The sequence below is a fragment of the Magnolia sinica genome, chromosome 13 (genome assembly GCF_029962835.1).
Source record: "Magnolia sinica isolate HGM2019 chromosome 13, MsV1, whole genome shotgun sequence".
NCBI classification, from domain to species: domain Eukaryota; kingdom Viridiplantae; phylum Streptophyta; class Magnoliopsida; order Magnoliales; family Magnoliaceae; genus Magnolia; species Magnolia sinica.
The window spans coordinates 14902240-14973674 of record NC_080585.1 but is presented as its reverse complement, the minus strand read 5'-3'; the positions used below and the strand labels follow the sequence as shown (position 1 = coordinate 14973674).

Here is a 71435-nt window from a genome sequence, read left to right as displayed (position 1 = left end):
AGGATGCATATACCATGAGTGGAGCCAAAGACAAAGCAGTGCGGGCTATTATAGAATTTGTGTAGGCGCCTGATATGTTTCGGGTTTCTTAGTTATGGGAACTTAAAAGAATGTTCTAAGGTCTTAATAGATGAATACTAAGTTTCTCTTTTGCTGTCCATGTTTACAAACAGGTTGGCAACAAGCCCACTCTTGTCAGAGTTTGCAAACTCAGCCTTTCCATTTTTATTACAGAATGCGTAATTTCAAAACTCAACTACAGTTCTTGATATTTCAAGACATAGGCCCCATGTGTTTTTAAATCAGCAATCACTACTAAATGTATAGCAAGATCCTTGATTGCTTGAAGAAATGCTTCAACCAAATCATATTTGAAATCTTCAACACTCCTGCTATTATGTTGCCATCTAGGTTGTTCTCTCCCTTTATGCCAGCGGTTGCATGACTGGTAAGCAAGACTATTAGTTCTTATTCTGTTTTCTCTGGGCTTCATTCTCTTGATTACTTAAAACAACAACAATGATACTCTTTTCTTCTTTTTCTTTTTTCTGTCAATTATCAATTAACAGATATTTCTATATTTGGTTCACACTAGTTTGAGAATACAGAACATCAATGCTTGATTGAACTTTGGAAGGTATTTGTGAATCAGAATACTCAAAACTATATGTTAATGCAAGCATGCAACTAATTTTCTGAAAGAAGAAACACATAACAACAAATTACAAAGACTTTAATAGTATGGATAACAAGGAATATTCTTTGTGCAAAGGGCTTGCTTCCCCAGACTCATGCAGTCATGGGAATCATGAATACACTAATTTTCTGTGTTTTACTCTTTTTGTTCTTCTGTTATTCCTTATATACCATTTGCATATCACTATTCCTATAGAGATACTTTTATTAAGTCTGGATGCTGATTAGTTGGTTCGTAACCTCAGAATTTTATTCATCAATGCACAGGTTTGTCCCTGTGATAGTTTTTTGCATTCAACAAATTGACATTAAACATTATATATTTTTGACTTGACTCACATTGATCATACACCCTATGAAAAATCTTGACCACTTCTCTGTTGAGTATAATTTGTATATTATGACTCTATCAAACATCGTCATTGTCAAAGCCTTATCCCAACTAATTGGGGTCTGCTACATGAATCTTATTCCTTCATCACGAATATTCCTCGTTGTTCGTCATGGAGATCTGTATAGAGAGAAATGAAAGCAATTTTCAGTTGTTTGATGAGTACGAGTCAAATTTTCAATTGCTAAAAGCTAAGAAGACATGATGTTCTGTGGTGTGTTTGATGGGCATGGCCCTTAGGGACATTGTAGCAAAAAGAGTCAGAGAATTGCTTCCATCGTCTCTGCTTTGCAATTGGTAGGAGACTTGCAATGAGCTCAATTATAACAGAATTCCTTTTGGAATTTGACCTTTGGAAGCAATCCTATTTAAGAACTTGTGATGCCATATAAAAGGAGCTTGAGCAACATCGTGGGCTGGATAGCTTCTATAGCAGTCCACTGCTTTGACCATTGTCAAACAGGTAATGGATTGTGCTTGGATAATATAATAAACTATCCTTGCCAAAATGTTTATTGTATGTTTCTCTCTCTTGGTTGTTGAATGTTTGTGCTTGGATAATTAATAAACTATCCTTGTCTCAATTAATTGGAAAGATGTCATAGAAAAATTAGCCATCTCGTCTTACAAAGCAAGGTGCTGCAAGCCAAAGGTTAGTGCTGCAACAATCTTGTACTACTTGGATAAAGACTATTCTTTTTTGCTTCCTTCTTTCTATTTCAAAGGACACTATATTCGAGTGAATAAGAGAGATGAACCATGTATAAAATTTGGAGTTGGACCTGATCTATTCTTTCTTGCTTCCTTTAAAAAAAAAAAAAAAAAACTTCCTTAGCACTTTTGTTGTGACATTTGTGATTTATTCATCATGGGATGGTCCTCTAAGCGCTTGTTTGTATATGAGGGAAATCGTTACTTCTTTGGGTTTCTATTTAGAATGATATAGATCCAAAAAGTTGGGTATTTGATTTATTCAGCACATCACAGGTAACGTTAGATATTTTGGAGAAGCATTAGATTTGAAGAATGATTCAAAACTGAATTTAGAGGAATTTTAGTACTAGTAATTTGTAAAAAAAAAAAATCTTTTATTCTTTTAAAAAAAAAAAATGAGAAACACCGACAGCTTTTAACCATCGGCGTTAGTCAGGTGGCACTAAGGCTGTCGACGTAACTTGCCAATGATTTAAATCCATCAGCATTTTCAACGGCCAATTTCGACGGTTATGACTGTTGGCAAGCAATGCCGACGGCCCATTTCCAGACTGTCTTTCCGATGGCTAAAAGCCGTCAGGGAATGATAACACTGACGGTTTTTAGTTGTTGGTGTTGTTCTGCTTTTTGATGGTGTTTCCAAACTAGGATCTTATATCCATGATACACTAATCACATTCTTGTATAGGAGGATGAGGGCAAAGGCATAACCAACGCTAAGTTGGCTCCGGATGGTGGAGACCTTCCATCCTAACCCAAGTGGGTTCCTTACATAGGATGACCACACATTTTAAAGATCAATGTCCATAAATGTGTTTCATCTATGTTGGTCATCAAACATCAAACAACTAAATTTATAGAACACAACTCTCTCTGGTCACTAACCACTTTGTCTAATCTCAAGTTCCTAATGACCAAAGGATTTGATCCTCATATAATTCAAACAATAAATACTTTAAGACAACACTAGATATAATTAAGGGCATATCACATACTTTCAAAGGACCCATGGCTATGAAGTCCAATGGCTGCAATCGACCCTATTAATTACATCCATGTAGTCAGTGGATCAGGGACAACATTGGTTTTCCAGAGTGAAACTCCAACATCCAATGACCTTTATAGTTAAAAGCCAATGTATTGAAATCTATTGACCATAACTTTCCCTTGTCAATTGGTCATTGTGTTCAATTTCAGGATACCCAAGGGCAATATTGATAAACATCATGGACTCATAAAAATAAATATGTTCCACACATATTAACTAGACTAACGCATGAATTAGTAATCCTTATTAAAGTTAGGTCAAGGAACAATCGAACATTAGTTTTCTAGGGCAAAACCTCAACAGAAGGTATTATCAAAAATAGGACTGTCAGATATTTTTTAAAACCGTCTATTAAATGTCCACCAATTCAATAGCCAGATAATCAAATCAATGTACTTTTGGACCATGATACATATAAGTTGAGAATCATAATTTGGATAATTTAGTTTAAATTTCTTATATGCAAAGTAGGCAACCTTAAGTAACTACTAAGTGGATGCATACCATAAAACTTGTAAAATGCAAAAGGGTTGTGACTCGTTTTTCAACAAGGACCCTAACTGGGGAGTTAGAAGACATGTGAAAGATATGTAGCAATGACACTTATGTCAAATATACCATTTCATCAGTTAGTTATACACTGTAATCATACCATAGCTGATAAGCAGGTCAGATTTAAATTATTGATCATATCTGTAATCACACGTTTCGTATTAACACATGTACCTGTGTGTAATTGAGCAGGGCTCCCACACGCGTGGAATTAGCCAACCTCTAGTTTACCATGTTAGAAGATATAGCTAGAAAGTGATTTGGACGTTGGAATTTTGACACGAGATTCACTCAAATACATAACATAATGCAATAAGATACATTAGAGATCTTGCCCATGAATTTAGGCATTTTCAAATGGCCTAAACCAATTTATTTTAGAGACAATGCTGCACAAATACTTACATTTTGGTTGAATTCAAAAAACAAGCATGCATTTAAACTTTTCTTAAAACCCACCTATAATTTCAAACGTTAGTATATAAAAAACATGCATGTCATAGGCGAGAGTAGTACTTAATCTACGTCCGCTCGCCCAGGCGCTCCTCCAAATCCGCGTATGTCCATTCCTCCAAATGAATGGATGGTGTGGCGCTCCTCCAAATCCACACCATCTATTCATTTTACAAGGTCATTTTAGGTAAGGGTCCAAATATGAGGTAAATCCAAATCTCAAGTGGACCACATCATAGGAAAGTGAAAATGATTGAATGCCTACCCTTGATAATTGCTTGGGGCCAAACGCATTGTATGGATAAAAGAAATAATTATAATGACTCTTAGTTTATAATCAAAAGGTTGGATGGCCAAAAAACAAAAAACAAAACAATTATTATGGGCCCTAACAATTATTATTATTATTATTATTTGTAGGATTCAATTGGCACCGTTAATTCTTGTGGAGTCCATATGAGATTTGAATCTTTTTTATTTTTAAGTTCATTACCTGAAATCATGATTAACAAAGAATTTACGACGTGTATCAAACAAATCCATTATCATGTGGATCAAGAGCAATCACTTCCGAAGTGGGATTTTGGAAGGTTGTGCAAGAAACAAAAGGAGAGGGCGTAATTGGATTCCCCTTGGATGGGAGATTCCTTATAAAAACATTGGTATTGAATATTTCAACCTTTTGATTATAGAAGGCTATGGTGAATGCTCGTAACCTAATCATTAACATAATCCAAGTCATATACAGGGTTTTGATAATTGGAAGATTACCCAGATTCAAAAGCTAATTAAGTTCCTTGTGTATACACCCAGATCCATAGCTCAATTGGCAGACTGAGTGGAGATACCTCCTTCCAACACTTAAGGTCTTTGGTATCGATCCCTAGTGGGGGTGGCCGACATGGAGTGTGTGTACTGACATGGGTGTGTACTAACAAGCTAGCCCAAAAAAAAAAAGTTCCTTCTATGTATTCGAGCAAGCCTCTTTTGACATGTAATTTATTTCTTTTGTGACCTGAATTATCTACGAGTACGCCTGTTTTATGCGGCTCAATATTGGTGGGACTATCATGTTTATATATAAATGCACTCTAATTTCCATCACTCGACCGCCATCTTTTGAATATTACATACAAAGGAACGGCTTAATAAAGACTTTGATGGGCTATGCCAATGGAAACAATTTAAAACTCCTAAATCCTTGCTTGATATTTTTATCATGGCTTCCTTGATAGCTGATTTTTGTATTTTCACTTCTTCCTAATGAATTACATGTGATTACTGAGTTTGATGAGAGATACACACTACGGTAACCACCAGTTGCCATCTCATCCCGATTATCCCCTGTTGTCGGGACAGCTAGAGTTCTAGTTCTTGCTGATTTTCCCCCATATCCTAGAATCAAGAATAAAACTTATGCGGACTGAATGGATTTTACACATACAACACGGTGAACCCACAAGTTTGGGCATCTAATACGCACTATGCATGCATAGGTAATGTAGAGGATTCCTGTCCTATTATTGATAGATTTTTTGAGAATGTTAGTCATTCCACATGTTAGTCATTCCAAAGGAATTAGCCAGCTTGAAGTATAATACCCGGATACTTTTATTTTTTTCAGCCGTTGGATCAAGATCTAGTGGCTTTCAGGAATGATGACCACACAAACAGCAGCGGTAATTTCTCAACCTGTAATCTATATGGTAGTTTGTGGCCCATTGTTAGGTAAAAAGTACTGGAAGGAAGCTTCGACCGCATAGAACCATTCATTTTATATATATATATCCACAATGCTCAGCTGGGCACCCGTTGGCACGAAACTCGTGTGGACTTGTGTGGACTTTTTTCTTATGTTATTTGACTCCAAAATCTGAATGGTCCACTTGAAGCAGCACCTTATGAAACATCTCACACACACACACATATACCACGAACTATTCGCTGCCTGCTAGCCACGTGTTCCCTCGTTCGCGCAGGTTTAATTGGATTGGGAAGCACGTAAGAAGAAGACCAATGAGCCTACGATAGTCTTTGGGTGAAATCAGCTCCCTCCATCTAATTTGCTAAATCTTGTCACCCTGTAGGTTAATAATCAAGTTGATATAAAACTCAAGTGGGCTAATTAATTAGAAGATGGAACTTTTGTGGCTTCCAAAAAGTTTTGGACAGCAGTAATTCAATTCCCCTCATTTCCTGAAGTGTAGTTCAAATCACAGGTGCTTTGGATTTGCGTCAGTCTCTAAAATGAGTTGGTAAAGGAGATAGACCACATGGTTGGGATACATACATCAGGTGGGGCCTTACAACTTTCAGGTATACGGTGTTTTGCCGCCTCAAATTTACCGTAGCTTTCAACGTCAAGGTTGGCAGCTTGCATGATATTACCATCTAAATAATAATTACTTATTTTCCACGGTAAATTGGAAAAACGGACAAGTCCAAAAGCAGAAATCATTTTTAAAATTATCCTGAATATGCATAGAATAGCAATTTGACTTGTACGGGTATCCAGACGCCGACTATCCAATTAAATCTAGGGGCACGCCACCAAAAGACCTACTCAAAAGCTTCTTTTTTAAATTTTAAATTAAATGACACAATACCCTCTTTACATCAGCCATATATCAACCGTTCATCACGTGACCCCACCAAGTTTGACTAAATTTGCATGGCTCAGTCCACCGTACCTGGATTGAAGGGCTTGAATGTGAACCGTTGTCAGGGTGGGGCCCATGGAACGAATGCTTCTGATCAGATGAATTGTACAGATCACACGGGAGCGTGCGATTACAGGAGTTTGGATATGTATCTGATTTTGGGGCATTTCTGTCCTTCTGAAAATCCAATGTTGTTCTCGTAATTTCATTCCGAAATTTGGATTTTTACGTAACTTCATACATCGCCTAACGTTACGTCCGCTTCGCACTCTATAAAAACTCAACCATCTCTGCATCTCTCCGCATTCCCATTCTCCTTTTGCGTCAAATGGCTGCCGCGTCGCCGGAATCTGACATCTTTGGCACTTGTCCCTTGGATTTGTGCTTCGACCTCGACACAGTTCTGACAACAAATGATTCTTCCGGCGGGATCTCTTCCCCGGAGTCTTTCATCTCTACACTGCCGACCGTTTCTACGTTTGGGATGTGTACGGTTTGCTTGGAGGAAATCGAGGTGGAGAAGGTTGCCAAGCAAATGCCCTGCTGCCACGTGTACCATGACACATGTATATCCACATGGCTGCTCCTCCATCGCTCGTGCCCGCTCTGCCGCCGCTGGATCCAGAAGGAATACTGAAGGAATGTACCGTTTCTATATTTCTCAAGGAAAAGGCGTATAGAAGTTTTTATGTACTCAAAGCTAAAATCACACGTGCCGCATGTTTTATAGCTCCAAAACGCTGGTTTGATGGGCCCACCGCCGAAAGGTTTCTCTAATCGTCGATTGTTGTTTTCCAGGCACTCGAGTGGCCTACCTTGAACGAAGACCTGATCATCCTCGGAGGACCACCATGTTGAATTGATAAAGTCCCTTGGTATACATTGATATACCACGGTCTATCAGTTTAAGCTTTTAGAGTACATAAATAGCTATTTAACATGTATCAGGATAAAATGTCATATGTTCGAATCTCAATAGTTTGCTTAAAGATCAAGAAATTAAACCCGACTTATTTATGGTATGATAAAGTCCCTCGATATACATTGATACACCACACCCACCCTAATATCTTAAGCTTTTAGAGTAAATGGTTGTTTGACAATTAATTAATGGACGGTTAGAATAGGTGTTGTGATTTCGAAATGATCAAAATGACAAAGTGCATCAGAAGGTTTCCATACACCTGTATCCGTATCACATCTCAAAAGGAAATTGTTCTTCTCATTTTATCCTCTTTTTTTATTTCATGATACTGATAATTTTCTAAATAATAGTCCAAATCATAACATTGTATACGAAACGTACAACAAAAAAAAAATTATAGCTGATGTGGACAATCTTAATAATATAAAATTTCCGTTGAATTCAGATTTCTGACGACTTTGTTTTGGGCCGTTCAATCTATCATCATCAATGGAATGGTTAGGATTCAATCAACAGCATTCTTCTACCATGCTCCGTTCAAAATGAGCCCAGTAGCATGGACAGTCTTGATTGACATACAAGTATGAAATTTGCAAAAAGGATGATTCACCACCGTCTGAAACACGGCAATAACTATCATTACGGTCATATCATTTCCTTTTATAAGGTCCATGAGTGAAAGAACCAATGACATTATATGGTCATATGCGGCGATCATGTCACCTCGAATTCACGTTGATCCGAAACCAAGATTTCGTGGGTTGACGGGAAAAATAAAAGACAGATGTTTCCAAGAGCAAGGGCATCTACTCCTATACTGTCTAATCACTTGAAAACTTCAATGAATCAATTGTCAAAATCCATCATCGCTTTATTATGACTGAAATGGATGGTTAGAATTGACAGATCAGTGTTATTTAGGAGATATGTTCAATATTCCACAATCTGCAACACCCATTGCATGGTCCCTGAACTGTCTGTCGTTGGCTTCAGCACTGCTGGCGATCTGCTTATAGGTACAAGCACCATGATCTTCCATGAAACTACTACTAGCAAAGTAGATGAGGGACACGGCTTGCCTAGCTACTGGATGCTGCTCTGGTGGGCCCCACCATGATGTATGTGTTTTATCCACACCATCCATTCATTTTTTTCAGATCATTTTAGGGCATGAGACATAACATAAATATGATCCAAACCTCATGTGGACCACACCACAGGAAACAGTGGTGATTGAATGCCCACCATTAAAAACTTCTTGGGCCCACAAAAGTTTTCCATGAAGCTGATATTTGTGTTTCCCTTCATCCAGGTCGTGTGACCCAATCAATATATTAGATGGCAAATAAACATTACAGTAGGCCTTGGGAAGCTTTTAATGGTCGACTTTTAATCGCCACTGTTTTATTATGGTGTGGTCCACTTGGGATTTGGATGAACTTCATTTTTGGACTTATATCTTAAAATGATATAGAAAAATAGATGGACAACATAGATAAAACACACATATTATAGTAGGGCTCACAGAGCAACATTCAGAAGTTCTCTCGCCGGTGGCAGCATCAGTGGGCAATCCACGTCCATGAAGGAGAGTCTTTTTTCGTAAGACGCATGAGATTTTCTGTACTTTACCTTTTGGGGGATCTGAGTATCATTTTACACTAGTAGGTTTGCTAATTCCACACGCTTATATAACCTTTCATCCACACGCAGACACACGTGCCAAAATAATACTCAGGGGGGCCCACGGAGCACTTTTCAGAAGCTACCTTGCTATCGGCAGCATTAGCATGCAATACACGTCCATGAGCTTTTAGCGGTGGACTTAACAATCACCACTGTTTTCTTATAGTGTGGTTCACTTGAGATTTGGATAGTCTCATTTAAGGTTTGTAGAGGATTCCAGTCCTATTCTTGATATATTATTGGGAATGTTAATCATGTCAAAGGAATGAATCAGCTACACCTAAGTAAATACCCACCACTTCTTTCTTTGACCCATGCCGTGGTTTTGCGGTCCATTGTATGGTAAAAAGGAATTAATGGAATGAAGTTTGATTTGACTCGCCTCCATCCTTTTTCCAGGAAATGTTTGGGTGGGTTGGTACAAACGACTCTATCATTTTAGATATCCTGATCCTTTCATCATTGAATTTGAAACGCATTATCCGAACCACCCATTAGTGAATCCACACTCATCAACTGGCCATACATACCCCGTGTGAATTCCTACGTACTATCCTTAGCTTCTTTTCTTTCTTTTTTTTTCCCTTAAACCATACGTTTGTTTTTATGCAAGTATGGTCCACCTGATGAACCGACAGACCTGATTTTTTCGCCCAGGTCAGTCTATACATTGAATGCCACCTAATTCATGGCTGGGATGTCCCACCCACATGCCAGTAGGTGGGACCCGAACCATTTACAACACCTGTTTACACCTACGCTCTGTGGAATATATCATATGTTTAAAAAAATAAAAAAGAATTATTTCAACTGTACATACAGAGATAAGCTCAATTAAAAACTCATATTGGCCGTACGGACCAATGGAAAATGTAAAATTTCTCCCAAAGCTACTAACTTCACACGCTGCGGCCCACCTGAGTTTTGTATCAAGCATATTTTTTTCTTCTTTTCTCTTCATCCTGGTGAATTACACCTAATTAACGGTTTTGATAAAAGATTCACACCATGATGGCCCCACACACAAACATATGATCGGCATCCCATCTCATAATTCCATGTGGTGTGGCCCATCAGAGTTGTGGGTTTAGCTGAGTTTTTGCCAAGGGTGTAACATTGAGGATAGAATCTGATAGATATCTATGCTTTTACATATACAACATGGTGGGCCCCATACGCTAGGTTGTAGGTTGCAGAGGATTTAGTCCCATTAGATGGCTGTATATGATCATTACCTTTCATAATGCCACCCACGGATGATGTGTAATACCATATTCCCTTGAGAGGTTTGCTAGAATACAGATAGATTCGAGGAGACTTCACCTATTGAAGCAGGTTCAACCTTTTCTGTCCTGGGCTTCACCTTTAATAAAGGATACTCCAAAACAAATCTCATGATATTGAGATTTTTCAACCTTTGATTATCCAAAGGTTAAGTTGATCGCCCATTCTAAAAGGAAAATAGTCAAATCATCTAACGGTGCTAATTATATTTCAATTAAGGAGTTTTAATCTTTTGCCCTTTCAGTGGTGGAGCCCATATGAACGGTTTGGATTATTGAAAATTATTCAAATTCAAAGTCTGAAGTCAGTACGTGGTATGCTACCCATGTGTTCCTTTTGTATGATGATGAATACACCGGTGTATGTACATGTGAACATTTCTCTTTGCTGATTGCATGATGGATCTTACTCATGCACATAACGGATATGTTTAATAAACGTATGCCAATCATAACCAAGTAGGATTATCATCTCCAACTTGAATGGGACGTCCAAAAATTACATTAATCAGACCATCCATGGTCAGCTAGCAAGAGAATGGTTACAGTTCAAATTCAACAGAGAAAATGTCTTATGATTGCATGATTAAGATCGTCTGACCAGTGGAAGCTCTGGAGTTGCAGTACCCCACTATTTGAATGGTCTGGATTGATCTACATGTATTCGACATGTGCAATGGACGTATGTATGAGTTTCATACACCGTACTCCCTCAGTGACTAAACCCATATTAAAATAAAATTTTAACTTGCCGTCGTACCGCCATAAGACACTGTCATAACGACCGGCCACCTTATTAATTATTATTTTAATGAACGGCCGCGGATTTTTTGTAATTACTTTTTACATTTTGAAACAACCCTCATTCCTCGTGATAACCAGGGCTGTCAATGGGCCAGGTTAGGGCGAGGCCGAGATCTCTCCACGCCCACCCGTAATTCTAAACCTAAGCTTAAATCCAACGTGGGCTTGTAGTGGATTAAAATAGTCCATGTCACGCTCTAAACTTAGAAAATGGGCTCACAGAATTTCCAATGGCCAAATTCGGTGCCGATAGCCTCCGTAGTACGCGCCTATACACCAAGTTTTAATCCTGGAATCCTATAAAGAGAATTTTCAATGTAATTTTTTTTATAGATAAAGGAGCATAACCACAAGTGTACCCTGATCACAGAGACAATATCATCATCACATATCCACTAATATAAAAAACTTGAGTACAATACATAAAGGGAAAATACAAGATAAATGCTAAAAGTTCCAGAAGTTCTGCCACACGTTCCTGCCTCAGATCGACCGCGTCCAATCGTCACCTGTACACATCTATCATGCATAAGCTTATATAAAGCTTAGAGGGTGGTGTACGTGTGTGCGCAAGATGAGTGTCAAGCACATAAATATTAGCGTAAGCGGAATACTGGTAAGGCTATAAGTCATTCAATATTAGAGTATACGATACAGATCGGCTATGCAATGCGGAGTCATAATTCGCCAAATATCAGATACCGATAATACAATACAATATGCAAGTCTGAAGAGCCATGAATACCATCAGCCTCATTTAGGCCATATAAATGCAGAAACATAGCAACCCAAATGCCATATGTTGCGGATGTAATCCAATATGCAGATCTTGGCGAGTCCATAATACCTTCAAACTCATTCAGACTATGCAATACAGAAGTATAGTAAACTAAATGTTATGTGTTGAGGATGCAATGCAATATGTGGTGCGAAAGGAATGACCCAACTGGAGTGTGAAGTCGGAATGATAGTACGTGGTATCGCAAGATGTGAGGTCCATCACAAGGGGCTTCTATCCAAACTAGCCTCATACCTAAATTTGGATAGCTAGACTCAATGTGGTAAACTCCTGATCTCAGGTTAGTCGCGCGCCCCAACAGAAACCCTGTGATTTGCGAAGGTACACATGACAAATTAGTTGCACACCACCAACCCGAGTGGATAGTGAATGGATGAATGAATAAGTAAAATGCTGAGTATGCAACTCCTACTCAATAATTTCATATATTAGTACCGTATATCTCTGGGATCATCACCGGGGTCTGGTACACTCTACGCCAGCTTGCCGCACCTTCAAGTGCACAATACAATTGGGTAAGTGGAAGACACCTCACTATCCGCCTACTAATATCAGCCCGGCTTGTTGATAGTGAACTCATTTATGAGCTGATCAGAGTCAGCCTAACACTGTCTACTCTCTCAGGCGAGTAAGGCCACACCCCCTCCTAACCGACCACGACACAGTGGGAGACGAGGCCTACTGGTATACGACCCTCATGCGCTCATATATATTCACTCGGTATATATGTTGGGGCATCCCCTGACCTTGGAGGTTTAGAGATTTTCACCCACAGACATATATCACACCTGTATGCTAGAATCAAACATTTTCAGTGTCTCATTTGGCCATCAACGACATGTCTGTGAAGGTCACGACCCTATTGTCGCTAGGGCGTACAGTGGTTATATCACAAATGCGAGATGCATGAATCATACCATCCAATTATATATCAAACCTGTGCATACCGCGCGCTCATGTAGGGCAACTCCATCTCTCAGGGAGTCCCATAAACGATTAGCCCAATGGCACATGATATGCTCAATCACTCCTCATAAAAAGCATACGAATGATGCGTATGGGCATGTATCATGAAGCATACCAACCATGATTATAATCACATACGACATAGTGGGCCAATATAAGACGGCCCATGGCCCGTATAGGTGAATGGGTGGTGTGTAATAATCACCTACACATGGTGGGTCTCACACATACAATGGGCCTCACACATATAATGGTCCTCACACATATGATGGGCCCCTTACATCACAATTGGGTCTCATACAATCATAATAAACTTATACAATCACAATGAGTCTCATACAATCACAAGGGGCCTCGTACCATCATAATGAGTCTTATACAATCACAATGAGCTTCATACAATCACAACGGGCCTCGTACCATCTCAATGGTTTGTATCATGATGTTATACTAGCACGTACTCATAGTCGGCATCGATAATCGGCTAATACACAAGGCGGGGTCCATAGATGGACAGTAGATCCATAACATGAGGGTCAATCCTCAACTATGGGTATAACAAATTTGATAGCACGGATCCCTCTGTCTACAGCGATGATGAACTCTCCTCACATCAAGGTTGGGTCTAGGTGGCCTACCTAAATTCCTAAGGATTTGGAGAGAGTTCATTCTCCATACTATCATATAGCCCTGCTAGATGCCCTAGGGGGCCCAAATAAATTCTAGATGGACTCCAAGATTAAAGAAATAATCTTACTAACGACCAATGGAGGCTCAACATCTTGGGTTAACCCAATGAGAATAGATGAATCATGAAAATGGGGTTCAATGATTAGGGTCAACTCACTTAGAGAATGATGAGAATGGGCCTAACAAGGTCTAAGGGAATGTCACAATGAAGACATTTAACCGTCATTCCTCATCAATGTAGACATTTAACCAACATTGCTCCCAAGGAGTAGCCCACGTAGAGCTAAACATGTAGTAGGACCCCATGGTCTCACATAAGGGCCTCACATATAACATAATGGGCCTCACACAAGAGCCCAATATACATCACAATGGGCCGCATCTCATAGGCCTCATATGCATCACAATGGGCCACATATATCTCCATGGGCCTCATCACAGTGACCTCACATACATCTCAATGGGCCTCATGTAATCACAATGGGCCTCATACAATCACAATGGTCCTCATACCATCACAACAGGCCTGACACAACACAATAGGCCTCATATGTACAATAAATGGGCCTCTCAAGGCAATGAGACCTACAGCCCAAAAATAAATGGACAGTGTGTGTGACACACATACATCATGGTGGGCCTTATGGGGGTAGGCCATGGCCCAAAAAAAATTGGGCAAATGGTGTGTACATATATAAGACATACATCATGGTGGGCCATATTATGCAATGGGGCCCACGGCCCTGGAAAAATAGCTGAACAGTGTAGGTATAATACACACATCATGTTCGGGCCTAAGACTTAAAATCAAGTCAATTTGTGGCTTGTGTGAGCCACACCAGGCACACAGTTGAGAGGTTTACCCTCCATTAAAACATTCACAATCATTAGTTGGGCCTACCAAGCTGTGGTTCACAAATCCAGCCCATCCAATAAGTGTGTCCCACTTGGTTAAGGGGTCAGACCGAGTTTCAGATGCATCCAAATTTCAGGTGGGCCCCAGCAAGTGCTTTTATGTGTTTTAACATGCCATCACATGATTTTAGACGGTGTGGGCTACCTGAGTTCCGTGCACGGCTGATTCTTGGGATATCCCAATAATTAAAGGGGACCATCAAATGGATGGTATTGATGTTCAACACGCATCATGGTGGGGCCTGTGGTGGGGACCACTGACCCTGCCCGTTCCAAGCAACAGGATGCTACAGCTGTAAGACCCGTGTCCTAATCCGTACTGTTCCGTTAGCTTCCACGATCCTTCCGGTCAAATTCCGGCAACCTTCGCACCGTATTCGGTGTTTGCGCATGATCCTAAGCCAGGTCCCGCGTACCGACGTCGGCTTAGTCTGAAAGTTATATCATAGCGACCGCGTCGTCGCCGCGGTTCCAACGCCGTGACTTGCGCACCGAACCGATACCCAGGTAAGAAGATGCCGATCAGCGTTTATTCCGAAGAAACACCGCGCGTTGCGGATTTCGAGGGAATCTCTACAATTAGTCCCATCAATCAACCATTAAAGCATCCCATACCTCAAGTACAACAACCCATCACCACCTTTTACAAAAGTCCACCATTCTTTCCACCTCACCACTCCTCTTTTCCAAATTTCAACAACAACCATACACCTTTTCACAATTTTCAACCCAAACCATCCCCCATCACTCCATCACCCATCTCTTTCTCTCTCTCTCCCTCCCTTTACAACTATCTCTCTTATTCTTTTTTTCAAAAAAAAAAATCCAAATCCAAGAGAGAGCACCATGAGTCCCCCATGGTGAGAAAACTTCATATGTGAGGTCCACCTTTCCCACCCCTTCATCTCTCATCTCAACCATCCATTTCCCATCTTCCTCCATCAAAGGGTAGTACAAGGAGCTAAGGAAGCCAAGGGAGCAAGAAGATCAAGTGGTGGGTGTTTGGATAGGATAGTTTTTGATGTTTTTAAGATGGGCCAAGTGAGGCCAACCGATCAATGGTTTGGATCTCGCTTTGGACCCTATGATGTGGCCAATGGCCCACTTGGATCATCATGATCATTCCATGATGGGGCCATTCTCCATGGACCCCATCATGATGTTTACTTTCTTGCATATTTAAGGTCATCTAGACCATTTGTTTTAGTGGAGAAAGGATCTCCACCGTTGGATTTCAATTCCATGGACCCCACATGTAATGGGATCCACTTGATGTATGATTTAGTGCAAGGGAGGGCCCATAGTGCCGGGGTCCCTCCATCACACGGTCTCACTCTCTATCCCTCTCCCTTTTTATTTTATTTTTATTTTATTTTATTTTTATTTTTATTTTGTTGTATGATGGTAAGGTTGTATGGCTACTTGAATGGACCCCACCATGTAGTAAGCATTTTATTTGAGTGGGGCCCACCTTATAAGTATAATACCCACGCCGTTCATCAGTGGTGGCCCACCTGAACAGGCCCACCTCAAATTGCAAAGAGTCCAGCGTCCCTGGACGCTGGACGTTGCTGGAAGGGAACACAAATATCTTTTTTTTAAAAACCTTGGAGTGGTCCACTCATGTAGGCCCCACCTTGATGTATGTATTAAATCCACACCATCCATTCCCTTCCCAAGCTCTTTTCAGCCGTTGACCTAAAAGATGGGATCCATCGGACTTTCAGGCGGGCCATACCGTAGCAAATGGTGGTTTACGCCATTGAAACCTTCCTTAAACTTTTATACGTTGAAATATGCCCAATATTGGGCTTGGTTTGCTTGTCTCGAGCCATAGAGGGCTAATGGACGGAGTGGATTCACTGGATGTGGACCCCACCTGCAAAATCTGCAGTTTTTCTGAAAAACAAAAAAAAAATTTAAATGAAGAAGCAGCTATTGCTGCTGTCGTCAGCGTTGCAGCAGGCACCGCCAGCACACGTCCGGGCGGTCAGCGGACGGACAGGCAGTGGCCACGGCCCTAGCCGTGGGCCCCACCTTGACGTTTATGTGCCATCTAACCCGTTCATCGGGTGGGCCACTATTTGACATGGGCCCACCCCAAAAATCAGACTGATCCAAGACTCGAGCGGCCCACATCAAAGGAAACAGTGTGAATTAGATTCTACCGTTGGAACCCTTTTTAGGCCCACAGAAGTTTTGGATCAGGGTGAAATTCATTTCCACCCTTCATCTAGGTCTGCTGGACCTTATCACCGGTTCGGATGGCATAGAAACATTGCGGTGGGCCCCACATGGAGCCCACAGTGTTGTAAGTGTTTTATCTCCACCGTCCGCTTGGACGGTGGAGCCCACTGTGATGATTGTGTTTGTGTGGGGCCACTGTGATGTTCACAGTTGGGGGCCTGTGAGTGCGTGCGTGTGTGGTGCGTGCGTGCGTGGTGTGTGTATATTTTATATATATATATATATATATATATATATATATATATATATATACGCATATATGTATAATATTATATTTTATGTAATATTATATGTACTGAATATATTATATATTACATCTTATAAAATGCAATGGTGGTGGATATAAAATGCAATGGTGGTGGGAGGCCCATCTCAGTAATTGTTGGCCCATGATTGAGGCCCACTTTGATATGCATGTAAGGTCAATGGGTCGAGGCCCATTTAATGTATTAGGGGCCCATGGGTCGAGGCCCATTAAGATGTAATGGGGTCATGGGTTAAGGCCCGTCAAGATGTACTAGGACCTATAAGTTCAGGCCCATGTGAGTAGGCCCATTTGACACATGTATGGGGCCCAATTGGCGAGGCCCATTTGATACATATAAGGCCCATGTGAGTGGGTCCATTTGATACATGTATGGGGCCCAATTGGCGAGGCCCATTTGATACATACAAGGCCCATGTGAGCAGGCCCATTTAACGCATTCTAAGGCCCACGGGTTATAGCCCATTGTAATGAACATAAGGCCCATTGATGCGGCCCATTGATGTGGCCCACTTAATAAATATAAGGCCCATGAGATACGGCCTATTTGATGTATTGAAGGCCCAATGAGATATACCTAAGGTTCATTGCAATGTGCAGTCCCAACATGATCCATGTAATGATATTTATAGTCATGCCTTGGGAGCAATGGTGGTTTGACGTCCACATTGCAAGTATAGTGTGGTTAAATGTCCACATTATGACTTTCCCTAGGGCCCATTGTTAGGCTCGTACACCTGATATGTAGGCCGTCTAGGCCCAATCTTGTTATGATTACCATCCATCCCATATAACATATTTAATTCCATGAATTCATAATCATATGCATCATACGTATGCTTGATATGAGAAATGCCTGATCATAGCATATGCCTTGGGGCAGATGGTTTAGGGCTCCCGTACAGAGGGTGTTGCCCTACATGAGCGCATGATACGCGCAGGATTCCTGTCATGATTTGGATAGTGTGATTCATGCATTCGCATTGTGTGATATGGTTCTGTACGCCCTAGCGACATCGGGCCGTGGCCTACAGGCGTATCGTGGTTGGCGGGATTGGATCTGGAAATCTTGTTCTACATGGGGTGCGATAGATATCCTGGGTGAAAGTCCCTAAACCCTTATGGTACCGGGAGGTTGCTCCAACGTCTGACCGAGTGGATGCATGGCGGCGATTGCCGATTACCGGCGGTTGCGTTTTCCAGTATCGTGGTCGGTTGGAAGGGGTGCGGCCTTACCCCCGAGAGTAGGGGCAATGCTAGGTGAGTTTGACCAGCTCGAGGAATGAGTCCGCTATTGGAGCCGAGCCCGATATTGGCGGGCGGATAGTGAGGTCTTTTCCACTCACCTTATTGGCGCGATGGGGCGGCAATCGGCTTGGAGTGTACTAGACCCGGTGATATTCCCGATTTGAGCCGTATTGACATATGGACTTAGATGAGGATTTGTATGCTTGACTTGCATTTTGCATGGCCTTGGTATGGCCGACATCATTCTTTGCACCGCATGGCCTTGAAATACGGCTAATGGGATTCTTAGCATTCATTAGCATTTTCCGCATTACTCTGTATTGCATGACTACATTATCACCTTGAGCATACACTTTCACCACCCTCTAAGCTTTCTATAAGCTTATGCACGACCGTTGCGTGCAGGTGACGTTGGATCGCAGCAGCGCTGAGGCTTGGATGCGTGGCTGATCTTCTTTTGGAGTTTTGGTCTATCTTCATTGTATTTCCCTTATGCTCATTGTACTTGGAAAGTTTTTGATTATAGTGGAAATGTGATGGAGTTTTTGGTTGTTGTTTGTGGGTTATGCCTTTGGTTATGCTTATTACGAATCAAACGGATGTTAAAAAAATCCTCCTTGTAGCATCCCAGGATCGGAACCTGGCGAATGGGCGCTGGGAGCCGAGAATGGGGTTCTACGGAGGCTGTCGGTGCCAGATTCGGCGATCGGAAATTTTGTGAGCCCGGTTCCCGAGTTTGGGGCGTGACAACAGCAAGCAGCTTCCTCTGGACGCTAGCAGCAACAACGTCCAGAGCTGTTGTATTATATATATTTTTATTTTTTATTTTCTAAAGGTTTTTCATAGGTGGGGCCCACATCAAGACGATCCACTTCATTAGTTGGATTCTGTGGTTCGTGACGGGTCCAATGAGTCCAATATTCGATATGTTTTGACGTATGGAAACGTTACAGTAAACCCTAACAGATTTATCACTATTAAAATAATTTTTTTGATGGTGCGGCCCACCAGATATTTGGATTGGCTTCATTTTTCGACTCAATGCCTAAAATGGGCTGGGAAGTTGGATGGATGGTGTGGATAGTACATTACATACATTAAGGTGGGGTCCACATGAGTGTGACCCACTAGCTTTTGAATTAAAGCTGATATTTGTGTTTTTCCCTCCAGCAGCGCCTGTTGCTGGATGGTGAATATACAACACATATATCACGTGGGCTCCACCGTCCCTTACTGGACGGTGGACAGCATGGATGAAACACATATATCAGGTGGGGTCCATGTCAGTGTGGCCCACCCGTTTTGGATCAAGGCTATTATTTGTTGTTTCCCTTCGTTCAACCTTACCCAAAAATGGGCAGCAAGGTGGATTCATATGGATAGCGGGTTGGCCTGCTTAAATGGACAGCGTGGACGAAACTCATACACTCATCAAGTGAGCCGTCAATCATGGAAGAAAGAGAGGGAGAGGGAGAGAGAGAATCGAGTGGTGAAGGGAGCTCCGCCACTATGAGCTCCCTTGAGGTATACGACATGCCCCAAAATGGGTCCCAAAACATGTGGGCCCTTCAAAAATGGAAATCAATGTGAGGATACCATCCCCACCACAAACTTAAGGTTTAGATGACCTCTTACAATAGAAATTAAGATAAACATCATGATGGGGTCCATAGAGAATGACCCCATCATGGGATGAACATATGAATCATGGTGAGCCATCGGCCACATCTAGGGTCCAAAGTGAGATTCATACCATCAATCGATAGGCCCCACTTGACCCATCAATAAAATACAATATAATCCTACAAAAGCACCCACCGATTGCTAATCTTCTAGGCTTCTTGGAATGCTAAACTTCTTGGCTTCAACTTTAATGGAGGATGATGAAGATCTAAGGGCTAGGATGAGAGATAAGGGGGTAGGAAGTGGGCCAGACACTTGGCTTTCTCTCCTTGGGAATGTTTGGACGTCTACACTTCTCTTGGTTGCTTCGGATGGGTGGACAAAGGGAGAGAGAGAGGTGATGGGATGAAAAGGGATGAGTGAGTGATGGGTGTGAGTGAAATGAAGGCTGACTTTAGGGATGGCTCGCATAAGAGAGGGATGGGTTGTGGTGGGAGGTGTACTTGACTTGTAATTGATTGATTGATTAATGAATTGGGTAGAGATTCTCTCGAGATTCGTAACGCGCGACATTTTTCTCGAAATAAACGAGGGCCCACAACTCCTGGCCTAAGTATCGCATTGGTGAGCAAGACGCGACGTTGGAACCGCAGCAAGGGTACAAGTCTCGGGTCGAGTCAACTTAGATCGACAGGATGCGACTCAGGATCGCGTGTAAATGCTATCTACGCATCACGGGTCGCCGAAATTCGACAGGGAAGGTCGCGAAAGTTTAAGGAATGGTACAGTCTAGGATACGAGCCTTATAGTCCAACCCGAGTACGGCCTAGAACATTTACACAAAGCCTGAGCCCAAGTCCTAAATATCTTTATGGATAAATGATATTTTGGTGCCTCATGTGTGAGAGAGGGAGAGAACAAAAGAAAGGGAGAAAAGTAAGTTTAAAAAAGATTTGGGCCTAGTCGAGCTTATGGGTTTTAGGGAGCTAAGCTTGAGTCTAGCCCGATTTATAATCGAGCTCCTGATTGAAGCTTAAGCCCAACCGTCGGGCCTAATACACCACCTCAAACCTAGCCCATTATGGGGCCAAGCCCGAAGGCCCGTTAGGATTACCAGGCCCATTGACAACCCTAAGAATAACACCGCAACATGGATTAAAAGAGGGGATAATGACTAAATAGTCCTCTTCACAATGCTTTCTAGCCCATTCGCATCCCCCATTTTATTTATATTCCTTCCCGCCTCGCACTTGTAACAGATACGTATATGACTAGAATCTAAGAATATTGGTTGCCTATTCACGCAATAAATTAGAGGGCAGAGTTCTTCCTCCGAAAGTGACTTGCACTTTGCTTTTCACAAAAAAAAAAAAAACAAAAAACAAAAAACAAAAAAAGAAACAAAAGACTTTTTAGTATACCAATGCAATTAGACAAAAGAAAAAACTCATCACCTACCACTATGAGTAACTACAAGGATTACTTCTACTGAATTATTGCTACTCCTAAGATAAACTGGGATAAAGATATATTTGTTTTAATTTGATTATGTGTTGTTGATTATGATGACTTGATTTCTGTTGCTATTTATAAATTTTCCCCGCAACTTTTATTCAGTCGTTTCTCCCGGTCAATTCAACAATTATGACAATTGAGGAGTCGCCATGTTAGCCTTTCAGATCCTTCATTATCTTCTTTACTTCTTTGATTATGGCAGCCGAATCATTACCACTCTGATCTTCTAGATCTTTATATCTCTTCAAATTCTTATGACCATTCGTTTCCTACTTAACCACTTTCTATTTCTGGGCTTCTCAGTCGCGTCTTGTCTTTCTTCCACTTTTCACTTCTGGATGTCTCAGCTGCAATTGGCCGCATTCCACTTCTAGCGAGTCTGTTGGCCGCAATCTGCTTCTACGTTGTCCGCGCGCTCTCTAAATCTTTCTTCTCGACTATGTTTAATTCTCTTGACCATGTCAACTGTGAGTCCATGAAAAGTGCTTCAATACTTCTGAAGATCTTTCCACAAGTGATATATTTCCATTGCAATTGTATGTGTCCTTTTCTCATTGGCTCAGCCAAAATTAGGCTACAACAATAGTAATAAGGTTTTTCCGTTGAAAATATAATAAAGAAAGAAAAAGAATACAAAGGTTTTTCTTACTCCTTTAAGTCACGTGTTTCTAATACAGAACATCTTCAAGAAAAGCAACTGTAGAACATACTTTACTTAATGTCAGAGCAAAGCCTACATACTCAAGTATTCAAAGAAAAAAGTTGGAATATATAGACTAAAGAAAGATGGACAGAAAATACAAATTTGGCTTTGGCTTGTAAATAGAAATAAATGATTTGTGATTGAGAGAATAAGATAAAACGAACAAGGAAAAAATCAAAGAAAAAAAAAAATGATCAAAGAATAAGTTGAGGATCAGAACTCGGGCTCTGGACTCCCCTGAAATCTCCGCATGACTCTAGATCTGGATTCTCGTATTCTCTCCCCTTTTTTTCTCACTGGACTCTTGATCCCAGTTAGATGATGCAGCCTCAATCTTCATTTTTCTTTTATTTTACTCTCCCCCTCTTTCCCAAGGTGAGAATCCAATTTATAGGTACTATGGGGTCAGGTTCGATCCTACGAACCGTGGGCTTGACTTCAAAGTTAGGTTGGTGTGAATCAGACCATCACATGGGTCATGGATGGGTGTAGATCATCATCGAACATGGCCATTGAGTTCTAATGTGAAACGCGCTAATGAGCAAGTAGCTGGGTTAGTCCAGTGCTGACCTGTAAACACGGAGTTGGCCTAGTAGTAGAAGCCATAACCCACAAACGGCTAGAGGGTTGTTGTCTTCGCGTTAAAACGGTAGCACGGTGGAGATTCCACCATTGTGGTGTGCCCAGTTGAGTTTTCTGCATATAACTCGATGTAAATGTGTTATTATAATAAATAAATAAATAAATCTAGGAAAGAAAAATATCTCTGCTAAGTCTAGGAAAGAAAAAAAAAAAAACAAAAAGCCTCTGCAAAATGGATTCCATATTAACAGGGACGTGGTTACTCGTCAGTGTTCTATGGGACCCACCATGATTTATCCATGCAGTCCATCCATTTTTCTGATCATTATAAGAGCATAAGCTTAAAAATGAGTCAGATTCAAATGTTAGGTGGACCACGCCTAGGAAACAGTGGTGATTGAACCACTACCATTAAAAACTTCCCGAGGCCCAACTTAATGCCCACCATAATGTTTATTTCCCATCCAACCTGTTGATTGGGTCCCAGAGACCAAGATAAAGAGGGAAAAACAAATATGGGAATGATCCAAAACTTTTGTAGCCCACAAGAAGTTTTAATGGTAGATATTCATCACTACTATTTCATGGAGTGTGGTTCACCTGAGACTTGGATCTATTCTAGTTTTTGGTTCATTTCATAAAATGATTTGAAAAAATGAATAGACATTGTAGATTAAACACATACATCATTGTGGGGCCCACAGAGCACTATATGCAACCCAAGTTAAAGGCATCCCCTTTGTGTCTTTGTTCGACGCGGATAAGGGCACACGAAGTTCATGCAGCTGAAAATTGTTGATGCTGAGATCTAATTGTCTCTGCTACACCATCGTGTGCCTATAAAATTAAATGTCAATGGGAGGCCTGATTGTAGCCTAGGATCCTTTGATGCCTAAGTCAAAATAAGCATACTCTGCATGTAGTTAAATTAGGATAATAGTGCGTACCTTCTATTGAAGGTAGGAATTTTATTTATAGCTTTTTAAGATTGTGTATGACAATAATTCTGCCATGTAGATACGTATCACACAAGGGATCACCCGTGGAGCATATGGCGCTTATCTTGACATGATTCTTGGCAAAGATTTTGGAGGTATACGGAGAGACATCTCTCAGTTGTCGGCACCTGAGGAGGTTGTGGTCGATAGCCAAAGTCAGCCTCTAAGTTGCTTTACTTGGAGTCTAGTAGACCGGGCTTAGTTGATGGTCAGTGTTGAGTTTTGTTGTCAGGTCAACATCTATAGCTATCCCTTGGTCGCGACAATGAAATGTTAACTGGGCAACTAAAGCCACCACTCATAACACCTGAATTAGTCGCGGTAGTTGTGGTCGTTATATGAAGCCAATCTCTTTCCTGATCTCTCATTTGAGTTATTTGCCTTCTTTACTTTTATTAAATTACTACTATTTCATTGAGTGTGGTTCATTAAATACATAGTTGGACCACAAGGGTTGTTGCCCACAAGGATTTCCGTCATAAATACACATAGTTCATTAACCTTGCAATTCCACCACAGACAGTTCGGAGACTTACGTCCGCCACACGACATTAAATGGAGGAAATGCAGATGTCCAACATTGAAAGCTACCTACAGCCACCAATGATGTTTATAGGCTATCCAAACCGTTCATGAGGTTATTACCACTCGTAGGCAAAAATATCGTCTTGATACAAAACTTTGGTGGCCCCCACAAAGTTTCCATTGGTGGGCGTCTAATACCTCCTATTTCTTGTGGTGTGGCCTACAAGTGTTTTTAATTTGCCGGATTTTAGGATTCACGTCCTTTTGTTGTCTTGCAAAACTGATGAACAAAATAGATTTGTTACAGAAATTTCTGTGGGACCCACACAGTTTCCAACCACAGGAAGCCAGGCAGATCAGGCAATCTGCGTATGTCTTTCGGGTCGGATAAACGTTTCCGGGATAGGTCTGGTCTAGGCTTCACCCAACACGGTAAGGCCTTGATACCGTGGGCCCACCTTGATGTATCCATTGTATATCGATGCTGTCCATCCCTTTTGCTGGCTTCTTTTAAGCCATGAACCTAAAAATTAAGCAGATTCAAATCTCAACTCGACCATACCATAAGAAATGGTGATGGTGCGGATTGAATGGCCATCATTAAAAACTTTCTAAGGCCCACCTAATGCCCACCATAAATTTTGCTTGCCATCCAACTTGTTGATAAGGACACACAGACCTGGATGAAGGGAAAAAGCAAATATCAGCTTGATCCAAAACTTTTATAACCCACAAGAAGTTTTAATAGTGGGTATTCATCACTACTGTGATTCTTATTATAAATAATTACTTATTTTACCATTATTTACTGTTGTAAATGAAAAATCAAATACCTTATATTCTTTCTCAGCTGGCGCCTTGCGAAGATACCTCCTCAGTGAATATATTGTTATAGTTTATATGATCTTTTTCTCTTTTTCTCATTTCAGACGCACTGATCACGCCACACCGTGAGATTACACCACAGAGTACTTGAACCCACCCCGTGTTGAATTCTTGTGACATTGACAGATGAGTAATGACCATCCATCACCTATTTGATACTTGATTTTAGGGTCATGTTTAAACAATCCAACCCGTTGATCTAACGAGATATATAGCTAATAATGGTTGCATCAAAACTCTTTAAGATTATAAGATCCTAAACTGTCATACAAAACAATAATGATGGATGACGATCCATACATGTTAAAATGATAAGATCAAATAAGGGAAAATATTAAATATAAATGTTCTTAAAAAAAAAAACAATATCTCCATTAAAATTGATGCGCGCCAATTATTTAAAAGGTTTCTATCACTAGTGACCTCTGATCCAAAACATATATATAGCTGCGAAGCTTCCTGTAAGATTGCGTTATCGTCCTCCATTTGTTGCACTGCTGCATTTTCACTAAGAATCAAAACATCAGTCAAATTCAAAACTTTGGTGGGTGGGATAATAAGTGTAAAATAACGACTAAAACCTATAAAATCATGTGGTGTGGCCCACATGAGTCTTGGAATGTCCTAATTTCGGCTGCCAGGCAACATCATATGAATAGATTAGTCTCAGGTCCAACAGGTTGGATTATCAGGTACGATCCATGTGACAGATAGCTTCTAACTTAGTAAATGAATATAAAATCCAATCCTTCCAATGGGTTGGACCCGCCAAGATAATCACCTTGTGCAAAAATCGCTCTATCTACCGATCATGTGGCCAATAACATAGATAATAATTTCTAGCCATTGATTAATAGTAAAGTACAAGTGTGGTCCATTTGATGAGCAGATGTGGCTGATTCTTGCCCAAGGTGATCCTCAGTAATGGGGCCAACCTGTTAGATATGTTGGATGTTTCACGCACATGAAAGATTGAAAATTATGTGTTAGGTGGACCTTAACTTATAATCCAACTGTTGGAGTTGAGACTTTCTCGGTCGCATATAGACATCATGGTTGGACCCCGTCTGCGGACGATTTTTATGATTAACGTTCCCATCTCAACAGTTTCCTGTGGTGTAGCGCCCGTGAGTCTTAAATCCACCTGATTTTGGGACACGGTCCAAGCACGTGGTATCGAACCCAATGGACGGGTAGATCTCATCCACGTGAAGTCTTTACATCCACGTCAGTGAAAGTCACGCCCTCCCTTTGCACACGCAAGTTCTCACTAGGATACTCTACAGTACCGTTCTACGTAATATTCAAAACATTAAAGCGATATGGGCCCGTTATGTGGTTTATATTTCATCCACTCCGTCCATCAGTTGATTCTTCTCTTGCTCACCGTACAACCCAAAAACCAGACCAATTTAAAAATTCAAATGGGCCTCACTTAAAAAATCATTCGTAAAATCTTTAAGTTTAATAGGTTCGATCGGTACGCTTGTATTTGAATCCTGTTGATTTTTTGAATGTCTGCTCACAGTGGTGAGGCGAAACCGTTGAACGGGTCGGATATTAGATAAACACCATGACAGGCCTCATAGGTCAACCTATGGTTGGCGTCCCCAATTGAGTGGCCCACCTAAGTTATAAATTGGGAAAACGGATTGGCTCCTCCCCTTGCCACCGGCCAATGGCTGGTGGTCGCTACTCTGTGAGCCCTACCATGATGTATATGTTTCATCCATGCCGTCCATCCATTTTTACGAATCATTTTAGGTTATGAGACCAAAAATGAGGTATATCCCAATCTCAAGCGGACCACATTATAGGAAACGTGTGTTGAATGAAAACCGGTCATTAAAAGCTTTTTGGGGGCCATAAAAATTTTGGAACAAGCTGATCTTTGTTTTTCCCTTCATCTGTGTCTGTATAACCTAATCAACAGATTGGATGTCAAATAAACAGTACAGTGGGCCTTAGGAGGATTTTAATGGTGGATATCCAATCACTATTGTTTTCCTGTGGTGTGGTCCACCTGAGATTTATATACCTCTCATTTTTGGAATCAAGCCTAAAATGATCTATAAAAATGGATGAACGGCATGGATGAAACACATACATCATGGTGGGGCCCACAGAGCACCAACCATCAGCCACCGGACTAGTGGCAGGGGGCGTAGCCAATCCGTTTCCATATATCGGGATGATTTTTCCCCCCCTTGGAGTCTAAAGCAGAGGGTCACACCTGATAGACAGATTGCATGTCATGAAATGGCGCATGTGTTTCACGTCTAAAATCTCTTTAGTTTTTCTTCTCCCTTTCACGAGGACATGGTTGGAAAGATAAAAAATAACATACTGGATGCGGATTTCCTGCCAAAGCCGTTTGCAGCAAGGATGATAGGTAAGGCCCATCGAAATGTTTTTGAGAAATCCATTCCGTCCATACTTTTTAGAGATCATTTTTAGACATGTAATAAAAATTAGGTGTATAAAACACTCAAGTTGGCCACACGAGAGGAAACAGTAGGAATTCATTGAGCACCATTGAAGCATTCTTATGACCATAAAAGTTTGAATCAGGCTATATTTTCGGTGTTTTCACTTAATCTCATTGGGAATTATGTTATAAATAGGTTTGGATAGCATATAAACATCAAGGTGGAGCCCAAGAAGGCTTTAACTATAGGAATTTTTTTCCCTAATTTTTCCTCTCGTGTGACTAACTTAAGTTTTTTATTCACCTCATTTTTTTTGTCTCACATCCCAAAATGATCTTTCAAAACGGAGTGGGTTTCTAACATACATTGCATTGGGCCCACTCAGCATCCTTGCGCAAGAACTTTCGGCGAAAGCATTTTGCAGAAATCCGCGTCCCAAGTCACTGGCGGGCGGTCTTGAAGTTGAAAGCGACTGGGAAGTGCCCTTTGTGACACACATGTAATAAAATATCTTACAAAAGAAAAAGAAATCATTAAAAAAAATAATTAATAAATAAAAGAAAGTGGCGTCGGTAACTGTCCATGCACATCATTTTCCAAACATGTACGATTTTTGGATGAGATCTAGACCGTTCATCCCTTGACCACCAACCACAAGTTTCCAATGATTGAAGAATCCTAACTATTTATCAAGGACTCTTTTCTTTTCTTTTTTCACACGCACACACATCCCACACACTCACGCTAGTGGAATTTCACCACCTATGGATACTGGAACCCTTGACCGAGGGTTGAAACTCCTAAAAGTCGACCACCCGAGCAAGAGTAAGGATCAGTATGTATTTTTTTCTTCTCAATTCAAGCATATCAATGTTGAGTGTACAGTCCAAATGTGTATAAGAGAGACGTTTAGGCGGAAACGGATTGGCTACTCCCCTCACACCAGCCAATGGCTGGTGGTCGGTGCTATGGCCCCACCATGATATATGTGTTTCATCCATGCCATCTATCTGTTTTTACATATCATTTTATAATATTGTACAAAAATGAGGTATATCCAAATCTTAATTAGACCACATCACAGGAACAGTGTTGAATGAGGGTCGACCATTAAAAACATTTTGGGGCCATAAAAGTTTTGGATCAAAATGATATTTGTTTTTTCTCTTCATCTGGGCCCTGTATGACCTAATCAACATATTGGATGTCAAATAAACAGTATAGTAGGCCTTAGGAGGATTTTAATGGTTGATATCCAATCACTATTGTTTTCATGTGGTGTGGTCCACCTGAGATTTATATCCCCCTAATTTTTGGTATCAAATGATAAAATGATCTGTAAAAGTGGATGAACGGAATGGATAAAACACATACATCACGGTGGGGCCCACAGAGCACCAACCATCAGCGACGGAGTTGGTGTAAGGGGGAGTAGCCAATCCGTTTCCCGTGGACGCAAGGTTGAGAATTGAGAAATTTGCGACTGTTGACCCCACCTTTTATCCAGCAGTTTTTATGAAGCAAAACAAACTTAGTTTGGGAACTTAGACCTCTTCGTACGGACAACAAATTTGAGGACGAAGACACCCACTTTCACGGAAACGGATTGGGTACTTCCCCGCCACCAACCAATGGCAGATGGTCAGTGGTCTGTGGGCCCCACCATGATGTATTCTTTTCATCCATGCCGTCCATATATTTTTCCACATCATTTTATGATATGAAACCAAAAATGAGTTATATCCAAGTCTCAAGTGTACCACATTATAGGAAAAAGTGTTGAATGAACATCCACCATTAAAAACTTTTTAGGGGCCATAAAACTTTTGGGGGCCCACTGTGATGTTTGTGAGAAATCCTCCCTGTCTAAGTTTATTCATAGGGTCACAAAGACCTGGATGAAGAGGAAAACAAATTTCATAATGATCCAAAACTTTAGAACACCTAAAAGGGTTTCAATGGTAGACGTTCAATTCCCTATTGCCTTTTACAGTGTGGTCTACTTGATAGTTATATCTATCTTATTTTTCGTCTCAAGCCTTAATACGAGCTCCCTAAATATATGGACGGTTTGGATATAACATAGACCTCGTGATGGGAGCCACAAAAGAAATGTGATTTCTAAAAGCTGGGGTTCCCTATTGCTACGGATTATAACCATAGCTACAAATGTGGCCCCTGCTTTATCAATATGCCCTTTGATATATATCGAAGGCATTTCAATATGTACTTTGATATGTATCAAAGGTCTTTCAATGTGATCGAAAAAGGTCTAGAACTGTCCAACAAGTTTGCTTTAAAAATCCTGCAATTTGAATATGTATCGAAGGTAATTTTTACCTATAGCTGCGGATTATAACCGTAGCTATAACTGTAGTCTGTGCTAGTCTATACAAAATTTTTTTATTTTTATTTTTTTTACATGGAAAACTGTATTCTACCTACAATGTTCTATAATACATATTTATATAGTATGCTTCTCCTACTCTAAAATCATATAGGGTACGTCAAGTATCCGCGGGTGGTGAAATCCCGCTACAGCTTGAGCCTGCGAGGGTGTGTGTATAAAAAATAAAATAAAAAAAAATTTATATTATATATATTTGTCTTGTTCTCGCAGACGGACGCCGGCTCTCCAAACGTCACCGAAAGATCTGGTCAAAAGCATCCTTTTCAAAAAATAAAATTAAATGACACCATACCCTCATGAAATCAGCCATATCTGAACCGTTCATCCCCTGACCCCACCAGGTTTGGCTAAAGATTGCATCCTTCAGGTCATCATACCCGATTTGAAGGGCTTGAATGTGAACTGTTGCCAGGGTGGGGCCATTCGAACGAATGCTTCTGATCAGATGAATGGTACAGATCATATGGGTGCGTCCAATTACAGAAGCATGGATGTTTACGTAATACAGGGGCATTTCCGTCCATCTGCAAATCCCATGCTGTTCTCGTAATCGCATCCATAAATTTGGATGTTTATGCAATTTTCTACATCACCTAACCTGGACTTGGATTCCGAACTGACTCCTACCGAGCTCGGTACTGGTAGAAGCTCTGTGGGCCCCTCAATGATTCATGTATTTTATCCACGCCGTCCATCAATTTTTTCAGATCATTTTAGAATACCAACCCAAAATTTATATAGATCTAAATCTCACGTGGACCACACCACAGGAAACAATGGGATAGTGAGGTCCACCTTAAAACCTTCGTAGGTCCCACTGCATTGTTTATTTTTCAACAGTCAGCATTCAATCCCCATTGCTTCTTGTAGTGGGGTCCACTTGAGATTTTTATTTATTCATTTTTAGGCCAATAGCCTAAAATGATCTTACAACATCAATGGACGGCGTGGATAAAATACATACATCATGGTCGCGCCCACAGAGATTTTCCAGCAAAGACCAGTACCAAGCTCGGTACTGAAGGGGTCACTACCGAATCCTAGTCCAGCCAACACCCGTTTCACTCTATAAAACCTCAAACTGTCTCTGTATCTCTCCACACTCTCATTCTCCTTTTCCCATCAAATGGCTGCCGCGTCGCCGCACTCTAACGTCTCTCGCACGTGTCCGCTGGATTCGTTCTTCGATCTCGACTCAGCTCTGACAACGAATGATTTTTACGACCGGATCCCTTCACCGGAGTCTTTGATCTCTACCCTCCCCACAGTTTCCACGTCTGGGATGTGTACGGTTTGCATCGAGGAAATCCAGGCGGAGAAAGGTGCCAAGCAAATGCCCTGCTGCCACGTGTACCATGCCACATGTATAACCACGTGGCTGCTCCTCGATAGCTCGTGCCCGCTCTGCCGCCGGCGAATCCAGTAGGAAAACCGAAGGAATGCACCGTTTCAATCTTCTCAAGGTAAAGGCGTATAGAAGGTTTTTGAACTCAAAGCTAAAATAACACGTGGCCTATGTTTTAGAGTTTGGTGGGCCCACTGCGAAATGAATTATCTGATCCGAAGGTTATAATGTGACCTTGTCTCCTTCACATCTATCTACAAACGGGTGCAGGATTTCAAATATGTCATGGCTCTGTTTATCTAAACAGATTTTTGTTATTTATGGATGTAGGTTGTTGTAATTGACACTATGTATAATTCTATAATAATAATAATGAATCCACCATAGCCATGTTTGGCTGATTTCATCGTATCTACTGTGCCTTTATGTTTCATATCCAGTTGAAAGACATTCTCAGAGCCAGTTGAGAGAGATTTTCTCTTTTCATTTTCCAATGTCCGTTTCCTTCAATCCGATGTAATCTTTTTATCACAGTAGGCTTCATCCTAGCTGTCAGATTTGCCACAACTGATCAAATAGCACTCAGTCAACAAGCGTGGAAGCAAATCGAATTGGACTTGCCACGGCTGACCGAGTCGGAGTTGTCGTCACTTAGGGCACGTTTGTATACCAACAAGTAAGTTATTTTTTCTACTTACGGCTGTAGATAAGTAACTTATTTAAGATTAAGTAAGTTTGGTTTAAGATTACTTATAAGTAAATTTTTTACTTACTTCAACTTAATAAGTAGAAACCAAAATAAGTTACTTATGGTAAGTTTAGTTTAAGATTAATTATAAGTAAATTTTTTACTTAATTCAACATAATAAGTAGAAACTAAAATAAGTTACTTGAGGTAAGTTTGTTTTATAATTAGTTATAACTTTTTTACTTAGTTCCGCTTATAAGTAGAAATCAACATAAACTACTTGAGACATGAGTAGCTCTTTTTTTTTTTTAACACACATGTACTCCAGTTCGATCGTCAATGGTTCATCCGTGAGTCTGGACCGCTTTCTCCCTGATAACAATGGTGAATGATCTTGAATATGAAAAATGGATTGAGCAAGACGTTTTCTCTTGTAGATTAATGCCACTCTTACACCACCAATTCTTCAACGTGTGGTCAGTCTCCAGGCTTTCTTTCTGAGAGATGTGGCTAGCTGTGATTAGAAAAACTTCATCTCATTCAATTGAGATAATGGGTATTACAATTAGAATAACAATTCCAAAACTTCAAGAAATGAGGATTATTAATTACCTAATATCTCGATAAACTGAAAAACTTTGCCGATGCTCCTGAGACAATAGACCTTTGCAATCAGGTTTTTAACAGCTTGAGCCGAGAATATGACCTCAGCCTATACCTTTATGCTGAATCGGAACTGTAATAAGCTGAAATTTTCTACATATGACCAGATTCAGTGTTTTTTCATGTGTGCATTTTATCACTTATATATACTTTTTAAAGTAATGATGTATAGACGAACACACATGTACACACTCTTAAACTACATATACATGATAATAAACTTTAGGCTTCCAATACTCAAATATGCTCGATCATTCATCAAACTAACCGTTGAAAGATCTACTTATCTCTAGAATAAGATATATGACCATTTTTTTCACCTTTGGATCGCCTAATTATAGTGAATCAACTATTAGATCTTCATATCTGCTTATATACACCTCGATTCAAGATTTTGAACCGTTCATATTGCTCTATATCCAAGTATATCCTTAATCTACCGTTGAAATCACCATCCAAAGCCCTTGCCCCATGTACACAGACACGTACATATATTTAAGCATCCCAAACTTATATATTATTACATACATGATTAGATATCCATCCAAACCATTGAAAGACTCATCATGGACCGTCTGGGCTATCCAACCATTCGATTTCAATATATACCCTTACATCATCGCTAAATAGACCCACAGCCCATCCAAGTCATTAACACCCGATCATCTTTTATTCTAAATATTTTATTTTAATCCTAAAGTATTAAGAAATGTTCTACACGGTTAAAGTCATATCCTAATAATGACCCATAGCCCATCCGAGTCATTAACACCCAATCATATTTTATTCTAAACCTTTTATTTTAATCCTAAGTTATTAAGGAATGTTCTACACCGTTGAAGTCATATTCTAATAATTAGAAAAGTATTATTAATCTTTTAGAAGGGTGTACGGTTCCTATTCGATACCATATATTCTCCAAAACACCTGTTTTTCAAAATCCAATCGGGATGAAATTTCAGATAATACTTATTTAACGTAATTGTACCATAAATCTTCAATTTTGGAGCCTAATTCATAGTATCCATCATTCAACGGAATTCTGGTCATATCCACTGGACGACCAATGACCCTTTTTAACAGATTATTGACAAAGTCCTGGACGCCTCAATTTATTCGGAAGAATCTATCTAATCTCTTCTCCTAAAATCCAAAATGAGATTGGGTAACGCACATGCATCTTATACCATGTACCTTCAATCAAACAACTCACTATCTAACCATCCAAATGAGAGACAGATTGTATATCTACACCCTGTCACCCATAAGAACTTTATAGGCCGTTGAATTGTAATTTTAAGGTAATCCAACGGTTGATTTCAAATAAGATTGTCGTATGGGCTTTCGATTATAAATATCCCTTTAAAATCAGCTTTCATCAAATTAAAAGCGGATGATTTGTGGTCCACTAAGAGTTGCGTGTGGGCACATTCCTGACTGTCCACACGTGGAAATCGAGACCAAAATACAGCAGTGTGCATACGTACATTCAAGACCGGAAAATCGTAAACCATGTACAGTTAGTGGAGCTTTCACACCCATTTTGCAATAGATCAAGACCGTTCATCTGACAGATCGTAACCGTCTGAGTATTGCTGCGTGAATTCTACATTCAACGACACTGAGTAAGAATGGAAGCATTAATATTGCGTTGCTTTGATCAGATCTTCGAAATCTTAAACAGCCAAAACAGAAGCATTCCTAGCCGTCCACATCAACCTCTCATTGAGCAAAGAATAGAGATAAAATGATTTATCCGTGTTTCACGCCGAAACTTCCGTTGCACGCGGTGGCAGAAGCCACAACTTTCGAGTCGATGAACTATTGGACAAACGACATTGGATCTTCGATTTCATGGTTCCTCAAGCTTCAGGGGAAGAATCCATATTGTCTAGAAGAGACAGAATGAAGAAAGAAGCTTTGGATTGAAATTCGGCATTAAAGTCTGACTTTTCTTCCCCGATGAAGAAATTACCACTGTCGGTCACACGAAAACACTTAATTTGGAATCTATTTTGAATAGAAAGTGGGCCATCTAACCGTTGTGAAAGAAACTCGTTGAAGAGTCACAGCATAAACCGATAGATGTTAGTCCTGTTGCAACTCGAATTTTGATTTTTGAAAACCGGAAGTGAGGCTAGAAACACTATTTAAGCCCTGCCTGAGAGAGTTATCAGTCCACAATAGAAATACAATAGAGAATCATGAGAGAGAGAGAGAGAGAGAGAGAGAGAGAGAGAGAGAGAGAGAAGAATCGAGTTGCCAACTCGTTGTGTCACTACTAAGTCAAGCTGAGTTCAGACTCAGTAATGCCCAACGTCTAGTGTTGAACGAGAATTGAGAGGAAATGAAAGAAATAGAAGGAGAGAAAAATCTTAGTCGACTCAGCGAGTCAACTCACTGAGTTTCATGCGAGTCAGGGCTGAGTCAGATTTAGCAAGGTTGGGAAACCCAGATGAGAAGCTGAAAATTCAATTGAAGAGTTCAGCACCGAGTTCAAGGCCTGAGTAACATAATTTTGCAACTGAGTCGCACTAAGTCGCACTAGGTTAGGGTCAATTCGGAGTCCAGGCCTGCTGGAATCCTTGGAGAAGAATTGAGGACGGCTGATCAAACCCAAGTCTGATTTGGGTTAAGCTCGCGCAATAAAACATCACCTAGTTGGTCGAGTGCAATCGAGTCACATCAACTTGAGGCAACATTGTGTTTTGCGCGTGCCAGAATAGTGAGTGATTCATTGTACGAATTTTTTTTTATATTCTTTTTGGTTCTTCCATTTATGTAATGTTAAACTTAGTTTGATATACAACTTTACATATTTCAAATCTTTTTTACCACGTTCTAATTAAAGGATCACTTTCCTTATCTCTCTCCTTCATCGGTAGTAAAATTAAATTAATGTCATCTCTAGATATGGATCTAGGTCTCTTGTAAGTAGGGTTGTACATGAGCCAAGCTAGCTCGAAAAGCTCGCTCAGTTTGGCTCAATCTAGCTTGACTTGACTCGATTCATAACAATGAATCGAGGCAAGCCAAGCTTCATATGACTCAACTCATTTTGAAAACAAGCCAAGTTCAAACATAATAGAGCTTGACTCGACTCGACTCGAACCCGACTGGCTAGTAGCTCGAGCTCAGCTCGACTCAAATAATTTATATATATATATATATATAGAGAGAGAGAGAGAGAGACTCGCCCGAGCTCTCCTCTTTCTCTCTCAGCACAACAACAAGTTACCCTTTATGGATCTATCTAATACACACACACACACACATACATGTTATTAATTGAATATTTGATTTGGGAGTTAGGTCAGTTGGGTCAGGTTGCTCGGTTGAGTCAAGTACGGGTTGGGTGCTGGGCTGGAGTGGGTTGGGAGCAGAATCGACTCGACTCGAGGTAAGCTCACCTCGACTCGATCCACTAACTGATCACCTCAAGATCGACTCGAAAGGTTTGGCAAATAAGCCAAGCTCTAATGGTAAGCTCGAGGCCGAGCTCAAACTCGAGGACTCGAGCTCAACCTCGAGGAGAGCACTGATGAGCCAAGCCAAGCTTGACCCACTTGTAGGAAAGTAGAAAACTTGGGTGCTTACATTCGTAAATTAATCGATAGCAAATTTAAGACGCAAAAGTGGAACTATCTAAACATAGACATTATATACTTGGTATGCTTGAATTTGAAATCCCGACTTCATTGTGTTTGTTTAAGATATGCCTTCATCTTCATGACAATCATGCATTGCTTTATTTGAAATTACTTTTTACATAAGCGATATATCGATGATACATGGTTGATTTGTTCATTAGCGTGTATGGTTGATTTGTCACCTCATTGGACCAGTTAAGTGAGCTAACTCCAAAGGAAACAAACAATGCAATGAATGTACCAAATTCTTTAGAAATCAAGTGCATGTAATTAAGAAAAGCTCCTAATTCAAGAAAAAAAAATGCCTATTTCATAAAGTGAATGGGCTAAACCCAATACAAAAGGGCTAAATTTGAAGGAAAATGGCGAATTTAACGTATACAAAATCCAACTCATGAGAGAGAGAAAAAAAATCCCTTATTAGGATCTTGAATCACATAATAGAATTGAAGAAGAAGTTTTGACAATAATTAGAGGAATGACAAATTTCAACAATACGAAGGGAATTCAAATGGGAGGAGTACTCACCTCTAAAAAAGACTAACACATAATAGAATTGAATTTCAATAATACAAAATCTAGGATAAAATAACACAATAGAATTGAAGAAAAAAAGTTGGCATTAATTAAAGGAACAATAAATTTCAATAATATGAAGGGAATTCAAATTGGAGAATCACTCACCTTCAATGTTGCTAAACAAGATTTAGACCATTGCTAAGATTCATAATTAAATCATCCCATTAATATAGCATTAAACAAAGCAACAGTGAGATTCTCTATGTGTTTTTCTATGAGATTCTTCAGTAAGTAATGTGGACATAACTGACTCCAGACCGAGATCTAGATCATTGCTAAGATTTAATTATGATCAAACCATCCCATGAATCTGGCATTAAATAGAGCAGAAATGTGACATTTTCTTCATTGTTGATCTTCACATCCATCACCACCAATCTACTAATCATGGCGTTAAACTTGTTAAAGTGTTCTTGTAAAGAGGATCATTCCTTCATCTTCAAGTTGTATGATTGTCATTAGATAAATATCTTATTTGACGTCGATTTCCTTTCATGCAAGTTTTGTAATTTGTCCTAAAAACTTTTTACAGTAGTTTGATTGGATACGTTGAACAAAACTAAATCATTCAATGTAAGAAAAAGATTATGTTGGAGTTGCAAACCAAAACCTGTGTCCCAGCAACAGTCAGTGAATGTTGAACTCCCAATGCAGCAGCAGCAGTTCTCAAGGAGTTGTTTTAGAAGACGAAAAGCCTGTGTAGGTTTTTAGAAATATTAAATGTTGGAAGCACCTAGTAGGAGTGTTGTAATCTTTTAACATTTCACGCAAATGTTTATATAAAGGGTCTTGTGTATCTAGTTACAGCAAAGGTGAAAAAGCTAAAAACCACAGCAACATCAAATCTTTACAAAAACTTCAGTCCGTAAAACAATTTGAAAGTTCAGAAAGTATCTTTTTTTTAATCTCTCTTCATTCCTATAAAATCCTATTTTCTGAGTTGTCTTAAGGCTTTAGTAAAGCCTAGTAAAGCCAATAATTATGTCTTCTTAAAGCAAATAAATCTAGTTTGTACAGCTAGCTAACAGATACATCATAGCTAATTGATTATTCTCATCGAATACTTTGTCTTTCATCTTTAAAGACTTCTTCTCTTTTCTTTCTATTGCGATTTCACATATTTCCTTCACCAACACCATATTCATCTTCAATTTCCACGGTACATAATTAGATCCGTCGAATTTAAGCATCTCCAATCTAGTAGAACTCAATCTATACAATTTTAAAACAATCGCCAACAATAATCTGGTGCTAAAAGGTTTTTTAACCTTTTGACCCTAATACCAATTGTTGTAAAAAAAAAAACACCCACACATGATCAATAGCAACGCCAAATCACAAAATGATTTAGTAATAGAGTCACAATAGCAAGAGCCACAATAATTTACATGATTTAATAATAGAGTCACAATTATTTACATAATTTGGTAATATGACTATTTTACGGGACAATAATATAGAGCTTTTTTCTTCAATGTAAACCGAAAAAATAAAAATATAAGACTTACTTATTTCTCATCTATACAAAAAAAAAAAAAAAAATAAATAAATAAAAAATTAAAAAAAAAAAATCACACCAAAAAACACTTTAAAAGATGAATTAAGCTAATACATCTTTATAACTATGGCCCTCTCTTTATATAAATCACACTACAAAATGCATGCACCTACATAAACATAGTGACAATAGGCTTCACCGTATGCATCCATTAATAGCTACCAACACACGGCAGCAGGGAGGCAAGGGAATCCGTATAGGAAACGCCGATGCGGACACCAAGGGAAGAGAGAGCCTGTCATTCTCTCCTTTCACCGCTTAACAAAAAGGAGCTGGCCCACCCTGTGGAAACTCTAAAAGTCATGGGCAGGAAAGTGACCCGACCTTTCTAACAAAAGCTGGAGTGGAACGGTCTTCGTCAGCTGTTAATAGGAAACTTGTCTGGTCTTTGCCACTGAATTAGGACGGTGTAGATTTCTCACAAACATCACGTTGGCCCCGCCTAAGTTTCCAGCGCAGGAACTTCCTTCGAAAGGCATGATATCCGCGTCCGTGATTAAAGTTGCCAAATGACGCTTTTAACCTTCTCAGTCTAAATACCCGACCCACGTGGGCTGTAGAATTAGGACGCCGATTGGGGCAGATTATAACAGCTTAGTGGGTGATGCCCTCACCCTAGTTTCCATGTCCATGTCTATGCTGTATATCCAGGCTGTTCATCCGCTTGGCCACCTCATTTTAAAGGCATAGTCTCAAAAATAAGTAGATCCAAATCTCAGGTGGACCACACAGTAGGAATTGAATCCCCACCATTGAAATCTTTTTGTGGTTTGAAAAAAAAAAAAAAAAGATCAAGCTGCTATCTGTGTTTCCCCCTTGACCTCATCATCAGGCTCGCTGACAAATAAACATCACCATGGGCCCTATGAAGTTTTTAACTGTGGGCTTTCAATCACCACTATTTTCCTGTCACTTGGTCCACCTAAGATTTAGATCTCAAAATGAGCTGAAAAACGGATGAATGGCATGGATATATAACACATACATGAAGGTAGGCCCCACTATCAGCGTCTCACCTACTAAAGCTATTCCCCCGGTCCAACCTAATCTGTGCTCGTGGAATTGGCAGAAGACCAATTTCCTCGGACTAGTTGGACAGGCTTGCAATAAAAACGACAACATTATCATTTCACCTGCCTCCACCCAACTCCGCAGTGGCAGTACTTTGTGGGGCCTGCTGTGATTATGTGTTTTATCTACACCATATATCCATTTTTCCGGCTCAGGGCTGAATTTAATTAAGCCATGTCATTTATGCTGATATCAGCACAGTAATTTAATAAAATACAGAAATATTGACGAAATAATATCTTATTAATATGGAATGTTACGTTCCAGTATCTTATTCGATGACGCGTCTAACCGGCAGCTCATGATCCAGTGATGTCAATGGGACTCTGGCCATGGGCCCATCTCAAGATATGCGCTGTACATCTACACTGTTCATCCGTTTTTACAAATTATTTTAGAGCAGTCTCAAAATTGAAGTTGATACAAATCTTAGGTGGACCACACCATAGGAATGGTCATTGAATGGCCACCACTGAAAACTTCCTGGTGTCCACTATAATGTTTATTTGACATCCAACCTGTTGTTGACAAGACCACACATATGGGCATGAAGGGAAAACACAAATATCAGCTTAACCCAAAACCTTAGTGGCCTGCAAAATGTTTTTAATGGTCAATGACTACTTATTCTTGTGGTGTGGGCAACTTGAGATTTGGATCAGTTTTTTTTTTTTTTTTTTGGCCCAATCCCTAAAATGAGTTAGCAGAAAGGATAGATGGCATAGATATGCAATGTATACATAAAGGTGGACGCCACAGTAAGGTCCCACCTGCATCATGGGATCTGGGGTTGCCACAAAGTCATTCCTTTTTCAAGACTTAGATTGCGTGGTGTACCATTGCATTGTGTGCTACTTAAAAATTTGTGGGCCCCACCATGATGGATGTGTTTTGTACACTATTCATTCATTTTGCTAACCCATATTAGGGCCTGAGTCCAAAAATGAAGCAGATTCAAATCTAGGTGGACCCCACCATAGAAAACAGCGGTGATTGATTGCCCAACTTAAAATATCCCTAGGGCCCACTATAATGTTTATTTGCCATTGAACCTGTTGATAAGGTTACAAATTAAGACATGGATGAAGAGAAAGCAGCTTGATCCAAAACCTTTACAGTCCCAAGAAGTTTTTAGACATGAGCTCAAAATTGAAGCATATCCAAATATCAAGTGGACCACACCATAGGAAACACGGGGAATGATGACGTCCATGGTTAAAACCTTCCTAGGGCCCACATTGAATGATGACATCCAACCTAATCATAACGTCACACAGACCTGGATGAAGGGAAAACACAAATATCTACTTGATCAAAACTTCGGTGGCCCCAACAAGTTTTGAACGGTTGGCATTCAACCCCCACTGTTTCTTGTGGTATGATCCACTTGAGCTTTGGATATTCTTCAATTTTGGGCTCATGACCTAAAAGGAGCTGGCAAAACAGAAAGACGGTGTGCATAAAACAAATACATGACCATGGTGGCTCTGGTCGACTAACAGGCGATTACACCATTCCCTGTGCTACAAGACATTTTAGCTATTGAATGTATCAAACTGGGGGAAAAGAATAGCATATCTCTGCAATGCATCAAGGAGTGGTGCAGGAACAGTTCTCAAAATACGTTGGTTAAAGACGTCATGTACCACAAGGAGTGGTGCAGGAACATTTCTCAAAATATTATAGATTGGTAATTCCCGGACATCAAGCCATTGCGTTTCTTTCCAGACCATCGTATATCTTTCTTAACCATTTATTTTTGGGCCACCCATCAAATGGTTAAGAACCTCCCCCACCTCGTTAAATTTTGTGAGATATGACCCATCTTCAGTTCAGAATACAAGATCAACGATATCGATGATAAACCAATCAAGACGCCATTCATGTACAAATGCATGGCTCGGGACTTTATAAATACTCAAAAGGGAGCATTTGGATGCCCTGAATATTTTATTTTCAAAGCATGGCGCTCTGCCTCCGTGTTGTAACCGGTGGCAATTGTAATTTCTTTGTTTGAGCTAGGCACTGTGATTCCCAGAAATTAATAATGCCAGTGCTTGTTTGGCTTACACGTTGTTTGTTGTTTATTTATTTAAGAAGCATTCAAATTTTTAAACTTTTTTAAAAGAGGTGGAATCGCACCACCTGAAATTTTGTCAATATAAGAAAATCTCATAAGATTATGCCGATCACTACAAAAATATTCGAACCTCACCTATTATATACCCTCTCAAGCCAAACCATACAAATGTGAATCGGTAAGCCATCACAAAATATAAAATAGCTGCAAGAAGACAAAAAGAAGGGAGCAAGAGATAAATGAGCAATGATAGGCCTGCAACAAACCAAGCTCCCATAAAAAATAAATCAACAGTTCATACGGCAGGGTCCCCCACACAGCCATACAGCAATGCCACTAATAGAGAGGCACCTGTACACACATCCACACATCAGCTCATCCCCCAATTTCACATCACAGAGCATCCATCCACACAGTAGAGCCTCAAACAGAAAACAAGCACAAAGATGTGATCACCTATGAATTAACTACAACTTTCAATGTCAATTGCATATCATATCATGATGCAATCAAATTGTTAAGTGGATCGACTGTTGCTCATGTGAGCAAAGTTTGCACGTGTAACCACAATGGCTAGACAAATGAATGCCCACATTGATGGCATTTTTTATCATTGATCTAGACCGTCCATCATGTGGTTCTCATTTCTTGTAAAAAGTTGCTTTTAATTGGAAAAATCCTCACCGCCCATTTAATAGTTAGTGAAATGGACACCTATATTTATCACATTACAAATGGTCTGATCATTGAGCTAAACCATCCATCATATGATCCCACCCTCTATTGCCATTCACTATCAAAAAATCACTTTTGTCAGATGATCTTATCCATTCATTTAGTGGTTATGGAAATGGAAGGTCCAATATTGATCATATTGCAAATGGTTTGATCATTGACATGGACTATCTATCATATGTATCTCACCCTTGGTTGCCCACCCCTCTCAAAAAAAATCACTTGCGGTGGATGATCCCATAGTCCATTCAGTGCCTAAGGAAATGGATGGTTCATGTTGTTAATGCTACAAATGGTCCAATCATTTCTAAGCCAACCATCACTTGGGTCCCACTCTAACCCTTTGCGAACCCTTGTCTGAAAATCACTTTGGCTGAATGATCCCAGAATGATCCCAATATTCCAATTAACGACCAGGGAAATTACGTTCCATACTGTTCATGTTATACATGTCCTAATCATTGATCTTATGACATCCATTATGTAGGTCCCAACCCACTCTTGAATGCCCATCCCTCCAAAAATAACTTTGATTGGATGATCCTAACCTTTCAATCAATGCCTAGGAAAACTGACAGTCCATAATAAGCATGTTACAATCGATTTCCATCATTGATCTAAAGTATCCATCATTTCCCTCCCATCCTTGATTGCCCATTTCTCTTGCAAAATCACATTGGTTGAATCATCCTAATCTTCCAATCAATTCGTAGGAAAATTCATTACCCATACTGATCATGCTACAAAAATTTTAATCATTGAATTTATGAGATCAACAAAGTGGGCCTCACCCTCTAATGTCCATACCTCTCAAAAATCAAATTGAATGATGATCTTAACCTACAATCAACACCCATAAAAATTGAATGGTCCAAACTTCAAAATCGTGGGAATAGTGGGTATTACGATGAATTCAAATTCCCCCAGTCCAAATGACACCAAAGCGAATATAAAATCTGACCCACCATGATCAACCTAGATATACACCTGATAGCCCCACCTTGAACAACTATAGCCTGTGTTGACCTGGAAAAAATGCATCACGAGGACTCTGTGACACGAAACCTAGACCACAGAACCATCAAGACACCCTTGGTCACCAACCCCTCTCAAAAAATCACTTGCGTTGGATGATCTTAGTAGTCCATTTGATGCCTAAGGAAATGGAAGGTCCATCATTTGGGTCCCACCCTTGATTGCCAACCCTTGCCCGAAAATCACTTTGGTTGAATGATCCCTATAATCCATGATTGAGGTAATTAATGGTCGAAATTGATCATATTATGTCCCGATCATTGATCTCACAACATCCATTATGTGGGCCCCACCCCACTTGAATGCTCATCCCTCTAAAGGATAAATTTGATTGGATGATCCTAATCTTCTAATCAATGCCTAAGAAAATTGACAGTCGACGTTGATCATTCCATCTTCTAAACAATGCCTATCTTCTAAACAATGCCTAAGAAAATTGACGATCCATATTGACCCTGCCACAAATGGTTAGGTCATTGATCTATGACATCCATCATGTGGGTCCCACAGTTGATTACCCATCCTCAAATAATCACTTTTGTTGGATGATCATGACTACCAATCAATTCCTAGGGAAATAAATGACCCATGTTGATTTTAGTTCATGTTGATCCTACTAAAAATGGTCCGATCATTGACCTAGACCATCCATCATTTGCGTCACACCCTTCACTGCCCATCTCTCACCCAAAAAAAAAAAAAAATCACTATGGTTGAATGATCCTAATGTTCCCATCAATGGGTAGGAAAAATAATGGTCCACATTGGCCATCCTACAAAAGTTTTGATCATTGATCTATGAAATCAACCATGTGGGCACCACCCTCAATTTGTCATCCCCTCTCAAAAATCACATGGAAATGGATTATCCTAACCTACAATCAACACCTAGAAAAATGACTGGGCCAAACATCAAAATCGTGAGTACCGGTTCTCGCAAACTAAACAAAGCAAAAGCGAATATAAAATATCCATAGTGGGCGATCTGAAACCTGACCCACAATGATCAATCTAGATGAAAACCTGGCAGTACCACCTCATACAACTATGGCCTATGTTGACCCGTGACAGGTCAGGGACATGAACCCTTAGTGACAACAATCAAGACACCATTCATTTTCAGATGCATGTATCCGGTCTCTATAATTACTCAAGAAGTGAATATATCTGAAGCCTGACCCACCATGATCAATCTAGATGCACGCCTGCTAGCCCCACCTCGAACAGCCATTTGCCTATGTTGACCGATAAAAAGTGTACCTTGGTGAGCCCGTGACACGAAGTCAAGAACCCCTAATGGGATGGTCCACCACTGCATACTGGTCAGCTGAATCCTCTGGTCGTGCATGAGATGAGGAAGCACAAGTTTTGAAAGGCTCGACTGATTTGTCATATTCCTTCATGGAAGAACAATGAAGCTGGTAACTATGCAACAACAGAGATGATGGCCCCATAAGAATAACAATGAAGTTGCTGATCCTGCAACAGCAGGGCCCGCAACAACGGATCAGATTATAAGGAAATATACCTGACCAGGAATGATCATTTAAAAGGCTCGACTGATTTGTCATATTCCTTCATGGAAGAACAATGAAGCTGGTAACTATGCAACAACAGAGATGATGGCCCCATAAGAATAACAATGAAGTTGCTGATCCTGCAACAGCAGGGCCCGCAACAACGGATCAGATTATAAGGAAATATATCTGACCAAGAATGATCAATGTGGAAAGTTTAGCTCACAAATGGTCAAATCCAACAGTTAAATATCATAACATCGAATCAAACCATCAAACTGAATCTGAAATGATTGTTTGACGGTCCAGATCAACCACAATAGTCAGAAGATAATCCAACTATTTCCCATGCATTATAAAGCAATTTAAACAGTTAACCTACACCTAAGGCAGTGCCCGCATAGGAAACACCAATTAGAAAGATCGCAACAACAAAAGCAGAGTGAAAATTGCAACAGAGGATCTGCATTGCTGTGGATCCAAAGGATACTGTAACAGACGAATCATTACAAGGAACCGCAGTACTCCGCAACAGATGCATCCCCGATGGGCCACCTAAAAAATCTGCACATAGGAGAATGTGTGAAAGTGGTTCATAGCCACACCAACAATCATTGCAAGCCTATAAATGGAGGAATATTTTACTGTAGGATGCATACATATACACGAAAGCTAAATCGCCCACCCCCCCCCCCCCCCTCTTCAAAAATTGGAAGTGTTAGGTTTTAACTCAAGTCAGTAGAACCCATGAAACATGAGGGTTGTAAGCATCTTGTAATCAACGATTTCATAGCAATAAAACCACCTTTGAAACTTCCCTGAGTGCTGCAATATGGAATCTGTGCCCAACAGCCTGCTCTAAATGGAGTACCTAAATGCCCAGTCTAAGAGAATGTGAATGAATGGCAGAAGATGAAATAAAGGCGAGTCTGCATTCAGTGAGCAAAAGTACAGTATATCAGATAGTAGGTATCACTGAACAGCTCCCATTCCTTGGACTTGCCAGGTGGATGATCAGTTGAACAGGTTGGGCCCATTTGTATGGTAGGATATAGTGCCATGTTTTTAAGTTTGCTAGGTCAAAAAGGTTTCTGGACCTGGTTACGATGTAACATGTTTGTTGGCCCCTAGATGCATTTCTACACCCCAGCCAAATGGCACACATTTTGTAGACATCCCATCCAAGTATCAGGTGGGCCCCATCATGTAGATGGCTTGGCCCTGACATCAGAGCCAGACAAATCAGCAGGTAAACAATGCATGTGCTAAAACCATGGACAGCCTAGCAATAAATTGCCGGGCTTGCTTAAACCATCCACCATTTTCATCTATGCCACCTAACTGATGATTCAGCCATCCTCACAGTGAGGTACATGGTGGAGCACACCTGATACATAGCTTGGATGTCCTGCACATGTGCCAGGTTAGCACATATCCGCTTGTAATAGTGCATGTGGAGCCAGAAAACCTCCCTGATACATGGCTCGGATGTCCTAAACATGCCAGGTTAGCACATATCTGCATGTGGATCCAGCATGCCTCTTCAAAATCCATGCACTCTGCATTTCTTTATTCTCTCTGGCTTCTTAGCATGAGAGAGGTAATTTTTACAGATGTTATTACTGTTGTTAGAATTGCCAGTTAGTGGAACAGAGATACAGATATGACGATGGGTAGGAGATGGAACTCCTGCTAAATCATCATTGCTATACAGCCAGTTTTGTTTTGGGAAGGAGGGCGAACTAGAAAAAAAAAAAACCTGCTGATTTTGCATGCTTGAGTTTCAGCACATGCTGTCTGCGACTTGAGAACTCCGAATCCCCCAGAATGATCTTGGCTGCAGCGTCTTGTTGGTAGCTGTGAAGAGCCAGCCCATGTTCACCTCACAGGTGGCACAGTTGGTAATCGTCCATGCATACCTGGAGAAACAGTTCATCAGCATTTTCTTTCAATCTAGAAAGAAGCCCACTAAGAAAATTGCTGAAGACTCTCCATTTGGGGCAAACAATACAAGTTACCAGATTCTAAAGCAGATGCAACCAAATTAGTTGCGAGAGGCAAATATGGTAAACTCGTGGGTAGAGACTAGAGAGGAGAATCTGGTATGGTAGCACATATGATCAGACTAACAGGAGGTTTCTTCTGAAGATCTTTTAAAGGTTGGGCTTTTCTGACTGTTGGATTCAATGGGTAAAGGCCTGCATCTACAAAATATGGGTGGACCATGTTGTTTTGCCAAACCAGTTTTTGATACTTCAAAAACACTATGAATTAAGAAGAAATGAATGGGCATACAGGCTTTTCCGACTAAGAAATTAACAAGGAATGAACGAGTATAAAAGCTTTTCTGCAAAAGAGGAAGTGCAGATGTCCATCTACCAGACCACGCAATAGATGGCCAGGATTTCAGGCAGTCAATAGAACCTATTGGCAAGTCTACAGAAAAGTGCATTTGATGGAAAGAAGAGGCTCTTTGAATTGGTGAAACTTTAAGCTCAAGCTCATTTGAATGGACAGTTTGGATCCGCGGGTATGTTCACCCATTCGGGCGAAAAGATTTCTTGCACTGGAATCTCACCACATGCTTTTATACACTGCCTCATGCCTCTAGACTGAGTTTTTATTACTATTCACACGATTACAAAAAGAGGAATTATAAGATCCTCCTTCAAAGGCCTTTGCATGTTATACTCGTGGATGGACCATGCCCCAAAATTCTCCCAGATTGGATGATTCGGGCTGCCAATCTTGTAGCTTTTTTTCAGTTGAATGAGGACCATAGCTGTGTGTTTCTCTTTTCCACCATCTAGTTTTTTAGACCACAAATAAAGAGGGTGGCATTTTGTTCTATCCGGGAGATTATCGTGCATGGTCCATCCACTAAAGGGACCAGCAAACCAATGATCTGGATTACTGACCTCAGCATGAGGATCTACAATTCCTCATCAGCATAAGGCCACAGGTGTTATCAAGTCTAAATAGAAAAGGGAATATGATAGGATCTCATCCTCCCTTTGCATACTCAGTGTTTTAAGTATCGGCCGATATATCCCACGATATATCTTGTGTCCTACCTGTGCGATATGAAACGCACACGTAGTGCGATATCTCCTACACGTTCGATCCAGTGAGCATTTTCAATTTTCGATCATTTTTTTTTTCTGCAAATCATGTTAAATCAGTGTCAAATTGCATGAAAAATCATGCATGGATTTAGATCTTCAATTTTGAAATTTGGAGGAGATGGGCCGAGTTGTGAAAATTTTTTAAAAAAAAAACAAAAAATAAAAAAATAATTTTCCAATTTCTCACAAATGGTTGCAATCTTTGTGTCCAAACATAAAATCAAAGATGTATGTAACCTAATCTAGTGATTCTTCTTTTTCTTTTGAATGTATTGCTTGTGTTTCCGCATGTCTTCTTACATTAATAAATTACGACTCTTAGGAGTTTCAACACCCGGTCAAGGGTTCGAGTATCCATAGGTGGTGAAATTCCACTAGCCTGAGTGTGTGGGGTGTGTGTGCGTGTTAAATATATATATATATATATATATATATATATATATATATATATATATATATATATATATATATATATATATATAGACTTTGAATATACTTGCATCAATTCAATTACACAACACAAAGATTAGGACCCGATACAAAGAAAACATATTATGTGCACTTTTTTTGTAATGTTTTTATTTCTAAGCGTGTATCAATGTCTTTTTTAACAATCACTAAAGTTTCATTGAAAATTTTGACCAAGGGTATCCAGGACATCTTTGAGCTTCCATGCCAAGGTTTGAAAATTGGTTTCTGATACAAGATCGTATCACCCCTGTATCGGGCAGTTTCACGCAAAAGCAGACCACTAGAGCTATTGTTCATGGACAATATTGATACATACCGATTTTGGACAATATCATTATTGTCAGCAAAACGTTAACCCTTGAAAATCTGGAGGCTTTGTAATTTCAGAAGCAAACAATTCTCCACGTTAAATATATGCAGAGAATATAAAGGAGAGGAAGCTCATACCCTGGAAACCAACTATGCTCTTTAACAGGAGAACCAATGAGTGCTAGCCCATTTGTATTGTAGAGTGTCATGACCTCGTACACGTAACCATGGGGGTTTGCATAAGCATTGAGAGGTCCATCACTTGACATCACCAGCATATCACTTCGCTTTGCAATCACAGTCTACAAAAGCAAACAAAAACAAAAAACAAAAAACACAAAACAAAAAACAAAACAAGTTAGATCCACAAACAAAATAACTGGGCAGGTGACACGACAGTAACTTCCATCCAAGAGAGCAAAGAAAACATTAAAAATCCCCTTCTAACTTCAAAAAGGACTCAGGACCTGCTCCCAACTGGTAGTTCCCTTTTTTTTTCTATTTTTAAGTAAAAAATAAACTACAAAAATGTCCAAGATACCAACCCAACAAGAAAAACCTTACCTCACCATTCAAAAAAGAAAAAGAAAAACCTTACCTAAGACTTTGAAACAATAATGTATCTTACCTGACAGGTTTTACAGCGGATGAGATCGAAGCACTCTAGTAACTGAATTTCCCTGCGTAGTCTATAAGAAACTCCATCAATCTCTAGCAGCTCCTGCCTTGTAGATTCTGACACGGGAATTCTACTGGCAATATAAAATGACAAAGTATCTGGCTTATGTATAAGACCATCCATGCTTGGAACCCCAATTATCTGCCTCCACATATCTGCAGCATAGTTCCTTCAAAATCAGTACCAATACTGACTCCAGAAACCCAAATAGCAGGGCCACAACAATATTGAAGTAACCTAATGAAACCCACATACTTGAATGGATAATATTACCCAATCTCATCGTGTTTTTTCCTAGGGTACTCTTCAAAGTGAAGATGCAGGTTGCAGACAAACTACATTCACTCTCAAATAACAAATATTTCTCTTAGTTGACTATCCTTGATCTCCATAAGTTCACATATTAGACGCAGGATTAACATAAGTTTTTATCTTAAGCCAAATGTTGATCATCCCAAAATACAAACAGTAGTGCATAACCACGGCCCAAAATGAGAAAGGGATTTCATCCATCCCCCTTTTGGGGTGCTCTTTTGTAGGATAGGAGTGTTTAGCACAACTGGCTGTCCGCATATTGGTGATGTCCACCCCTCTCCCAGAACACATGCAGGGATGTGAACATACCACCATCTGCATTTTTGGGATCATTCAAGCAGCCCTTAAGCGTTACTAAATGGATTTCAAACCAGTATCTCTACACCAAAAGCATAGGCAAAAACCTGTCCTGTTATAGCACTTGGTCTCAACTTGGATTTGTAATGCAGGGGCATTTTCACACCAGGCTCGAGTGGGGTTGCCTGTGGGATGCAGGGGTACACTCAGGATGGGCAACCCGTGTCAGGCGGGTAGCTCGTCTGAGGCAGGCCCCACCATGTGATTCGGGTGACTCGTGTGAGGCTGTACCCATGTGATTTGGGGCCCACGAGGGGGGTTCGGCTGAGGTCCTAACTCATGAGATGTGGAGCCAAGGCTATGAGATAAAGGGATTGATTCGCGAAGCTCTAATAGTTCAAGCTTTTAGAGCAAGTGGTTAATTGTCCTGCATCAAATTGGTATCAGAGCGAGAGGTCTCGTGTTCGAGACTCCTCAACAGGGGTGATTAATGCAGGGGCATTTTCACACTGGGCTCGAGTGGGGTTGCCTGTGGGATGCAAGGGCACACTCGGGGTGGGCGGCCCATGTGAAGTGGGTGGCTCGTGTGAAGCGGGTCCCACCCGTGTGATTCGGGTGGCTCGTGTGAGGTAGTACCCATGTGATTTGGGGCACATGAGGGGAGGTTCAGCCGAGGTCCTAACCCATGAGATGTGGGGCCTGGGCTATGAGATAAAGGGATTGATTCGTCATGCTCTAACAGTTCGAGCTTTAACAAGTGGTTAATTGTCCTGCATCAATTTGGCCCTTTGTTTCTCTATTTTTGACTTGGCTGAGTCAACGAAAATTAGCAAATTTTTATACAAAATCAGATGAGTCGATAACCAACTAAGCTAGATTTTAGCAAAACCAAAGTTTGGACTAGGTATATGGAGTCCGTATAAACCAGTGTTTTAAATAGCTACACTATATAGCTTGTAGCTTATGCTACGTAGCTCATGAAAATAACATAAGTTGCGTGTAGCTTAAGCTATATGATAATTTGCATATGCTACTACACAGATTATGCTACACTCCACGTAGCTCACATTACAAAGTTATTTTCACTACTACATTAAAATCAATTAATGTTTTCAATGATTTGTTACATTTTTCTATTTTCAATAAAAATTAGTTAATCTTTTCATTGCTTTTCGTAAAATAATACAAGTAACAATATTAAATCAGTTCCATTGCTCTTTTTTTACCTTTATACTTAATCATTGCCCATTCCTATTACTTTAGATTGCCTTTGGTTGGACCAAATCTCATGAAATCTTGTTAAATTTCATTATTAATCAGTTTAATTTGGTGCAGAATATCATGAAATTGGTGCAACCAAGTGCCTTTGAAAAAAAAAAAAAAAAATTTGGTGCAACCAAGCACAACCTGGATTAAAAATCTAGAAGTAGCATGTAGCTTATGATACACGCTATGTAGCTTATGCCTCATGCTTCAAAAGGGTGAATGCTACGCTACACAATATTCGCCATTTAAAACACTGGTATAAACTAAGTCAACTTGGGTAAGTACCCCATCAACCAGCAAGTGTCTGAACATATAATATATATTGCATAAGCAGGAAGAGATGCAGTTTCATTACCCACAAGCCTTCGAGCAAGACAATAAGGATCATACATCCGATACACCCAGTGAGGCCAGAACGACCTCGGAGCTCTAAGCAACCATTTTGATTCATCAGCAGCCCAAACCTTCTTCCATCCATCACCTTTCAAAGATTGTCTTCTTCGAGTGGACTCCTCAGTCCCCAACCCAATGCTATTACTTTCATTTGATTCATCAAGCATACGTGATTTCCGTGAACTTCCTGAATTATCAGGACGAGAACCTCCCAGCCTATGTCCCAATTCGCTTACAAACTCATCATCACTACTCGTGGACTCGTCAACACTTCCATATCCATTATAGGAATCAGTTACAGAGTGCCGCACCCTCTTATCCATCCTTGAATGATCACTTTCAATGCTTGCATCGGACATACACTCCCAATCATTCTCCTCCTCCTCATATTTATGATTTTTGGCACAAGAAGAGTTGGAAGGCATTGAGCGTGAGTAGCTTCGAGTCTGAAAGTTGCTAACTGAAGCCAGTTGTCCAAATGCATCCTTTGGAGTTCTCAGAGGTACATCTTCCTCGATAATCTCTACTTCTGCCCATGGCTGATAATATAGGGAGATAATGTCCATCAGCTTTTACATTATCAAAAAGAACACGCAGGCATAAACTAAGTGATATGCATATCAAAGACAAAACCATTACCACACCATCCACATCTGTCCAACGGCGTCGCAAATGAAATCGTTGTAGGCCACGAGTAACAACATTTAATGAGCTATCCTCCAACTGCCGGTATTGCCGAATCTAAAGGAGTGCATAAAGTGTAGAGTAATACCTCAAAATGTAACTGAGAATATCTTCTAATAAGAATGACATTACAGAAGCATAAATAAACGTAAGAGAACATCAAATGTTTTTGGCATACACAAAGAAGTTGGTCTTAAGAAGTGTTGGATGAAAAACATATTTAATAATTGGTCGGTTTATCAATAACTGATAGAAGTTCACGATCAAAGTGAAGACAACAGTCCTGTGACCAATGTTTGAAAAGGGATGCTACTACAGCAAAAAAAAAAATTTAATCAAAGATTAGAGCACAAAATAATTTCAAATGTTATAGAATACTTCTTTAACAGTGTACAAATACAGAGTAATACAAATCAAAGCTTACAAAATCAAAATTGATTTGGAACTGTCCCCAATTAAGTACAACTTAGTTAATTCTTTTAAAATTCCCAACTTGGCCCAGTCAATCATTTAATTAACTACATAATAAACGAAGATTTAAAAGAAAAGAAATTTGAAAGATCGGCCAAGTTCATTATCAACCTGATCAATTAGCCAAAAGAAATGGCCGAGTAGGTAGAAAACACAGAAGAGCCACCAAGTACTGAACCCAACCACCAAACTTCTAAACCAAGTACAAGCTATTATAATGGAGTTCAGTTCAGCTTTTTTCTAGACTAGAAGCACAAAAAATGACTTCCTGGACATTGTCCTTTATGTTCTTTTGAGGTATTATGCTCATTTAGCCATTTTGGGTTATTCCATGTTCTATAAGGGGTGTGTGATTTTTGGGCCTTTTATATGCGACAAGCAGTGTATGTATTTTTAGTGTTTCCTTTTCATTGAAGAAAAGTTCCATACAGCTTTCTCACCAAAGAGTGGACAGTTACACTACCACAAACATGTTCAAAATCATAAATGAATACATATTTAGAATATTTAGATTTTTCCGGATTTAATGGATATTTTTCGGGATTTTTTTTACCCAAAAAAAAAAAAAAAAAAACTGTCCGATACAGGAGGTGTATTGGCCGTTACGCCCCCCATATAGGCCGTTACAACATATCGGTAACGGTGGGCACCGTTACACAACGGGACACCTTGGTTCTATCATCAATCAAAAAAGAAGAAAGAAAAAGACATTATCCCTTTATGTTTTTTGGCCACAGAAATGTGTTTCCACAGCATCTAGGAATTGACAAACTTTTGAGAGCATGTCCAGAACAAGGTGTTCCGTAACGGTAATGGTGGCCATAACGACCACCACCGTTACCGTTATGATACGGGCCGTAACGGCCATTACAGCCCCCGTATCAGCCGTTTTTTATTTTTTGAAAAATGTTCTTCTTGGACCGTTACGGACTGTTACGCTTACGAGGCCGTTACAGGCTTTTACGGGACCGTTACGGGGCCGTTACGGCACGTTTTTCTGTTACGGCCGTTTTGACCCCATAACGCATAACGGTTATGACCGTTACCGTTACGTAACCGATTTTGAATACCATGGTCCAGAAATATTGTATCATGATCCGCATCATCATAGTTCAGTCCCAGCTATTTGGTGTTGGCTTCCAAAAATATCCCTATGTGATATGAAAAGGCAGTGATACCTAGTTCCCATTTCTTTGGAAAAGGAAGACACCATAACCTGCAACAAAGAAACACTTTCTTGAAGAAAATGGTCTAAAAGCACCGGAGGCCCATACCTCTGCAGTTGTCCCAACTGTTGCAAAATGAAGTCTGTAATCATCAGGAAGCCTACGAGCACGAACCTGAACCAAGCTCTCAAATGCTATTTAGAACTTGCAGGAGAAGGGATCAAGAGAAAATTCCAAAGCATAAACCAAAGCAAGTGACAAGATGTGATAGGGAAATTAACATACCACACCTATCATGTTAGCCGCATCAAACCGCTTCATGGCTGTTTCTATGGAAGCTTTAAATCTAGGTTGAATAACTGTTAGAGGAAGGGTTGCTTCTGGGAACAGAACAACTCCTGAAAAATATCAAACAGGTTATATAAATTACGCACCATGCAGAACAACAAGATCTTTAATTCAGACATTTAGAAAACTACAAATCACATGTCATATCGATCAGATGATATACTGAATTATGCTCTATGCAAAACAACAAAATCTCTGATACAGAACTTTAGACAAACTACAGATCACATAACATATAAACATTGTCATCATGATCCTTCAAGCAAAAGCATCATTTGCATATAATAGTTTAGGATTGAGATGCAGCTTCCCACTGGCAGAACTTCAGCACCAGTCTTTTCATTGGTTCATTCTCTCACCTCATGCCCGGTCCTCCACTATCCACACGCATCATCCACATAAACCCTCTATAGTCTAGGATAGATTTAGCTTCATACTAGCAGAACTTCTTCAGCTCCATTCTTCATTGGCCCATCCTTTTACTTCATGCAGAGCCCTTTATGAGCCTTTATGAGCCTATGTAAAAGCATCATTCACTTCTGCCCTCTATAGGTTAAGATGACATATAGCTTCATACTAGTGGAACTTCTTCAGCTCCAGTCTTTGAATTGGTTCATCCCCTCACCTGATGCCAAGCCCTCCCAACCTCCAAAGAGTTTCTTTAGTTCTAGTCATCATTCACATATACGCTCTATAGTTTAGGATGAGAAGTAGCTTCATGGTAGCAGACCATCTTCCACTGAGCCCTCCAAGCCCCTCCTTCCTCCATAGAACTTCTTTAGCTCCCATCATAATTCCATGTACCCTCTGGACTTTAGGATGAGATGTAGCTTCATACTAGAACTTTGTCAGCTCCAGTCCTTTCACTGGTTCATCCACTCAACTCGTGCCAAGCCCTCCGACACCTCCCTCCCTCCAGAGTACTTCTTCAGCTCCAGTCTTTTCATTGGCTCACCCCTCCCTCCCTTCCTCCCTCCCTCCCTCTGTCCCTCTTAAGTAGGACAACTGTCTTAAGTTGGGTTAAAGATTAACTGTTTCTTAACTACAAACCTACAATGACCACTATGCAAACCATGATTAACAATATCGCAATATGCGAGTGACCACTCTTTCCAATGAGCACATAGAATGTGTATCTTCATGGCACTATGGTTGAAAAGATGGACATGGCACCTCCTAGGCACACTTCAATGGATTCTACTTTTTCTTACTGCCAGCAAGAGGCACATTTGTCAGATTAACTGATAGCAGGACGATTTTTGCTAAACCTGAACTGCAGCAACACAGGTTAGATTCTGAAATCTAGATACTCTGTAATATGGAGAAACATTGTGGGAGGGTTTTCTAAAAGTTTTAGGGCCTGATTGTTTTCAATTTACACTGTAAATACAGTGTGAATGAGTAATTATTACATGTAATTACCTTCAGCAGCCTCCAATTGATGTTGACAGATAGGCGTGTTTGGAGTGATACTATGTTAAAACCGGGGAAAGAAGATTTTTTTTCCCTAAAATCTGTGGGGCCCACTGTTATGTATGTGTATGATCCACGCTGTCCAATGTTCAAAATATCGGTATCGTGTTACATATCGCATCCTTGGGATACAGATACATATCGGTTATCGCACGAGATATATCGTTTGTATCAGGTAATCTATCGCACTTTTTGAGAAACACGGGGAGACATTGGGTAAATGGTTGAATTTTCCAATGAAACTTCAGAGATTGTTAAAAAAAAACCTTAATACACACTTTTAAATCATAACGTCTCAAAAAAGAAGTGCACATAATAAGTTTCCTTTGTATAGGATCCTAAGCTATGCTTTGTCTGACTGAACCAATGCAACTATATTCACATTGAATGCATAACATTTAAAGTGTATGTGATTATCATTTAATCAAACACTCCTAAATACTTCGAAATTAGTCCCAATTGACAGTTGGTTGAAGAGAAATTTCGAAGAAAAAAAATTACTAATTTCTAATTAATTTTTAATTAAAAATGATTTTTATTTTTTGAAAATTGACAAGGACTTAACAAATAAGTAGATCAACTCTCATGCATGCTTGATTTCATGTTTGGAGTGCAACATTGCAAGCAATTTGGGAGAAATTGGGGAAATTTTTTCCTTTTTTCCAAATTGGACTACCTACACTCAAATTTCGAAATTAAAGTGTATGTGATGATCATTTCATCAAATACTCCTAAATACTTCGAAATTAGTCTCAATTAACGGCTGCTTGAAAGAAAATTTCAAAAAAAAAAAAAAAAACATGGAAAACACGAAGAACCAATGGACATCAAAATCAAAGCTCCAAACTCCATGATTTTCATGCAAAACATGAAAAAACAATGGATTTATAACCATTTGACATTGATTTAACATAATTTCAACAACAAAAAAATGGATCGGAAATTGAAAATGCTCACCGGATCGAACATGTGGTATATATCGGTACTATCTGTGCATTTCGTATCGCACAACTGGGACACAAGATATATCGTGGGACATATCAGCCAATATCGTCAATTTTTAAAACATTGACGTCGTCCATCCGTTTTACTATGTTAAAGCCAAAGCTCAGGTGGACCACACCACTGGAAACAAGGGGAATTGAACGCCTATTGTTCAATTCTTCTTGGGGGCCACAGAAGTTTTGTATCAAGCTGATATTTGTGTTTACCCTCCATCCATGTGTGACCTTACGAACAGGTTGGATGACAAGTACACATCCTTGTGGGCCCTGGTTCATTTCAACTTTCAATGATAAGTGCTCAATTCCTCCTATTTCCTATGGTGTGGTCCACTCGAGCTTTGGATCTGCCTCATTTTTGGGCTCATGCCCTAAAATGAGCAGATAAAACGGATGGACAGCGTGGATCAAACACATACATACTATTGGGCCCCATAGATTTTACAAGTGCAATTCTGGTCCGATTACAATGCATTTACACTACAGTTTTCGAATCCTAATTACTCTGTAATTCCCTCTCTTCCAATCAGGTTTGAGAAGTCATCATTACTTATTTACACTCCATTTACAATGTAAATTGAAAAACAAACAGGCCCTTACATAAAACAAAAGTTCAATCCATATAATGCTATGAAAAAATATTGCATGTATGGTTAACTTTGTGCTTCATTTCACATCCAGTAGTAAACACTTGGTACATAAACAACTAGTGAGAACTGACAACTCATTTCTCTTTCCTTGCAGTGGAGTAATATACTCTTTTGATCTCAAAGAGCATGAAACAGTACCATGAAATATCACGTGCATAAATACAAACCACAGATATGGATAACAGAATAACAACAATGGACACCAACTTTGCTACAATCGAGTTCTCAAAGGAGTAGAACAAACCAGCAAAGCCAGTAATGCAGGGGGCATTTTCACACCGAGCTCGAGTGGGGTGGCCTGTGGGATGGGGGGCACACTCGGGGTGGGTGGCACATGTGAGGCGGGTGGCTCGTGTAATGCGGAACCCATGTGATGTGGGGCCCACAGGGGGGGTTTGGCCGAGGACCTAACCAATGAGATGTGGGGCCTGGGCTATGAGATAAAGGGATCACGCTCTATCAGTTCAAGCTTTTAGAGCAAGTGGTTAGTTATCCTGCGTCAAAGTGGTATCAGAGCAGGAGGTCTCGTGTTTGCGACTCCTCACTGGGGATGATTAATGCAGGAGTATTTTCACACCGGGCTCGAGTGGGGTGGCTAGTGGGATGCAGTGGCACACTCGAGGTGGTCAACTAGTGTGAGGTGGGTGGCTAGTGTGATGCGGAACCCATGTGATGTGGGGCCCACGAGGGGGGTTCAACCGAAAACGTAACTCATGGGATGTGGGGCATGGGCTATTAGATAAAGGGATTGACTCGCCAAGCTCTATCAGTTCGAGCTTTTAAAGCAAGTGGTTAGTTGTCGTGCGTCAGCCAGCAACACACCTTTCTCCAAAAATTACGTAGAGAAGTTAATCACAACCAAAAAATGAATAGGAATTAATAGATCAAGCATCCAAAGCCATGAGTTGTCGCTCCCAAGCTACATGGGATTTCCTCGAGTTTTGGCAACCTTGCTACCTTCAAAAGCATGATGTAATGGTAAAGGAGAATCAGAGGGATCCTTGGCCCAAGGATATGTATAGAATCCCAGGATCCTCAATCTGGCATGTAGACCATGGCTAGATGACCTAGTATGTAAAGTCGTAAACTGATTGGCGACCCACGACTAATGGACCATGCTCGACAAATCTCATCAATGGGACAAACTTCAGTCCTGACTCCTTGATTCTAGCCTCCATATAGATACTTTGGGGGAGAGGGAGCTGTCCACATCAAATTGGGAAAAAAAAAAAAGGTTGGGTGGTAGGATCTTTTTTTATCCTGTCAGATCATCAAATCATGAGCCTCAGCCCATTTGTACATACTAAGGAGGATACCCAACATGTTATAAGATCAAGAACCATTCAATTCCTCAAAGGGGGAGGCAAAGAGTAGTTATCATCCTTCCCCATTTTTCTCTTAAAGATAATGACATTGTTTCCCTTGAGAAAGATCTTTCACAAGGACCCACAAATATTATAACTAGCCATCTATTTTCCTCCAGATATCTACAAAAAACTTGGATTTCAACCATATCTAGCCCAATAACTAGCAAAAGATGGCCCTCATTTTCCCATATTCTATTACAATGTTCGAAGTATCAGTATCTCTACAAGTTTCATTGGTCGAGGATACAGAAACAATATTGTTATTGCTAATAATATCGCCAATTCCTATAAATGCGGGGAAACATTCAGAAAACATGGAGAAAACGGTGGAATTCTTCTAAGAAATTTCAGGAGATGCTACAATGTACATATTTGCATATTTAAGAATTAAATGATAGAGAAAAAGAGGCATATTTGCATATTTAAGAATCAAATAATAAGTTTCCTTTTAGGGCATGTTTGGATCGAATTATACAAGTCGTCGATTGTTAAGACGTTGCCAATGCGCAAGGAATGAGGACTGAACAATATCGTCAATTGTTAAGGCGTTTACAGCATAGGTACATGTGTCAATGACTCACCGTGGGTAGCGCACATTCATTCAATTTTAAACAACTCAACTGACGTGCACGGAAACCACGGTCATCTTTCCACAGTCATATCCAATCCGCGTGTTTCCCGCCGCCAAGAGTAAACAACCTTTCCTTCCGTAATAGCCAAATGGCGTGACCAATGGGCGGCTACAATCGTCAGTTTCGAGGCTGCTTTTTGAATACAGTACGGAGTCCCCTATTACAATACAATATGATCGTATTGGTGATCCAAACACATCCTTAATGGGGCCTAAAAGTATGTGTGTTGAATCAAGAAACATTGGGGAAACATGGGGAAAATGGTGGATCCATCCAACCATCCATGCATACACATACATACATACAAAAGCACATGCATGATCCATCCATCCATCCATGCATGTGCACACATGCTCACACACACACATCCATCCACCATCCAACCATCCACCCATCCATGATCCATCCACCCATCCATCTATCCATGCGCGTGCATATACACACATACAAACATGCATTTCATAATGCAACCATGAGCCCATAAAAATTTTTGAAATGAAATTTTTTTTAATAAACAGATTTTTGGCGATATCGATACAATGGCAATACATTGGTGATATTATTGAAATTTCACCAATACACTAGTGATACGAGCCACACCTGAAATTTAGACAGTCAAAAATATTGGCCATACATTAGTGATACAAGAGACCTGGAATTTACGCAGTTGAAAATATTGGCGTTACATTAGAGATATCGATACATTGGCTATTCGTAGGCGATATATTGCTGACACCTGGAATTTCTGATACTACCGGTGTTATTAGTATCACCGAGCTGGTGATATGAATAATATCACAGATATTTCGATAATATCAATGATACTCCAAACAATGAGTCTAAGTGAGCATTTGAGCTCTATCTAGGCTGATCATTGACTCATCCAATTGTAATTTCTCCACAGACGCTGAAACGTATAAAATAAAATTTAAAAAATAAAAAAAATAAAAAAATAAAAATAACGAAGAATAATAATAAATAATAATTAAAAAAAATTAAAGGTGAAATATGAAAAGTTGCAAGTGCTACAACTAAAATCATACCAAGACAATAATGATAATCGCACAAAGTAAGCCGCTTTTTTTCTTCTTCAATAAATCAGCATGTAGACTTCAAGATTGAATACATTATATACTAAACTTAATACAAAAGAAGAAGGTTATACCTTCAAGGTAGAACATTGGTAGATTCAAGATGGCACCCCCTTCAAGGAAAGCTAGCCTACCATGTGTGTCCTCAACCTCTGTTACATAGAAGGAGTGGTAAAGCATCTAATTTGCACAGCCCTACTGAGGATATTTGTACAAGGAGGATTCAAAATCATTTCCATGGCATGCATGTAGTAGATCCAGCCATCCGCCAGATGGCCCTTGCAAAAAAATCAGGAAGGGTTGCTCATCAAGTGGGCCACACATTCAAGTTGGACGTGGACTGCTGGTCAATTAATTCCAACCATCGATGTTTATTTGTACAAGTGTGGCCCTGCCTTATGAACAGACTGGATTGATTTTCAGGCCAGGGCATGTTCATCATAGGGCCCACCTGATGAACAGAGCAATCTCAAACTCCTGAGTGGGAGGCTTCTTGAACAAATGTCAGATGCGTACCACCAAGATATGTATGCAACGAAGCCAAACTTGTGTTGAAGGTGACACTGCCATGATCTCCACCAGGATCGCTGCAGTGCAGAGATAAAAATAACAATAATAATCATATACATAACACAAAACAAATTCTACTCAATCCAAGAAAAATGTAATCCATCATATTCAAAACAAAGAGAAATGATTACATCTTTTAAATGCAAAGAGAAATGATCACATACAGCAGCTTACATGTTGAATGTCTAGAATACTAAATCTGTGCAGGTGGGCCACACCAGTACACTGAGTCATACCATTGGCTGTCCAGCGATTTTGACATTTTGTCCCACTCAATATGTGGGTCAGCCAGATTCATCCAAATGACAGTCATGGTGTGGCCCACTGATGCAATTGCACCGCATTCCAAACATGCATGTTTCACATGTGTATAAAAGTAGATGCCCAGATGGGACCCTACTTAATCACATGCAGCAATATTTCTTTTGAGTAGTTTACTTACATACGTGTTTTTATTTTATAGGTTTTAGATCACCAATAGTCTTTCTTTGTTTGCTCTTTATTATTTTAGAAAGTCCAGTTGTCACAATAGTAATAGCAATATTCACAAGGACTATAAATAAGCTCCCCCTGCCTTACAAATTATATGAGACAACTTCGTGAGATTTTTTTGTTAATAAAAATTGCTAAGAGGATTTCCTATGATAGAAGAGTGGAGAGGATTGGAATCTCTAGCATAAAGGCTAGAGGATTGTGGAGCTTTGCTCTTAGTCTTTCCTCTTCTTCTATCTTTGCATGTGGATGTTTTGACCTTTAATCTAGTACATGAATCTCAGTTTGTAATTAGTTTCAATTTATTTGATTCTATTTGCATTATTTAGCTAAGATACTCACTTCGAGATTCTGAAGAGTGTTGAGCACAGTGATTTCTGAGAATCAAGGAGTGTGGCAGGAAGACAGATCCTCAACAGCACACTTATAGCCCACGAATGTATTGACTCAAGATTTAGGAAGAAGAAGCCAGGTGTGGTGTGTAAATTGGACGTGGAGAAAGCCTATGATCACATTGATTGGGATTTCCTTGACCATATGTTGGACAGGTTGGGTCGTGGGGAGAAATGGAGGTGGATGCGGGCTTTTATGAGTTCGCCTTCCTTCTCAGTTTTGGTGAACGGTTCTCTCAAAGGCTTTTTCAAATCTTCTAAGGGCCTTTAACAAGGGGATCCATTATCTCCTTACTTGTTCATTGTTGTCGCGGAAGCTTCAGCTGTATTATTGCCAAAGGTCAAGAGTCTAACCTTATTAGCAGTTTCAAGCTTGCTGCCTTGTCAATCCAGGTTTCGCATCTTCAGTTTGCAGATGATACTATGGTTTTCTGCAATGCCGATCCTTTCATAATTGATAATCTTTGCAAAGTTGTAGTGTGTTTTGAAGCAGTCTCGGGCCTTAAGGTAAACTTATGTAAAAGTGAAATTTTGGGCATTCATCTTGACAATGAGGAATTAGAGAGGATGGCCTTGGTGTTCGAGTGCAAAGCGGGATCCTTCCCATCTTATTTGGGGCTCCCACTGTGCATCAGGAAGCATGCAGTTCATCTTTGGGATAAGGTGTTGGAGAGATATCACAGAAGGTTGTCTAAGCGGAAGAGCCATTATCTATCATTGAGTGGACGTTTGACTCTCATTAAGGCTGCCCTTTCCAAATTGCCGGCCTATTTTATGTCTTTATTTTCTTGTCCAAAATCAGTGTGGGACAAATTGGACAGGTTGAGAAGGGATTTCTTATGGAGGGGCTCCATTGAAGGCTTCAAATTCCATTTGTTGTCTTGGGAAGAGGTGTGCAGGCCTTTCGATCAAGGCAGCACTAGGATCCACCTTGTGAGTATTATGAATCAAGCCCTCCTCGGCAAATGGCTTTGGCATTTTGGGACAGAGGAGGGGCATCTCTGGCGTGAATTAATAGAGTGAAAATATGGCCTCAATAGAGGAGGGTGGGAGACCAAAGACTTTTCTCGTTATAGGGCTTCCTTTGTGTGGTGGACCATGGATCTCAAAGGGAAGTTTCGGGGAGGAGTGTCTTTTTATCTTGGTGACCATTCCAGAATCAACCTCTGGAAGGATCCTTGGTGTGGAGATGGCCCATTGTGCAATATATATCCTTCCTTATTTTCTGTTGCATCTTCCGTAAATCTGAAGGTAGCGTATTGTCTACATCACAGCAGTTCCTCAGCTATTTGGCTTCCTCCTTGTAGGAGAGATCTATCGGACAGTGAAACAGAATAACTTCTCTCTTCTGGGCCGCCTTCATAATGTGACTCCTCCAGGGGGTGCAGATTCATTAGTGTGGGCTGCCCATAGCTCCGGCAAGTTTTCTATTAGATCCTTCTACAACATGCTTCTCCCGAACCCCTTGAGACCAATTAGTATGTTTGCTTATCAGTTTTGGTCTTACGGAGCTCCCCCTAAAGTAGCCGCTTTCACCTGGTTAGTGGGAAGGAAGAAGGTTTTGACGATTGACAACCTACAAAAGAGAGCTATGGCCATCCCGAACATGTGTTGCCTGTGCTTGGGAGATGCCGAAACAGTGGATCATTTGTCTCTCCTGTCCTTTTCCATCAAGATTTGGGAATATTTTCTTTGTTGTCTTCAAATGGGGTGGGTGATGTCGCATTCTGTTTCGGGTCTTCCTTGGGCGTGGCACAGCGGAGGGAGTTTAAAGAAGGTTAGGCCAATTTGGAGCCTGATTTTCCCAGCCATTTGGTGGGGCATATGGGGCGAAAGAAATAGACGCTGGTTCCAGGATTCCATGGGTTCCTTTGAGGCTCTGCTACAAGTGAATATATTATGGATTGGGCCTCCGTTCTGAAAGTGGATTCTGATCTTGTTAAATCTTGCCTTGGGATGTAATCTGTTTGTTATCTTCCCCTCGTTGTATTCTTTTCCTGCTTGTTTGCAAGCGGGCCTTTAATAAAATTCTATTAATCCTTAAAAAAAAAAAAAACCGCAAGTTCTGCTCAGGGTTTTTTCTCTCTTTTCTTTTTCTACTTTCTACCCCTTCTTCCGCACAATCTTCCCAAGCGCCCAACCAAAACAGTGTCTACAGACCATGCCCAGGCCCCTATTAGTCCATCAACCTGTCACTATCAACCAAACACTGACCAAAACAGACCCTACTTATTTCCCCAAAGTAGTGCCCAAACCTGTCCAAAGTCTAGTTATACTAGCCGATAGATATAGTCCACACCACAACCAATGAATATCCAGTAAATCGACCCAGGAACAGCCCAGCTACAATTGTTAAATCAGCCCCCAAAACCGGCTTCCCATCTTGCCCAGAATATGTCCAATCCTCATATTTAACCTGAGCCTCAAGCTACCTGCAAATCTTTGACAAATTTGCACCCCTTACAAGGTATAATCAGCAATCAACCAACCTATACCCATCCCAAGTATTCTGAATAATTATGCCCATGATAAGTAAAATGTCTGCTAGTCCCAAGATCAAGGGAGATCATCTAAGTGAAGTAGTCACAAGCCATCAACTAATTCTTGGATCAGATAAAGTATTTAAATAGCCAAAGGTCAAAGTTGGAAGAAAACGGCAGGAAGGACACTATTGAAACATGGGTTACTGCTAATTTGGAAGAATTTATGAAATCAGGGAATTACTCCACCAAGCAACCTAGGTCTCAAACACCCAAGGTATTCCAAATTGGTTATGTAATGGTAACAGTCATAACTGTTACGCGTTACAGGACCGAAATGGCCGTAACAGCCCTGTAACAGTTCGTAACGGTCCTGTTACAGTTTTTTTTTTAAGGGGCTGTAACAACTGTTATGGCCCGTATCATAACGGTAACAGTGGTAGCCATTATGGCCACTGTTATAGCTATGGAACACCTTGAAAACACCAGACAGACGCACACATCACAGATGCAAGAACGAGCCCCACCAGCGGTCAACAGCCCCAAGAAGGTCCCTGAGCACCTACAACCTTTCATCATGGGTAGTGAGACTGTCAAAGCTACCCAATCTCATTATGCAAAAGATTTGATCAAGCATGTGAAGGTGGAGATTGCAGACGATAGTGATAGTGTACAACCTAACACCTAATGTCTTCCGCAACTAGTCGAAGTCAAGTAAATTTTATTTTGAGTGGTCTTAGCCGGCCAAGGAAGTCAACTTACGATTCGCAGCATTGATATTAAAGGGGCTAGCCTAAAGAGGTGCAACTCGGTTGGGACTGGTGAGAGACTTGCAGCATAATGGCTTTCAACCTATCTTGAATTGGGAAGAGATGAAGGCTAAGCTAAAACAGTGATTTCTGCCAACAAGTTATGAAGCAAGATTGATTTTTATTTTTATTTTTTGAAGGATATGAAGCAAGAATGTTCAGAGAGCTTTTTGGAGCAGTAGGATAGTCTCCTGCGGAGGAATACACCCAGAAGTATTATGATCTGGTTTCAAGGTGTGATTTAGTGGAATCAGAAGTGCAGCAGGTAAGTAGCTATCGCAACGGACTGAAAAGGAACATTGAAAATGAAATGGTAGAAGTCCAGCCAGAAACCATAGATGAGGCGTAACAGATTGCACTACGTGTATAGGAGAAGCACACATAGATGGAAGCTAGGTGTAAAAATTTGCAAGCCACGGAGCAATTCTCATCATACTCTACATTGAGTGGACTGGCTTTGCATCCTTCCAAATCCCATCCTGGAGCACAGTGCAACAGGGGCCAGTACAATGATAGGAGCCTTTAGGGTACTACTACAAGAAGTGGTGGCGGCAATCAATGACCACACAACCATGGCGAAATTCTGATGTTGAGGGTAAGGCAACTGTGCAGATTCAGGGAAGAACCACCAACACCTACTTCAAGTGTGGTGGAAGAGGTCATTTACCATCAACCTGTCCTTCAAGATATTTGCAGGTTGGTGAAGAGCAGGAGGGTGACTGGGATAATGAGGACAATTTCCTAGATGTAGAGGATGAGCATGATAGGGAGCCAGCAGATGACATTGATCTGGGAGTTAACAGGCTTAAAGAAAATTATTAATCACGTGTGGCTCCACGTATCTTAACTACTACTGACGAAGACGACAAAGAAGATTGGTCTGCACCAACATATTTCATACAGGAGTAAGTTGTTGTGGGAAAGATGCTAGAGTCATTATTGACAAAGGGGATAGCATGAATATGGCTTCACAAGCATGGTATCCAAAAATAGTTACATAATGTCCATTACGCGTTATGGGGATATTAAAAAAATGGCCATAACAGCCGTCACAGCCCATATTGTAATGCTAACGAGTAACGACGGTGGCCGTAATAGCCAATGTACTGTTATTGAATACCTTGGATCATTCCAATGAAAGTTACTCAAGTTCTTCTTGGGCAGCCATGGGTATATGATAGAAGGGTGGACAACTGAAGTTATAAAAACACATATTTTCATGTAGAAGGGCAGACCACTTATGCCGAATCCTATGAGTGATGAGAAACCCAAAGATATAAAGATGACAAGTTTGGGCTTATTGCAATTTATGGAAGAAAGTCAAGAGTCTTTCACAAAAATGGAAGAAAGTCAAGAACAAGGAGTAATGTACCCTTAATGGGGTGTGAGTGTAAGCCAAAGCCAACTAAGAAGGTTCTAGAACCACTACCTAAGTTCAAGACATTATGTCCCAATTTCTGGATTTGATTCTAGATAAGCTACCTAATGAATTGCCACCCATGCATGACATCTTGCATGCCATCAATTTAGGGTCAGATGCCACATTGCCCAACCGCTAGCATACTGAATGAAACTGACAGACCAAGTTTTGTTAGCAAAAGGATTTATTCATGGAAGCCTTAAACTGCGCTCTATGCCTTCCTTATTGACATGAAAAAAGGCCATAATTGGATAATGTGTATTGACACTTGTGCCATCAATAGAATAACGGCCAAGTGCCACTTTCATATTCCTCGTCTAGATGGAATATTGGACATGATGACATGCCATGATCTTTTTGAAGATGAATTTGAGGAGCGGTAATCATCAAAATAGGATTCATCTAGGTGATGAATGGAATACAACGTGCAAGACAAAGGACGAATGTTATGAGTGGTTAGTCATGCCTTTTAGGCTAACCAAAGCATCGAGCACCTTTAAGCATGTTATGATGCAAAACCTTCAGCCCTTTGGAGGAAAGTCTGTCATTGTCTATTTTGATGGCATCCTTGTTAATAGTCATTCACACAAAGATCATATGAAGCATCTTCAACAGGTGACAAGAACCAACAGAAGGGAAAAAAAAAAACCTGAAGCTTCCTTCGCTTGTCCGCATTCTACATGAGTTTCATCAAGAAATTCAGCTCTATTATAGCACCCATTATTACATGCATGAAGGCCGGTCTATTTGTGTGGATGAAGGTGTAACAGAGACTTTCCAAAAAATCAAACAAAAGATGATGGAAGGCCCAGTCCTTGGCTTTCCAATTTTAATAAGGTATTTGAGGTTGCCTATAACACATCCCATGTAGGCATTGGAGGTATCCTCAATCACAAAGGACATATGGTGAGCATTTCAACAAGACACTCAATGCACAAAGGGAGTATTTTACTTACAACATGGAGTTCTACACCATTATGCAAGCCTTGAAACATTCACATCATTACCTCACTCATCAAGAGTTTATCTTGTATTCCAATTGTGTGGCATTGTGTTACTTTTACTCCCAAAAGATATTGAGAGTGTAGCACAATAAGTGGAGCACATATATTCAGGAGTTCACATTTAATTTAAAGCATTGGAAAGGCATAGAAAATAATGTAGCAAATGCCCTCAACTAAAAGTCGCATATCTTGCCTACTCTATCAATATCCATTGTTGGCATCAAGGAACCCAAAAGAGACAATGCAATTGGTGGTGACTTTGGGAAAGTACTTCCAACCCTCTCTACAAATTTAAGCACCGAGTACCCATGATATAATTTGCAAGGTAAGTACTTACTCTATGACATGAGCTCGTGTCTCCCCAAAAGTTATTTGCACGAAATTGTGATAGGAGAGCTCCATTCAAGTGGCCTTGGTGGTCACTTTGGATAGAAATAACAACTCTGGTCGACAACTGCTTCTACCAGCCAGGTTTTAAAAAAGACGTTGGAATCATTGTTCAATAGTGTCAAGCATTGTCAACTAGTCAAGAGTAGCAAGCGGAACACTGCTCTTTATTTGTCAATGTGTAATGCACTATGGAAAGACATCAGCATAGATTTAGGATTACCTAAGATTCAACGTGACTATTACTCTATGTATGTTGTGGTTAGGTTTTCTAAAATGGCCCATTTGATTCCTTGTAAGAAGACATTGGATGCAATAAATTGTCAATGTATGAGGTGACTCATCTACATGAGGTTCTAAAGACAATTATATCTAACCGCAATGTTAAGTTTATGAGTCACTTTTGGCGAATAATCCGGTTTAAGATTAACATTAAATTAAAATTCTCAAGTTCCCCTCACTACAAATAGTTGGACAAACCAAAGGTGATATAAGACGTGGGATAGATACATTCCTAGCATGGCTAGACCAAAAGAAGGCCAAATGGAAGCGGAAGTAATCCGCTAGATCCAGGCCCAATTTTACGTAGGGCATGACATAATTGGGCCCCAAGTGCATATGTTTCGAAGAACTTCAATCCGGATAGGGAGAAATTGTCGTTTGAAGTGTGAACCGTAAATCAACCATAATTGTTGATCCAGGTATCACTACAGAACGCACGACCTATCAATCTTTACTGTAACAAGCCATCCAGGGTCAATTGACCCACGTAGTGGGTAGCGTCTAGTCATTCCAATTTTTTTGTATTTTCTTATTTTTAAAGTTTTAGATTTCCATCTTTTTTTAGAAATTACTTGTAATCATGCCAAGACTCTTCTAGTAAGATTTATTTGGACTTTTTATTTTTAGAAATTGGGCTTTAAGAGTTTTACTAGAATTAGAACTTTTATTAAGGTTAAATAAAAAATAAAAAAAAATTTGAAGACACAGGGTGTCCCCGCCTCTTTTTTAAGTGAGACTAATCCCTACGGATACACAGAATCACCCACAACCACGTGTATCAGGTAAAGCCAAAGAGGGGAATCGAACCCTCACCTATAGAGAACAAACCTACAGTGAAGACCATTCGCCCAAACCACGTTGGGTAAGGTTAAAATTTTGTTATTTTTGGTAATTACGAATTAGGGTTTTAATTTTTCTTTATTAGTAGTGTAATTGAGAAATCAGACAGATTACACAATATTGATTAATAAAATTCCAAATTTCCTTTTTTCTTGTGGATTCAAGGTTTTGCACACTTGAGGTGGACGGTGATCTTTCTCGTCACTTTTCCACGCTCTTCCTTGCATCAAAAGGTCATTAACCACAGCCTCAGAATTCTTCTTCAATATTTGGTTGCATCGGTTCATGAGACCTCATGTTGTCTAATGTTGAGTTTGCCTACAATAGTCCCATGAACAACACTGTGCAAGACTCTCTACTTCCGAGATTGCAACTAGCATTAGACCTCGAAGGCCTATTGATTTAGTTCGACTTCCTATTGCAACTAGACCGAGCAACGACGTCAAAACTTTTGTACAATATATTACGGAAATATATGAAGAAATTGAGCAAAAGATAGCCTATAATAATGAAAATTACAAGGGGCATGGAAATTTTCGGCAACACACTACACAATTTGAAGGAAGGGATGATGTCATAGTGTGACTCAAGCCTGAAAGGTTTACACTTGGAACTTGTAACAAGCTCCACTCCAAAAGGAAGGTTCTTATCTTATTCTAGAGAAGCAGTGATAATGCATACCCGAACAAGCTTCCACCCAAAATGAAGATTAGCCTCTTTTCCAATATGGCAAACCTTACGATTTGCTTTGGACATCACAAAGACAAGAGCATAGAAGAATGAGCTATCCAATACCCAAGTATTGGGGCATTTCAAGGAAGTCATTGAAGATGTGTTGGGCAATGAAATGGTTTCAACACATCAAGGAAATTTGAAATTTTTGTAGTCAGTGGAAAGGTCAGCGAGATCAGACAACAATGGATTCAATTAACAATTTCAAACACATCAACCCAGTGCTCCATAAGAAGTATACTACCCTAAACTTGATGGCGCTGAGTTCCTTTAGGCCAGGAGGAATTGATGCAATTGAAGGGTCCCCATCCCACACGTGCAAGTTCCACATGTGCACAAGAAGAGGCCCAGATGGGGTTCACTTAACCATGCTTGGCAACATTTCTTTTTTCTTTCTTTCTTTCTTCTTCTTCGTTTTTTTTTTTTTAAAGTAGTTTCCCCATATGTATGATGTTATTTTATAGGTTTTAGATTATTAAGAGTCTTTACTTTTTTCACTTTATTAAGGACCATCTGTGTGAGAGAACTTTATGAGATACTTTTTTTTTATCAATAAGAATTGTTGGGAAGATTTTGTAAGACTGTGGTCTTTCTTCTTCTTTCTATACTTGCATGTGGATGTTTTGAGCTTTAATCCAGCACGTAAATGTCAGTTTGCAATTAGTATCAACTTATTTGATTCTATTTGCATTACCCACCTTTTGAAAATTCACATACAGCAGCAGTTTTTTTTCCTTTTTTTTGGAACAGTGCCGCTGTACGTGATCGTTCTATCAAAAGAAATGACACCTGAGAATAAATTTCACAAATTGAGACAAAATGTACTTAAAAATCGATAGCCAGATTAGAGCTATGTTCCATTAGAACAATCCCTAGTTCTATAATTAGGTTTTTTTAACACTCACAATCGAAACCCTAAATCCCAACCAAAAACCAGAACAAAAATTCTTTAGAAAAAAACAAAAAGAAAGAAAGGAGACCTGGAATCGTCGTCCGAGTGATGATCGACTTCTTCGACCTGCAATTCCTCCGTTTCGAGTTCCCTTATCAGTTGGATCTGAAGGCGCTCGTTCTCCATCTCTTAGGAGAGAGAGAGAGAGAGAGAGAGAGAGAGAGAGAGAGAGCGTGCCCTGCTTCGGCGTTCCGTGAGGTTCCCCGGAAGCCTATCTGTAGAAACGAATACCCAAACCCTGTCCGAATCACCGATGAAATGCCCCACGTTGTCTACAAAGTGTTTTCGCGGGGCGCGGCTTCGGTGTATCCCTGGATCCACGAGGTCGGTGGATCACTGACTGTGGGGCCACCTCGATGTATTTTACTTGAATCCACGCTGTCCATCCGTTTTTACGGTTCATT

At 40.1% G+C, this 71435-nt stretch overlaps 1 protein-coding gene across 5 annotated transcripts; it reads right to left on the bottom strand.

Moving 5' to 3' along the window:
• Positions 1–44305: 44305 nt before the first annotated feature.
• On the bottom strand, positions 44306–71217 carry LOC131222940 (uncharacterized). Of its 5 annotated transcripts, XR_009160236.1 has the most exons (13): positions 71060–71217; positions 61188–61258; positions 60746–60823; positions 54395–54507; positions 54218–54283; positions 52428–52529; positions 51751–52327; positions 49467–49672; positions 48977–49140; positions 46693–46852; positions 45424–45497; positions 44600–44752; positions 44306–44452 (listed from the first exon to the last, which is right to left on the bottom strand). XR_009160236.1 is itself a non-coding variant. In XM_058218199.1 (11 exons), exons 1-10 carry the CDS (start codon positions 71155–71157, stop codon positions 46717–46719), a joined length of 1611 nt encoding a protein of 536 aa, XP_058074182.1. In that variant the 5' UTR covers positions 71158–71217; the 3' UTR covers positions 44961–45073; positions 46693–46716. The 5 variants fall into 5 exon arrangements, 3 of the variants coding, with proteins under 3 accessions (XP_058074182.1, XP_058074180.1, XP_058074181.1); XR_009160235.1 differs by having other exon boundaries at positions 44306–44752; XM_058218199.1 differs by lacking the exons at positions 44306–44452; positions 44600–44752; positions 45424–45497 and adding an exon at positions 44961–45073.
• Between the last annotated feature and the right edge of the window lie 218 nt (positions 71218–71435).

Coding starts and splice junctions, on each gene's coding strand:
- LOC131222940 (XM_058218199.1), bottom strand. CDS start 71,157: ATGGAGAACGAGCGCCTTCAGATCCAACTGATAAGGGAACTCGAAACG. Junction 54,284..54,394: donor CGGCTAACATGATAGGTGTG/GTATGTTAATTT, acceptor AGCTTGGTTCAG/GTTCGTGCTCGTAGGCTTCC. Junction 52,328..52,427: donor GGACAGATGTGGATGGTGTG/GTAATGGTTTTG, acceptor CTATATTATCAG/CCATGGGCAGAAGTAGAGAT.